The 59,639-nt window shown below is 32.4% G+C and overlaps 6 protein-coding genes across 6 annotated transcripts; 2 read left to right on the top strand and 4 right to left on the bottom strand.

Annotated features, from left to right (window-relative positions):
- Positions 1-4,961: 4,961 nt before the first annotated feature.
- On the top strand, positions 4,962-6,656 carry LOC101266333 (uncharacterized). The gene is made up of 3 exons (XM_069298266.1): positions 4,962-5,598; positions 5,711-6,223; positions 6,291-6,656. Exons 2-3 carry the CDS (start codon positions 6,017-6,019, stop codon positions 6,654-6,656), a joined length of 573 nt encoding a protein of 190 aa, XP_069154367.1. The 5' UTR covers positions 4,962-5,598; positions 5,711-6,016.
- Positions 6,657-7,583: 927 nt separating this feature from the next.
- LOC109120232 (uncharacterized) lies at positions 7,584-8,898 on the top strand. Its single transcript, XM_026031143.2, has 3 exons — positions 7,584-7,704; positions 7,933-8,513; positions 8,590-8,898. The coding sequence occupies exons 1-3, from the start codon at positions 7,621-7,623 to the stop codon at positions 8,816-8,818; spliced, it is 894 nt and encodes a 297-aa protein (XP_025886928.2). The 5' UTR covers positions 7,584-7,620; the 3' UTR covers positions 8,819-8,898.
- Positions 8,899-9,842: 944 nt separating this feature from the next.
- Positions 9,843-10,908, bottom strand: LOC101266029 (uncharacterized). The gene is made up of 2 exons (XM_026030937.2): positions 10,402-10,908; positions 9,843-10,283 (listed from the first exon to the last, which is right to left on the bottom strand). The coding sequence occupies exons 1-2, from the start codon at positions 10,906-10,908 to the stop codon at positions 9,843-9,845; spliced, it is 948 nt and encodes a 315-aa protein (XP_025886722.2).
- Positions 10,406-12,936, bottom strand: LOC138337099 (uncharacterized). The gene is made up of 4 exons (XM_069297614.1): positions 12,424-12,936; positions 12,027-12,126; positions 11,085-11,635; positions 10,406-10,938 (listed from the first exon to the last, which is right to left on the bottom strand). Exons 1-4 carry the CDS (start codon positions 12,608-12,610, stop codon positions 10,916-10,918), a joined length of 861 nt encoding a protein of 286 aa, XP_069153715.1. The 5' UTR covers positions 12,611-12,936; the 3' UTR covers positions 10,406-10,915.
- Positions 12,937-33,621: 20,685 nt separating this feature from the next.
- Positions 33,622-34,535, bottom strand: LOC138348693 (uncharacterized). Its single transcript, XM_069298265.1, has 2 exons — positions 34,029-34,535; positions 33,622-33,954 (listed from the first exon to the last, which is right to left on the bottom strand). The coding sequence occupies exons 1-2, from the start codon at positions 34,533-34,535 to the stop codon at positions 33,622-33,624; spliced, it is 840 nt and encodes a 279-aa protein (XP_069154366.1).
- Positions 34,536-34,565: 30 nt separating this feature from the next.
- On the bottom strand, positions 34,566-35,245 carry LOC138348692 (uncharacterized). Its single transcript, XM_069298264.1, has 3 exons — positions 35,077-35,245; positions 34,746-34,922; positions 34,566-34,639 (listed from the first exon to the last, which is right to left on the bottom strand). The coding sequence occupies exons 1-3, from the start codon at positions 35,243-35,245 to the stop codon at positions 34,566-34,568; spliced, it is 420 nt and encodes a 139-aa protein (XP_069154365.1).
- Positions 35,246-59,639: the final 24,394 nt, after the last annotated feature.

Raw genomic sequence — 59,639 nt, 5'->3', positions numbered from 1 at the left:
TTTGCATATGCGGTGAGGAAGTCAAATTAATTCTTGTTCATATATATGCTTCTTTGGTATGAAATGGTCCACTTCAAATAGGTCCATTGCTCCAGCCCAGGATACGATTAATCCAGCATGGGCTATATGAACCCCTAATAGTTTACCGGATAAATTGAGTTGTCGGGTAACCTTACCCATCAAGCAAAACCAGTGCTTTCTTGGGCAAGATCAACTAAGGCTAAAGTTCCATTAAAGAGACTTTCCACGTGGTAGAACCTTCTCAGGAAATATAAGGTTTTCATGAAGAGCATAAAAATTTAAATAGAAAAAAAAAATTAGCAAAAGCTACCCAACCTACTAGATCCTTTATATAAAAATAAGGGTAAGAAACAATTTTATCCATCTCCGAATGTACACCCTAATGGATTATCGGATCCATATTGATGCATTGCGGCCAGATGAAGAAGACTGACGTCTACTAAAATAAAGAGGAGAGAATGATGAGAATTTTTAACCAAACTAAGCCATTATATAAAACAATTTACCAAAGTAATACATTTTTCTAAAATTTTACAAAATTAGTATAAACGTATTTCACGATAACGTTTTAGGGTATATTTTATTTTTAAAAAATTAACAACATTAGGTAAATATATGTTACTGTAAGTAACGTTTTACTCCTAAAACGTTGTTTTCAGTAACGTTTTACTCCTAAACGTTACTGTGAGTAACATTTTAGGAGTAAAACGTTATTGTGAGTAACGTATATCAATCTGACGCCATTAAATTTTAAAAAATAAAATATATCCTAAAACGTTACTGTGTAATACGTTTATACTAGTTTTGTAAAAATTTAGAAAAACATATTATTTTTGGTGAATGGCTTTATATAATGGCTTAGTTTGGTCAAAACCTCGAATGATGAAGACTGAAAAAATAATTTAGGGTGGCATTGTCCACGGATAACCCACCCCTAAACCAAGACACTATGGTATCTCCAACTACATGTATGGCACTAGCTAAGCATGTGATTATTGGTCGGATAATTTATTTAAAAGGGGGTTGATTTATGGGTCAGATTAGGTGTTTATGAGTCTGAATATCTTTTCATTTTCATATAAATGTTATGCGGTAAGGTCAAAATGGCATGACAATTCCATGTGGCATTTAAAGAAATGAAAAAATGAGTTAGATATGTCCAACATGACAACTAACGCCCATAAGGGCATATTTGGACCAAAAGTTGAATGGCAAGAGCATCAGTGAACCAAACTTTAAACGGAGGATATATCTAGACCTTTTTTTAATTTTAGGGGCTCATTTGACCCCTTTCCCTTAAAAGAAAGATAAGCCACCAAGAAGAAGAAAAAGGATATGCAAAGAAGAAGAAGAAGAAGAAGAAGAAGAAGGAGGAGGAGGAGGAGAAGGATGAGGTAAAGGATAAGCAACACATAAGCATACGAAGGAATGTGAAGTGAAAGGATAAACAACACATAAGCATAAGAAAGGGAAGGAGTATTAGCAATCAGAAGAAGAAGAATAAGTAAATAGAATCCGCAGAAGAAAAAGTGTCAAGAAGGAGGAGGATGAACAACCAGAAGCAAAAGACGAAAAAGTGTGGAAGGCCAAAGTTTTGTAACTTAAAAGTGACGAATGACCACTTTATGATGAGTTCTTTATTATTTTAAATGGGCTCTTTTGTGTAAAAAAGTTAATCTAATTGATATTTAGAGCCTGTTTGGCTCAGTTTAAAAGCTGGTCAAACTGACTTAAAAATTGATTTTTGACTTATTTAACTGTTTGGCAATACTCAAAACAAATTATTTTAAGTTAAAAAAAACGTATTTTAAGCCAAAAGTTAAAAGCTGGGGTAGGGGTGCTTTTTTTTTTCCAGCTTATAGATGTTTTAAGTTGACCACATTTTTACCTTTTTGCCCTTAATATTTTATACAATCTCCAAATTACCCACATAACCCTAACATCTCTTTCTTCTATTTTTTCCTTTTCACGTGTGGATGATAGACAATTACTATTACTAATGAATGAAAATAAAATAAATCTTAAATCTTTCAAGTGATCTATTCAAATTATATATTATTAAAATGTAAAATAAGTTGCACATATAACTTAAATAAAAATTTATATTCCTCTTATAAATAATTTGTGATAATAAAGAAATATGTGAATGATAGACAATTATTATTACCTATGGATGAAACTAAAATAAAATCTTAAATCGTTCTTTAATCTATTCAAATTATATATCTTTAAAATCTATAATAAGTTTATATTCCTCTTATAAATAATTTGTGACGAGAAAGAAATATGTGAATGATAGCAAAATATAATTATTTATGGCTGTAAAATATAAAGTAATTGACTTTTATTATGTTAACAGCTTTTAAGGGTATTTCAGACATTTCGATTTAAAAAGCTGTTTATCGGCACTTATTTGTCAAATACATCAACAACTCTTTTTTTTAACTTCAGCACTTTTATCTAAACGCATGACTGCTTATTTGAAAAATAAATTTTAGCACTTTCAAAAGTACTTTTTTAAAGCTGCTTTTATTAAACCCATCCAAACGGACCCTTAGTCTAATTTGTCCAATAGTTTTTTACTTAATGCTTGTTTCCTTTTTGCTTCTTGGCAGTCTTTATGCTTTTATTTTGGAGTATATTTTGTTGATCTATCTTTATTTATTGGGAGAAGAGAAAATTTTGTAAGTAACATATTTAAAAGTTGTTATTATTAGAATTTTAGTTTTTGATAAATAATATTAGATTTCTAACGATATGTAATAAATAATTTTAAAGAATTTAAATTTAAAAACAAAAAAAATAGTCCTAACATAATTAATTGGCAAAATATCCTTTCCATATCAAAATAGTAATCAATATTTTTAAAACACGGGGCGTAAGATGAGACATTTTATGTGCTACGATTCAAGATATAAACCTTGAGACACACAACTAAGGCTCATGGATCCAGAGTAATAAACAACGAGCTACCACGCGTAAGATAACCAAGAAGAATGAGGAGCTAATAATAAAGAAAAGAGAGAGATATCAACAAAAATTATACAAAAAAAATCCATTTTCAAGACCTGAAATCAGTTAGCAACAGAGAGTCTAATCAAGTAAGAGTACAAGTACAATAGAAACATAGGTTGTCTCTAAATACAACACAAAGACTAGCCGAGCCAAAATAGAGGTAAATTAGTTATTCCAAAGCCATTGGGTCTGATCTTTTGCTGATGCTACCTGAAACATTGGGCCTTTGGGTCATTTTTCTTTGGAAAAATAACTTAAATACACAACTATAATTTTTATATTCTCCAATTTTCCCTACTTTTTTTAAATATTACATAATTCCCTATTTTTTTTATTTTAGTGTAAGTTTTTAGATACATTACACTCTCTCTCCTATAATACACATTTACCAATTTTAATGCCTATTTTTTCTCCATTAAAACACTCAACCTCTTAAATCAGTTTTTGAATTTTAAATTTTTTCCATTTAAACACTCAACCTTTTAATCAGCTTTTTAATTTTGAATTATTAAATTAAATTAAATTTAAATAAAAGAACAAATTTTGAAATTTTGAATTTCAAAATTCAAAAAATATGGAAGCAGGGTAACTTCCACTGCATTCTACCGTTTTGTTCTTACCAAAGTCACCTTTCACTTCTTTTTTTTTCCTTAATCGTCTTCATCCCACTATTTCTTCATAACTTTGAATCTTCTCAACCCAGCAGATTTTTCTATTTCTTCTTTTTATTCTTAATCCATATTCGACTATTTCTTCCTAATATTGAATCGTAAGAACCCAGAACCTTTTTATAGTTAATCCATCATCAATTCGTATATTCTTCTCTTTTTCGTTTTTGGTAATTATTCTATTACTTCATAGTAATGGATCCGTCAATTAATAGAAGGATATATGATTCCGATGATGATAATTGGAAAGAAAATAGGAAAAAGTCTTTGCATGATCCTATGAATCTTCAAAAGGATTCAAACAAAGACCATGGCAAAACATCAAAGGTTGTAAAAATACAACCAAAAAGGAAAAAAGAAGCAGCAAACACTGTTGTTAGGCCTACATTGTCTCGAGTTAGTATTTTGGTACTTAAAAATGGTGTTGTTTAAATTAGTAAAATTTTTAAGGAATCAAGTGTGCTTGCTGATACATTTTAAAAAGGGTGTATAGTGTTTTAGATGGTCAACTGATACGTGAATTTGTTGTGTTTCATAATATTTTATATGTATCATTAGGTTTTTGAAAATTATTATAATGTATCATTCAATAAGTGTAGTAAAGTATAATCTGTGCTTGATGATACATGTTGAATCTGTGTGTACATTGTTTAGTCAATGTAATGATACATGTAGTAGCTATGTATCACATGTTCTGCATGTAGTATGAATTCCTGTATGATATCATGTATCAGTAAGGTATTAGTTGTTTAGTTGATTTACTCATACATGTTTTGAAACTTGTTATAATGTATCATTCATTAAGTTTAATAAATGCTTCATCAGATATAGTTGATGATACATATAGATTCTTTGTGTATGTTGTTTAGTCGCTGTTTATGATACATGTATTAGACATATATCACATGTTATAATGTTTTATTTAATTCAATGATACATGTTATAGACATGTATCACATGTTTTTCATATAGTATGAAATTCTGAAAACTGAAACCATGTATCATTAAGTTATTAGTTGTTTTATTTAGTAGTTATATTTCTATATCGTTTTAATTTGCGGTTTTATTTTCAAATTGCAGCCACTGAAGTACAAGATTAAAAAGATACCAACACATCCCATAAGGTTTGCTGTCAACTTTAACAACAATTTCCTAAAGGACTTTGAAAAATACGTGGGGGATAATGTTATCCAAATGTTTAAGGATACAATTTTTTGGACCCTTTTTAGACATCTCTAAATGTAATTTTCAGGGCCAAATAACTAAGTGCTTATTGCTTTTAGAATTGGAACAAATCAACCCTAATGTGTTGCATATTAGACATTCCAACGGGTGTGTCCTGAAATTTGGTATAGATGATTTTGCATTATTAACAGGACTTAAGGTCAGAGGAAATACCAATGATTTCAAATACCCAGAACAAACTAATTTTATGCTTTTTAAAAAGTATTTCCCTGGTGCAGTCAATAGTGTTACAAAGCATCAACTAGTTCAAAGGTTTAAGATGGGTAATTGGGAGAGCAATCAGGATGCACTCCAAATGTCTATACTGTTCTTTATTCATACATTTGTATTAGCTACTATTGATAACACAGCGATATCTATTGTCGACTTTCTAATGGTTGAAGATGGTAGATATCAACATTTTCCTTGGGGTCAGCTATCATTTTCCAAACTAATTGGTTCACTTAGACAGGATTTTGACGTTAGTAAAAAGTTGTACCGATTATATGGGATGCCATATGCACTAAATGTTTGGATATACGAATGTGCATCCAATTTAAATTCAGAAATAGCTGTGAGAGAACGCAATGTCATCCCAAGAATATGCAATTGGAGAGTTGTGTCTGAAAAGGCAAAGTTTGAAATGCTTATGTCCACCATTTTCCAAAAGGTAAAATTTTATTTTTGTATATGGAATATCGTTATTTATGTCTTTGTGATACATTATGAATTATTACTGTATCTAACAGTTAAATTATCTTATGTGTTTGTGATACATTTAGAATGCATGTTCAAACATTGTCCCAACAGCAGAGGAAATTGAAGCTTTTGATATTGCTCAAGTTGAACATGCTCATTCTACATCAATACCATTAGTACAACCAAACGAGTAAGATGATTTAGATGATTTCTCCACAAGACCGCCAGAACAGTTATTGAGGACATATTCTATAGTGTCTGATACATCTCCTCCACCACCGCCAAAAAGAAGAAAAAAATCGATTATTCAAAAAAAGAAGGTGTCAGAACAGAAACAGCCTGATCAATCAAATGTGTCTCCGACACCGGATGATGATGTACATGTTTCCATGTCAAGTCTGCCTCAACATTCGAATGCTGATGATGTACATGGTTCTGTTCCACAAGTGTCACCGAAATCGGCTGCTGATGTACATGGTTCTGTTCCAGACGTTTCTCAGAACCCGGCTGCTGATGTTCATGGATATGCAGATTCACAGAATGTCAACAATATAATTCCTCATATTGAAGAGTTGAAAGGATATTTGAAAACTTACGTAAGTAAATTATTTTATAATTTTTAAACAAACTTTTATTTATCCTAAATGTATCTACAATTTTTAGGTTGACAAGAAATTTGAGGAATTGATTATTTTGATAAAAGCAAATCACTCCCAGCTGATGCAATCTATTAGCAAAGAGAACATCAATTTTCAGGCTGATACAAGCACATTTCAGTCTGACAAACAAACATCTCAGCAAATACCGGTTGATCTCGATGATATGGGTGGTGTAGCTGAGGATGGTGGTGGTTTTTCTGGTAAAAATGGTGAGCATCATATCATCGACGATGCAGTGGATATCGATGTGGATGGTGTTGGTGTTGCCGTAAATGAGGGTGAACCAATAGTCAGTGATCCAAAGGTAATGTTTATGATACATTGGGTATGTTGTGTATCATGCATATATAGTCAATGCTTTGTATCATGATTTTTTTTTTCTCATTTTATATTCTGTCATGTATCATACATATTTAATCAATACTATGTATCATGTGATTGTTATCAATGTTACGTATCAGCACAAATTATATTAACAGTTTTTATTTCAAAACTGCATATTCAGGATGGTGACGCACATCAGTCGCACCAAGATTTAAATGAACATATCATGGACCAAGCCGTTGACGACAATGTTCATCACAACATCCCTCATGTGTTGCCCGAAAAAACAACAACGGATTCATCGGTACATTTTTCAATTTTGATTTATGACACACAATTTCATTACACACAAATTTATTCTAAAAATCATTACATCATATTATACAGGATTCTTCAACTTCAACAACAATATCGCCATCAACTCAAGCAGCAATAGATGCGCTTATCAAAGATTTGGGTAAAGATGCTACCAATGCTAGACCATTATATTCTTACGATCCAAAGAATATAACTAGCAGCCAGTACTTGTTGACCGACAGTCAATTACCCACTGAAATTCCAATAACGGAGATTGCTGTTAAAACTGATGCAGTCACTCCTGCGCATAGAAATAGAATGCCTTCGAGAAGGATTCAATCTCCATATTGTACTTCTTTTGGGTCAAGCGAAAAGGGAAAAGAGAAATTGAAGGATATGGCTCGACTCCATTTCCCGTTCGAAGGATGTGGCATTGCAGATAAAGTTTCGCCGAAACTGATTGAGGATTACATGAATTGGTTGTTGAGGGGGCTTCTAAAAAATCATAACAATAAGTAAGTTTTATACATTTTTTTCTCAGTGTTAGGCGTAATCATTTTATATACAACTAATTCATGATACTTTGTTATATAAAAACTGTAAATAATTGAGTGTTATGTATCATGTACATACATTGAAAACTTATGTATCATATATGCAGTAACCCATCGGACGATAAATACAGATCAAGATCTTCTTCTTTTGAATTTACGATGATGGACTTTGTTGTTGCTTTTCCAATGAACAAGAATTGGTTTTATGCCATGTCACAGCCAAACAAGTGTTGGTCTGATGAGGTAAAATATTAAACTATTTATGAAATATGTATCAGTCATAACTATATTATAACATCATGATACATTATCTATAAGTATCATACTATTTAATTAGCAATGATACATTATGTATAAGTATCATACTATTTAATTTGCAAAAGTATCATACTATATTCACATAATTATATTTCTTTTTTTATATTGTTTAGATGTAAATAATTTCTTACTCTGTTTTCATTTTGTTTATAGCACATCGATGTGATTTTTTACTACCTTCGTAAAAAATCAAAACTTTGCAGCATGGATCAATACAGATACACAACAACCCACTGTTTGTTCATGTCACATGTAAAAAACTGTTATGATAGATATTACATGGACGATGATGATGATAGTCTTACTACACAAGAACATATTGATCGCGCTTCAGTTGTATCTGTACATGAGAGGTCAATAATTAACATCATCAAAGGGTTTGGAATACCAGCTGCTTTACCATGGCATCTTGTAGATGAGGTCTACATCCCAATTAACTGTGATCAACAATTCCATTGGGTGTTGGCTGTTGTTGAGTTGAAAAACAGGTTGATAAGGGTTTTTGACTCATCAATTAGCACAAGGAAACAAACAATTCCTCATGAGATCAAGATGTTGTCTAAAATGCTTCCTTCATACCTACTTGACAGTGGATTTTTTGAAGAAAATGAACGCACAAAATTTGCTGATTGTCAAGCATATAAAGACAACAATAATGGCTCACTTCTGGAGCCTCAAGTTCCTTTCATGATAGAATTTGCACAAGACATCCCTACACAGGAAAGCGATAGCCTGTAAGTATCAAGAATTTTTTCATTTGCCCTTTTTAATGTATCATTAAGTTTTTAATTTATTCTGTATTTTTTGTAGAGACTGTGGGTTATATGTTACTGCACTTGCCGAGTATATCAGTGACCAAATCAATATATCTTATGCTGATTTTAATCCTGATTACCTGCGTCAAAGATATGGAGCATTGCTGTGGAGTTATGGAAGTGAGAAGGCTAAGTGCGGATATGTTAGCGACAATGATGATCCACCAAAATCCAGGGGCGTAGTCACACCACCACCAGAAGAAGATTTAGTTCACATAGCGTAGCATTTCATGATAAAACAATGTTTTAATGTTATATTTATTATTTTTATATGTTATTGAACAACTATTTTTATCCTTTTTAATGTTATTATTTTGGTTTTGTCAATTTCCATGAATATTTTTTTTTCACATTACGTAACAAATTTGTTTATATTGAAGATATAAATATCAAATGATAGACGTAAAGATTTTTAAATTTTTAATTTAAAATAGACATAATAAATATACTGACAAAACCAGGTTTAAATCATTTAATAAAGTATAATCAAAGTATTTATAATCAAACATAGACATAAAGATTTTTAAATTTTTTATTTAATCTAGATGATACACTGCCAAAACCAAATGATACATATGTACCAGAAACACACTAAAAATAACTGATACATTGGCCAAACCGTATGTATAATGTACAATATGTTACACTCTAATCCTTAACTTTTACAAGATATTTAGGTAAATTGAATAGCATATTCATATGAATTGCTATTATTTTTTTAAAGGAAAGTTATCTACTGTATATTTCAATAAAAGCATATCAAAAAAAAGCATTACACAAGTTAAATTATATAAATTCACATGATACATGATTTATAGTCATTCTAAAGTACTCAATAACATTAACAATATATTTGTATTTTTTATCTAATGGAGATGTATCATTGTGCAAACCAATGATACACACTAAAAGTACATGATACTTTATATAAACAATGTGTACAAAAAATACACAATAAATGTACATGATACACTAGATTAACCATATGTATCATGTACATTATGTTATCTTACTGTAGCATAAGATTTATATATTCAAAACAAATATTGACACAAGTATTTTTATCAACACCAATAATAAGAAAGTATTTATAATCATAAGCACGACTTCAAATGTAATTACCACATGTTTGTACGTTTATTTATCTAAACACAAAGTGTTCAATTTGCAGTCGTAATTAAAACTGAAATTCATTAAAATGTTTACGTGATAAATTATTCTTTATATCATAGAAACATTACGACAAATTCACTTCTCTTTTGGGTAGAAAGTACAAGTTCTTCTGTTGTGCCCTTCTTGTCCACATTGTCCACAACAGTTTGTGTTCACCGAAATCTTTTCATCTGCATTCTTTCTTCTTCTTTTTCTTGGTCGTCCAGATGATCTTCTGTATCTAGGTGGATACACAGTTTCAGCTACCACGTGTTTAGGATCTGACCAATCTTTCTTATCTGGCATTGGCACCATTGGAATTTCATATGTTTTTGCCAACGCATCAGGCTTGTAATAATCAGAGCAATACGGATTCATATCGGTGACATTCTTTTTTTTCAATACAGCGATTGCATGTGAACAAGGTATCTCATCTAGTTGAAATCTACCACAACAACATACTTTCCGCTCAAGACAAACAATATATCTTCTTCCATTTTCATAAACCGAGAAAATAAACTCAGATGATGGAACAACCTGTGTACATTAAAAATTTTAAATATATAACTTTTAAAAACCAAATCATGTTAAAAAAAGCATAATGATACACAGAATTAGATATATATAATATAAAGTATCATATAATGATACATACCTCCATTTTTGAACTTTTAGCCGCGTTTATAATCAACAATTCCTCAAATTTTCTACCTAATGTGTCCTTTGTGTATGAGGCTACTTCTCTGTTTTTGCAATGCCAAGATCCAAAAAGAATTCTAACCTCTTCCAAGAATTCTAATATAGTTAATTGGCGTGCTTCAACAAGACAACCATTGATACATTCTGCAATGTTTGAAGTCATCATTCTACCTCTGTTTACTGTTGCATGAACTCTTGACCACTTTTCGTAACCTGCATATTCAAGGTACTCCTTAACCCTGTGATCAATTCTATCAACCTTAGCCATCAACTTATCAAAATCTTCCTTTCTATATGCCTTGGCCATAGAGTAGAATAGATCACTTATGGCCTTTCTGCTCCTTTTGAAGTTTCCACATACATTCTTCCAAAGATGCCAGATGCATGCATAATGAGGTACATCGGGGAACACAATCCTTACACTCTTCATGATACTCTCATTTCTATCTGAAACAACACACATATCTTTTCTATCGCCAAATGCATGTTTGAACTGTTCGAAAAAACATTTCCACGAACAATCATTTTCGGTGTCAACAACACCATATGCCAATGGAAATATGCAACCTGATTACACACACATTATATTATTTGATACTTAATATATAAAAAGACATCATTAATATAAATAAAAAATACCTGCGCCATCAAGTGTGCTTGCTGATACAAATGTCCCTTTGTAAGCTCCACTCAGATGTGCACCATCCACAACAACTACTGGTCTGCAGTATTTAAATCCCCTAATGAATGGTCTTAAGGCGATGAACAGATACATAAATTCATCCTCTTCAGTCTTATGCATTCTTATATAAGAATCTGGATACACAGTTTTTAACATGTGTATGTATCGCGGCATCCGTCTATATCCAGCAGATGGTTTTCCTCTAATCATGGAGAGTGCACGTTCTTTAGCACGCCATGCTTGCTGGTAAGATATTTCAACACCATAATATTCTCTAATATGATCAATTATATCCCTTGGTGTATAAATTCGTTTATAATTGACCAATTTTGGAGTTGTCACTCCACTTACAAATCCCACTGTTGCTTGGACTTTGGTTAATACCCTCTCCCTCATCGGACACGTATGTTCACTATTGAAATTTCTAACAATGAATATATCAGATTTTTTCCTGCACGACGCCTTCATAGTCCAACCACATTTGTCTGAAAAGCATACCAACACATAGCTGCGTACATTTTTCAAGCATATTAATACACATATCAAATACATCATATATAATATATTCAACAATAATGTTTAAAGTAATCAAACAATGAATCACACAAAAAGTATCAACCAATTTTTAAGAAAAGTATCAAACTTTAATGAAATTTATCCACTATTTGTGATATGACTGTTTAAAATGATACAGTCCTTACTATATCAGTAGTAGTACTTTCAAGTATCAAATATACTTATTTCAATGTATCAAAAACAAATTCCTGAAATGATGATACATTAGATTATAAAATAACATATGAAACTTGCAGGTTTTCATATAGAACAGTAATGTTTCATGTACTAATTAAATTATAAAACAACACATGATACATTAAAATATCAAAATACTGTCATACCTTTGTTGATCAGACCTCTTCACTTTGCAGTTGAAGTTGTTCTTTATCTTATATTTCGTCATCACATCTACAAGTGTTGCTTTATCCTTGTATATCTGACCTGTCTTCACATCAACAATATCTGAATTGATTATAACATTTGCAACTCCAACTTCTGAATTTTCATGTGTCTCAAATAAGCTATTTTCAACTATTGCCAAAGCCTGTGTATCATTTGTTGTGCCTTCTACACACGTTATTTCTCCACTTCTTCCATCAAAGTTATGTACAGTACCACTATTCTTCTCAATTGTGTCAATACATAATGGATTTATTGAAAATCCAGGCTCGTTTTTTTTCAGTTCAAAATATAGTTTAACACTCATATCGTTCTTAAGTTTCATCAGACAGGAGTTACCTTCTACAATGTATCGAATTTCAATTTCTTTCCTTGATACATCAATGTCCAACTCGGCCGCAATTGCTGCTTTGAGATTAGAAAACGAAATTGAATCTCCAACAACGATTCCATCAATTTTGTAATTTTCATACTGCAATTCGTTCACCCAAATTCCGGAATGTCTCATCAAAATCGAAGTATTCATCTTCAAAAACCCACTGCAACAACAAAAAAATTTCGGCAGCTCCAATTGTTTTCTAAATAACTGATACAATCTTTGATTTTCAAATTATGAAATTAATATCCAATTAAGTGCTGATTTAATGCTGATTAATGATCTATTACCACAAATTAAGCTGTTTTAGTAACAGCTTTAAATTTACCGTTTTTATCCCCTATTTTTTCTTAACAGTTTTAAGTTACTATGTATCATTTACCATGTATCACAACTTTCTAAAGTATCACGGCTCAGCAATTTTAAGGGATTTTTTGTAATTATTAAACTTATCGGGACAGAATGTAATTATTGAATTACACTATGGGATTCCTTAAATTTATACATTTTCTTTTTATATCGATCACTGCTTATTGTTGTATATGATTGTATTAGATATATATCTTCTTGAATATCAGCCTTCGAGACCTGTTTAATAACTCCATCTACATTATATTTCAGTTTTTATCCTTCGAAATAAAGTTAACTTAAGAGATACAAAATTGTTAGGCTTCAGCCCAACAGAGAGTGCAAAAGGAAACTAAAGAGCCCAAATGACCAATGTGAGAAGAAATTTATGCAAGAAAAATAAAATATATATATATATATATTAGGATAAACTCAACAACACAAAATAAAGATTATGCATGATAGATTTTCAAACAAATCATTTGAAACTTGAAAATAGAATCACTACGTAGAAATAAAAAAATAGAGATAACTAATCACAGTGCATTAAGTACATAAGAAGAGAATGAATCAACCTTAATGACGCATAGAAGACAACACAAACCTTTTACTCTTGTAATTAGCCTTAAAACATGTCAAGTTCTATGTCTGGTATTTCCTCTATCTTCGTCTTCTCTTTTTCTAATAACTTAATCAGATCCTTCAACTTTTCTTCTCTATATACACACACAGTCATACAATCAACATAATTATAATAATATTTCAAGAAAAGATCACGTAATTAATGGAACACAACTAATTTAGTTGTATAGAGAGAGTGATTAATTTTAACATTGTTGATAGTATTTGAAGATTGATCAACTTCCTATGAGGTCACTTTTATAATTTTCAAATCCATACATCTATTCTTCAAAATTGTCAACCTAATATGAAGTACCTTTGCTGTTCAAATAATTGGCATGTAAAAATACTTTGAAATTGCATTTCATGACAACATACTTGAACTATTAATCTATTCTCTAATTTCGTTATAATAATTTCCTCATTACCCATTATGATCTCTTCTTCGTTAATTTTATCATCACGTAATAACAAGATTTTCTTCAATACATTTTCAATCAATCCAAATTCATCTATCATTTTCTTCTCATTAAGATTTCTTCAAATCATAATTGTATATCACCTATATACAACAATTACTAGTCTTGACCTTTTTTTTTTTTTGAAATAAATAAATAAAAACAGTTCATTATATATGACTCAATCTCATTATTAACAAAGCTATAAAAAGATAAAATAAATAAAAGTACTACATTCAATTTTCATCGAAGGATTATTGTTATTATTATTTGTTATATTTTCTTCAATACATAAAACAGAGTGTCTTGAAAATTCACTGTTTTGGAGCATATATAACATATTAGTTTATATATATCATCACACATCTAATAAAAACACGTGCACAAATACCTAGGACTATACCAGACATTTGTTCACATACTTGCGATGTTGATCAACCTAAGCTCTCATATCAAATTTTCACGATCTAATTTATCAGGTCATGATGATACCTACTGCACCCATCACTAGATAAGACTAATTCTTAGTCAAGAGCCATAAAATGAAATACCTCACAAATAAAGGTGGATATATTTCAATTCAAATTAAAAAAATTAGTCGAACTTAAATCTTTTTAATTTCAATTTTTGATTTGTTCGATCATTTTCGGTTTCAAAATTAAAATTTCAATAATTCAGTTTGATTTTTAATATATAAAATTTCGATTAATCGAAAAAACAAAATTTTCAATACATTATAATTTGTAGAGATAATGCACAAGTACTCCTCAACTTATGTCTGAAATCTCAGAGACACACTTATATTTTACTAAGGTCCTATTATTCCCTGAACTTATTTTATTAATAATTTTTTACCTCTTTTCGGCCTATGTGGCACTATCTTATGGTTCCAATGCTGGTTGACTTTTTTTTCTCCAAGATAGTGTCACATAGGTCGAAAAGGGATAGAAATTCCTTACAAAATAAATTCAGAGATTAACGGGACCTTAATATAATATAAATGTGTCTCTAAAATTTCGGGCATAGATTGAAAGATACTTGTGCATTTTTCCAAATTTGTATTCCAATTTACATGCCACTAACCATTATTAATTGGCCCAAATTTATATACCCAAGCCCAATCCAATCCAACTAAAATTTGTAATCCCTAAAATCAAGCACAGTACTCGCTTTCAAAAACTAATCTTATTTCATCATGTGTTAGTTGGCTGCTGCAAATTCTCACAAACAAGTGAAGAACTCTTAATTCACCATTATTGATGTCGCAGATCTAGACCACCATTGTCGCTGTAGCTGACAACAAGACAACTATTGCTTGACACTTTCTTCTTCTCTGTATCTATTGTGGTATATGTTTTGTTCATGTCCGTCTGTACCCACTCACCTTGTTTTGTCGTTTTTAATTAGAGTTTATACTTGTCTTGAGGGTAAGCTTACAAGATTTAAATTTCATTTTCTATTTGGTTGATGATGATAGAAACTCAGCGTATCCGAAAATCAGCGTCATTAGTGTTATGAAAAGAATTAGAAATCAAATTGGAACAGTTCAAACCGAAAATTAAATCAAAATAAACCAAATCGAAATTGCAGAATTAAATCAAATTTATTTCAATTCGGTATCGATTAACATTTTCACCAAATCAAAAACTAAAAAATTGAACTGAATTTTGCAAATCATATAAATCAATAGAACGCCAGCCCTACACACGAAAGATATAGAGAAAAAGCAAGAGCTACAATTTGCAACAAAAATTTTAAAGTGATAAAAAATAAATTACAACTACAGTAAAATAAGAAGAAACATAACTTTATTGATAAGAATTACGGGTACAATTCTATTCTCCTTTGATTTCACTCTCCTAAGATTTATCCATTATTCGAAAACCGTTCGAAAACTGTTACTAACATATTTCTCAAATTAGAATAATTTAGATTTGAACTCTATATGAATATTCTTTGACTTTTGTGGAATATATCGATGTCTTAATCTTTAAAAATATCCAAGGATTTATGGGATTTTTTGAGATGCTTTATAATACTCAAGGATTTATGGGATATTTTGAGATTTATATCAGAATTTAGTATTTTTTTATATAGGCATGAAGTAGGGTTTAGGATTGAGTAACTTCTAAAAATTTTAGTTAAAACTGAACACACCTTCTAAAGAGTACCAATTCGAATTGAGCACATTTCCATAAAATTTCAGTATCTATACTACTAATAAGGAGAGGTAGATCAATAAAAATAATATAACAGATCATTTTCTTGACCCAAAATCAGCCAGCCGTGAAGGGTATAAACAAATAAGAGCCTGTTTGGCTCAACTTAAAAGCTGGTCAAACTGACTTAAAAACTGATTTTTTACTTATTTAACTGTTTGACAATACTCAAAATAACTTATTTTAAGTTAAAAAAAATTTATTTTAAGCCAAAAGTTAAAAGCTGGGGCAGGAGTGCTTTTTTTTTTTTAGCTTATAAGCTGTTTTAAGTTGACCACATTTTTATCTTTTTGCCCTTAATAATTTTATACAATCTCCAAATTACCCACACAACCCTAACATCTCTTTCTTTCATTTTTCCTTTTTCACGTTTGGCATAGAAACTTCAGCACTTTTATCCAAACGAATAACAACTTATTTTAAAAATACGTTTCAGCACTTTCAAAAGTACTTTTTTTAAAGATGCTTTTATTAATTTCATCCAAACGGGCCCTAAGAGTATGACTTTTAAAAATACAATACTAGCATAAGTCTTCTCAGAATACAACATAAACACTAGCCTAATCAAAATAGATGTAAACTGATAACTCGAAAGCTTGGGCTTGATCTTTTGATGTTGTAGCCTAAAACATTGGAACTTTAGCCCATTTTCATTGAAATTTCGGGCATATATATATATTTCACCTTCATTCCTTCTAATGACTGGTGAATAAAGATACGATATTTTTGGACTTAGCACGACGGAGAGTGCAAAAGAAAATTAAAAGACCCAAGTGACTAAATTTAGAAGAAATCTATGCAAGAAAAAACAAAGAAAAAGACTAAAAGAAAATATCATACACAAAATAAAAAAATTATAAATGATTGATATTCAAGTAAATCATTATGAAATATATTAACTTCAAAATAGAATTCACACCAAGTGACAAAAAAGTTTGGGGTTAACTAATCATTGTGCAATTGGAAGATCTAAATACATAAGAAGAGAATGGATCAATCTTAACGAGGAATGAACAACACCATTGGTCTTTGTTTTCTTCTCAAGTTGCATGTTTATCCATCTTTTTCTTCTCCTTTTCTAATACCTTAGTCAGATCCTTAGACTTTTCTTCCATCCCATTTCCTTCTCTTTCTCAATTTCTTCGTATCATAACTATCCATTGAAAAAATACTACAATATTGATATTATATTGGAATTATAAAGTAATAAATAAATTATTACAAATATTATGTCGTGGCAAGCCACTACCTTGAAAGCAATTTCGGTTCGACTCTGGTGCAAATCGTAGTAGCTGGTCGCTCGTCAAAATTTTACAGTTACTCTCAAACACGGGCACTCATGGCTGAAAGTTTGGAGGTTGCCCAAATTTTTTTTTCTAAGAATAAGATAACAAGAAAAGCGGAAAATATTTCTCTTCTTTTTGTTTGTATTGGTAGCGTTATCTTATGTTTCCCCAAAGCCTCTTCTTATATAGGAATGCAAGAGAAGGAGTTAAAAATAGGAAAGTTTACTTTTTAAAAACGTATTATCAAAGTTAATGGAATTAGATGCAATTACATCCCTTTGATTTTTGGAACGAATGTAACTTCTCATTTGAAACTTATTTTGCATTTGTCTTGTTGCATTATATTTAGTTAATAAAGTTAGAACAATCAACTCAACAATAATTAACTCAACACTATCCTACTCCTAATAAATATTAGTCACGATTTACTTATTTTTAAAAATAAAAGTATTTCAAAATATATTTAAGAACATATCTCTCTTGAGATAAGGCTATAAAAAGATGAATTAACAATATTATTTCACTATATTTATATCAAAGAATTATATTTGCTCTATTTTCTAAAATACTACATAAAATATGGTGTTATGAAAATTCACTATTTTTAACGTATCATAATATATATATATATATATATATATATATATATATATATATATATATATATATATATATATATATATATATATATATATAACACTACACACACATTTAAGATGTTAAATATCAAGTTATAAACAAACTTTTTAATAATAAACTACTTATAACATATTATTATCAAGTTATAGCATATCAAGAAAAAATATATTATTCTCATTAATTTTTTAAAATAATAATTAACTTATTTAAATAATTACATTTATCATTCAATTACCTTAGTTAAACCAATGTAGTTAATTAAATTAATTATTTTAAGTTACCTTTTTTAAACAAAACTCTTAACTAATGTAATTTAAATTAAATATTATATAGTTACCTTTTTTAAAAAAACTACAAAATAATAGGGATTTTATCATTCCATAATTAATAATTACCTATCAATATCTAAAATAATTACAGTTTTATTTTTAAAACTGTAACACGTTATCTAAAAAAAAATTTATATTCCCTAAATTTTTGTTCTTCCCCAAATCCTTACAAAATCATATCCTTTGCACGCCTATCAAAAATTTTCACCAAAATTCGCTCAAAAATTTGAATCTCTTTACAGTCTTCTTCTCAAATTCTCCATTATTCATCTCGTTTGCACGCCTAAAATTCAATTTTCACCAAATTTCGTTCAAAATCTCTTCTCTCTTAACAATCTTATTCACGAATTCTCACATATTTGCACTCAAATCTTCATTTTTAGCACTCAAATCTTCAACTCTTGCACTAAACAAACCGTACAACGTCGAAGAGAGGCAATGAAACCCCGCAAAAAAGTAGAAGGTTGAATGATGAAGCAAGCTCAGACGATTTTCATGCTCCATCTTTCAAAATTTTATCACAAACACAAACTCAACCTTCATCTGTTAAAGTTAAATCTAGATCAGGGAAATCAAAAATGGAAAAAAAAACTAACAAACTGTAACGACCTGTTTAGTCGTTTTGAGCAGCAGACTTCAATTCTGGAAAAACTGGCAGAAGCGACGGACCCCACGACGGACCGTCATGGGCACGACGGACCGTCGCAGGGTCTCGTTTCAAAACACTTAGAAAATCTGAAATTGGGTACTGAAAATCGACTCTCTGAACTTCGTAACGGAATGGCAGGACGGACCGTCACAGGTGTGACGGACCGTCACAGACTGCGTAATCCCAGTCTGGGTCGGATTTCTTTATACGTTTTAAGGGACGTTTTTGACTATTCCTGCTTTAATTATAAAGTTAGAGGGTTAATGTTAATAAGTCTAATTACTTGGGGGTTAAAAGAGGTAACTTAAGGTAATTAGTGGGTTATTACTGCCATCTTTTATTCTTAATTATATGCTAATTAGGGTAAAAGAAAGAGGGTTTGAATAAAGAAAATAGAAAGAACAAGGAGAGAGAGAGAGGGTCGATCGAGAAGGGGAAACACAAAGCTTTGGAGAAAATTTGCTTGCTTGATCACTAATCTTCGGTGGAGGTAAGTTATGGTTTTTATGCTATCTTATAGTAAACTCTTAATAGCGAATGATATGTGTTGGTAGTATTGTAAACCCTTCTATATGCTTAATTGTATGCTTGCATGAATATGATTATGTGATTGTGATAAAATAAGCATGATGAAGTTATTGAATCCAAAATCTTGAAAGATAACCCTAATCTACTTTGTTAATGATGATGCCTTGGTATAAAAGAAGGCTTGATGAATGAAAGTAGTGAGATTAGGGGATCGGGTGCCACGTTCCGGTACCAGGATAGTATATGAGGATCGGAGTGTCACGTTTCGACACTAGGATAGTATATGGATCGGGTGCCACGTTCTGGTACCAGGATAGTATATGAGGATCGGAGTGTCACGTTCCGACACCAGGATAGTATATGGATCGGGTGCCACGTTCCGGTACCAGGATAGAATATGATGATCAGAGTGTCACGTTCCGACACCAGGATAGTATATGGATCGGGTGTCACGTTCTGACACCAGGATAGTATATGGATCGGGTGCCACGTTCCGGTACCAGGATAGAATATGGATCGGGTGTCACGTTCCGACACCAGGGTAGAATGAGGATCGGAGTGTCACGTTTGGACACCAGGATAGTATATTGAGGAGCGGAGTGTCACGTACCGACACGAGGAGAATAAAGATAATGAATCTTGAAAGATGTTAATATATTCAATCTAATGAACCGAATTCCCAAATGAGTATGATGAGGAGGCGTGAGTCCTCATTGATGTGCTTGGTGTTGTAACCAAGGGTTATGGTAACTGTAAATGCTGCATGCTAAGGATATTAGTTGATTTTATGATATTGCTTAATATATACTGTTTTCTATTTTGAGTTGGCCGATGATACCTACTCAGTACCCGTGTTTGTACTGACCCCCTACTTTTATGTGTTCTTCTTTGTTATTTGTGGAGTGCAGCAAATGTGCCGTCGTCTTCAACTCAACAGTAATTCTAGCTAGTCTTCGTCACACCGGATCTTCAGGGTGAGCTAACGCTTCTAGCTTGGACTGGATCTTCTTCCTCATGTCTTGATGCCTTGAAGTTCCGGCATGGACTAGCTTTTATTTGTTTTAGCTTCTTAGAATACTCTTAGTTTAGTAATTTGATCATAGATGTTCTTGTGGTGATGACTTCCAGATTTTGGGGATAATAATAGTTATTGATTTTGTTAATGAGTTAAGTCTTCCGCATTACTTTATGTTGATATTACATTGAAATGTTAAGGTTTAGATTGGTTGGTTCGCTCACATAGGAGGGTAAGTGTGGGTGCCAGTCGCGGCCCGGATTTGGGTCGTGACAAACTTGGTATCAGAGCATTAGGTTCGTTGGTCTCATCACACAAGAACAAGTCTAGTAGAGTCTTAAGGAACGGTAGGGGGACGCCTTTACTTTTCTTTGAGAGACTATAAGACTTTAGGAAAATTCCATTCTTTCTTTCTTTCTTTAGTGCTACTACTTGAATCCAATTGGTATCTAGGTGATACAAATTGGTATCTGACCATCTTCACTCTCTTTCGCAGATGGTTAGAACTAGAGATACGACTACGCCAACACTAACACCAGCACCGGCGGGGCAGGGTGCGTCTGAGCCAGCCACTGGGGCTGTAGCGCGAGGAAGAGCAGCGGCAAGAGGCCGTGGTAGAGGTCGTGGGAGGACGTCCTCTAGGGGAAGAGGACGAGCACCTAGCCCATCTGATACTAGGGCAGTGACTCCTCCACCGACTGAGAAAGTAATAAGAGAAGGGGAGGATGGGGAAAATGAACAAGTGCAGAATGAGGGATTGCCACCCCAGCCTACCCCAGAGATGATAAATCAGGTGCTCGCTTATCTTAGTGGGTTGTCTGATCAGGGTCAGGCACCTCCAGTGTTTTCTGCACCAACACCTCCGGTTTCAGAGGTACAACATGCAACCACTATGGCTCCTCGTATGGATGCCTCATTGGACATAGGCACATTTCCACGTCTGACTACTGGGCCTATAATGACAAACGATCAGCATGAACTTTTCAGTAAGTTCTTGAAATTGAAACCTCCAGTCTTCAAGGGTGCTGAATCTGAGGATGCTTACGATTTCCTGGTTGACTGTCATGAGCTACTACACAAGATGGGTATAGTAGAACGGTTTGGTGTTGAGTTCGTGACTTATCAGTTCCAAGGAAACGCCAAAATGTGGTGGCGGTCACATGTTGAGTGTCAACCAACAGAGGCTCCACCTATGACTTGGGCATCATTCTCTAGCTTGTTTATGGAGAAGTATATTCCCCGGACTTTGAGGGATAGGAAGAGAGACGAGTTCTTGAGCCTAGAGCAAGGTAGGATGTCGATTACTGCATATGCGGCTAAGTTTCGTGCATTATCCCGGTATGCCACCCAACTGTGTTTCAGTCCACAAGAGCGGATTCGCCGTTTTGTGAAAGGGTTGAGATCAGAGTTGTGGATTTCAGCCTTACAGGTAGCGGCTACAGCAAAATCTTTCCAAGAAGTGGTAGACTTTGTGGTAGAGGTGGAAGGAGTGAAGCCAGATGACTTCACCATGGCAACTACATCAAAAAGGTTTCGAAAGGGAGGTGAGTTTAACGGTTCTTACTCTAGAGGACAGGGTTCAGGAGGTTACTCAGTCCGACCAATTCAGTCTTCACTACAGACTGTAGTTGGGGGTCCACCTCAGACCGGTCAACACTTCTCTGAGAGACCTATGCTTGAACCCAGAGAGTGTTATGGATGTGGGGAGATCGGACACATTAAGAGGTATTGTCCAAAACAGAGTTACAGACCTCCAAATGTTAGAGGTAGAGGTGGTTATGGAAGAGGTCGTCATTCTGGAGGACGTGGTGGTCGAAGTAATGGTGGTCACCAAAACGGTCGGGGTGATGGCAAACTGGAGCCACTACATCACAACATGGTAGGGGCAATGGACAAACAAACGAAAGGGCCCATTGTTACGCTTTCCCTGGGCGGTCAGAAGCGGAGACATCAGATGCTGTCATCACAGGCAATCTTTCGATTTGTGATTGCATGGCTTCTGTATTGTTTGATCCTGGATCCACATTTTCTTATGTATCTTCTTTATTTGCTAATGGTCTAAATTTACCTTGTGAATTACTTGACATACCTATTCGTGTTTCTACTCCGGTGGGTGAGTCTGTGATAGTTGAAAAAGTATATAGGTCTTGTTTGGTGAATTTTGTGGGGAGCAACACTTATGTAGATTTGGTTATCTTAGAAATGGTTGACTTTGATGTAATTCTGGGTATGACTTGGCTTTCTCCGAATTTTGCGATCTTGGATTATAATGCTAAAACGGTGACGTTAGCCAAGCCTAGGACAGATCCGTTAGTCTGGGAGGGTGACTACACTTCCAATCCGGTGCGTATAATCTCCTTTCTTCGTGCTAAGAAAATGGTTAGTAAAGGGTGTTTAGCTTTCTTGGCACATCTCAAGGATGAAACTACCCAAGTACCTTCGATTGAGTCAGTTTCGGTGGTCCGTGAGTTTCTAGATGTGTTCCCTGCAGATCTTCCTGGTATGCCACCAGATAGGGATATTGACTTCTGTATTGATCTTGAACCGGGTACTCGCCCCATTTCTATACCCCCTTATAGAATGGCCCCCGCGGAGTTAAGAGAGTTAAAAGCCCAACTTCAAGAGTTGTTAAGCAAAGGCTTCATTAGACCAAGTGCATCTCCTTGGGGTGCTCCGATTTTGTTTGTGAAGAAGAAGGATGGGAGTTTTCGGATGTGTATAGACTACCGACAGTTGAACAAGGTAACCATAAAGAACAAGTATCCTCTTCCTCGCATTGATGACTTGTTCGATCAGTTACAAGGTGCTTGTGTCTTCTCCAAGATTGACTTGATATCCGGTTATCATCAATTGAAAGTACGGGCAACGGATGTGCCAAAGACTGCTTTTAGAACCAGGTATGGGCATTACAAATTTGTAGTGATGTCTTTTGGTCTTACGAATGCCCCTGCTGCTTTCATGAGCTTGATGAACGGGATTTTTAAGCCATATCTGGATCTCTTTGTGATCGTATTCATTGATGATATATTGGTATACTCAAAGAGCAAGAAGGAACATGAAGAGCATTTGAGAAGGGTATTGGAAATGTTGAGGGAGAAAAAGCTTTATGCCAAGTTCTCTAAGTGTGAGTTTTGGCTAGATGCAGTGTCCTTCTTGGGGCATGTGGTTTCTAAGGATGGAGTGATGGTGGATCCTTCTAAGATTGAGACAGTGAAGAATTGGGTAAGACCTACTAATGTGTCAGAAATAAGGAGCTTTGTTGGGTTAGCTAGCTACTATCGCCGATTTGTCAAGGGATTCTCTTCTATTGCTTCCCAACTGACGAACTTGACTAAGCAAAATGTTCCATTTGTATGGTCGGATGAATGTGAAGAAAGCTTTCAGAAGCTCAAGACTCTGTTGACTACTGCACCAATTCTCACCTTGCCAGTGGAAGGTAAGAATTTCATTGTCTATTGTGATGCATCGTATTCGGGTTTGGGTGCAGTGCTAATGCAAGAGAAGAATGTAATTGCTTATGCTTCAAGACAATTAAAAGTGCATGAACGTAACTATCCAACTCATGATTTGGAATTGGCCGCGGTAGTGTTTGCATTAAAGCAATGGAGACACTATTTATATGGGGTTAAGTGTGAGGTCTATACGGATCATCGTAGCCTACAGTATGTCTTCACTCAGAAAGATTTGAACTTGAGACAGAGGAGATGGATGGAACTACTGAAGGACTATGACATCACTATTTTGTATCATCCGGGGAAGGCGAATGTTGTAGCGGATGCTTTAAGTAGAAAGGCGGGAAGCATGGGAAGTCTAGCTCACTTGCAAGCTTCTAGACGCCCATTGGTTAGAGAGGTTCAGACTCTAGCTAACGACTTGATGAGATTAGAAGTAAATGATAAGGGAGGATTGTTGGCTTGTGTGGAGGCAAGATCTTCCTTTCTTGACAAGATTAAGGGAAGACAGTTTGATGATGAGAAACTGCGCAGAATCCAAGATAAGGTATTGCGAGGAGAGTCTAAGGAAGCACAAATCGATGAGGAAGGTGTTTTGAGGATCAAGGGAAGGGTATGCATACCCCGCGTCGATGATTTGATCAACACTATTCTGACAGAGGCTCATAGTTCAAGGTATTCGATACATCCGGGTGCAACCAAGATGTACCGTGACCTAAAGCAACACTTTTGGTGGAGTAGAATGAAGCGTGATATTGTGAACTTTATTGCCAAATGTCCAAACTGTCAACAAGTAAAGTATGAACACCAGAGACCCGGAGGAACACTTCAGAGAATGCCCATTCCTGAATGGAAGTGGGAGAGAATTGCAATGGACTTCGTGGTTGGTCTTCCAAAGACGTTGGGAAAGTTTGATTCTATTTGGGTAATTGTTGATAGGTTCACTAAGTCTGCTCATTTCATTCCGGTCAAGGTGACTTACAATGCAGAGAAGTTAGCCAAACTTTACATCTCGGAAGTGGTGCGATTGCATGGGGTTCCACTCTCCATCATATCAGATAGAGGTACGCAGTTTACTTCTAAGTTTTGGAAGACATTGCATGCGGAATTGGGTACTAGGTTGGACCTTAGTACTGCGTTCCATCCTCAGACCGATGGTCAGTCTGAGCGAACGATTCAAGTGTTGGAGGATATGCTTCGCGCATGTGTGATAGAGTTTGGTGGCCATTGGGATAGCTTCTTACCCTTAGCAGAGTTCTCCTACAACAGTAGCTATCACTCAAGCATTGATATGGCCCCATTTGAGGCACTATATGGGAGGAGATGTAGGTCCCCCATTGGTTGGTTTGATGCATTCGAGGTTAGACCTTGGGGTACTGATCTTTTGAGGGATTCGATAGAGAAAGTGAAATCTATTCAAGAAAAACTTCTAGCGGCACAAAGTAGGCAAAAAGAATATGCAGATCGAAAGGTTAGAGACTTAGAGTTCATGGAGGGTGAACAAGTCTTGTTGAAAGTTTCGCCAATGAAAGGGGTGATGCGGTTTGGTAAGCGAGGTAAACTTAGCCCAAGATATATTGGTCCATTTGAAGTACTTAAGCAAGTAGGGGAGGTGGCTTATGAGTTAGCCTTGCCTCTAGGGCTGTCCGGAGTACATCCGGTATTCCATATGTCGATGTTGAAAAGATACCATGGGGATGGAAACTACATTATCCATTGGGATTCAGTTTTGCTTGACGAGAATTTGTCTTATGAGGAGGAACCTGTTGCCATTCTAGATAGAGAAATTAGCAAGTTGAGATCAAGGGAGATTGCATCCATCAAAGTTCAATGGAAGAATCGACCCGTTGAAGAAGCCACTTGGGAGAAGGAGGCAGATATGCGAGAAAGATACCCACATTTGTTTACAGATTCAGGTACTCCTTTTCGCTCTTGTTTTCCTTCTTGTGATCGTTCGGGGACAAACGATGGGTAAATTGGTATCTATTGTAACGACCTGTTTAGTCGTTTTGAGCAGCATACTTCAATTCTGGAAAAACTGGCAGAAGCGACGGACCCCACGACGGACCGTCATGGGCACGACGGACCGTCGCAGGGTCTCGTTTCAAAACATTTAGAAAATCTGAAATTGGGTACTGAAAATCGACTCTCTGAACTTCGCAACGGAATGGCAGGACGGACCGTCACAGGTGTGACGGACTGTCACAAGTGTGACGGACCGTCACAGACTCTTTAGAGAAATTGAGTCTCTGAACTTTGTGACGGGGCAGCAGGACGAACCGTCGCAGGTGCGACGGGCCGTCACAGACTGCGTAATCCCAGTCTGGGTCGGATTTCTTTATACGTTTTAAGGGACGTTTTTGACTATTCCTGCTTTAATTATAAAGTTAGAGGGTTAATGTTAATAAGTCTAATTACTTGGGGGTTAAAAGAGGTAACTTAAGGTAATTAGTGGGTTATTACTGCCATCTTTTATTCTTAATTATATGCTAATTAGGGTAAAAGAAAGAGGGTTTGAATAAAGAAAATAGAAAGAACAAGGAGAGAGAGAGAGGGTCGATCGAGAAGGGGAAACACAAAGCTTTGGAGAAAATTTGCTTGCTTGATCACTAATCTTCGGTGGAGGTAGGTTATGGTTTTTATGCTATCTTATAGTAAACTCTTAATAGCGAATGATATGTGTTGGTAGTATTGTAAACCCTTCTATATGCTTAATTGTATGCTTGCATGAATATGATTATGTGATTGTGATAAAATAAGCATGATAAAGTTATTGAATCCAAAATCTTGAAAGATAACCCTAATCTACTTTGTTAATGATGATGCCTTGGTATAAAAGAAGGCTTGATGAACGAAAGTAGTGAGATTAGGGGATCGGGTGCCACGTTCCGGTACCAGGATAGTATATGAGGATCGGAGTGTCACGTTCTGACACCAGGATAGTATATGGATCGGGTGCCACGTTCCGGTACCAGGATAGTATATGAGGATCGGAGTGTCACGTTCCGACACCAGGATAGTATATGGATCAGGTGTCACGTTCCGATACCAGGATAGAATATGAGGATTGGAGTGTCACGTTCCGACACCAGGATAGTATATAGATCGGGTGTCACGTTTCGACACCAGGATAGTATATGGATCGGGTGCCACGTTCCCGTACCAGGATAGAATATGGATCGGGTGTCACGTTCCGACACCAGGATAGAATGAGGATCGGAGTGTCACGTTCCGACACCAGGATAGTATATTGAGGAGCGGAGTGTCACGTACCGACACGAGGGGAATAAAGATAATGAATCTTGAAAGATGTTAATATATTCAATCTAATGAACCGAATTCCCAAATGAGTATGATGAGGAGGCGTGAGTCCTCATTGATGTGCTTGGTGTTGTAACCAAGGGTTATGGTAACTGTAAATGCTGCATGCTAAGGATATTAGTTGATTTTATAATATTGCTTAATATATACTGTTTTCTATTTTGAGTTGGCCGATGATACCTACTCAGTACCCGTGTTTGTACTGACCCCCTACTTTTATGTGTTCTTCTTTGTTATTTGTGGAGTGCAGCAAACGTGCCGTCGTCTTCAACTCAACAGTAATTCTATCCAGTCTTCGTCACACCGAATATTCAGGGTGAGCTAACGCTTCTAGCTTGGACTGGATCTTCTTCCTTATGTCTTGATGCCTTGAAGTTTCGGCATGGACTAGCTTTATTTGTTTTAGCTTCTTAGAATACTCTTAGTTTAGTAATTTGATCATAGATGTTCTTGTGGTGATGACTTCCAGATTTTGGGGATAATAATAGTTATTGATTTTGTTAATGAGTTAAGTCTTCCGCATTACTTTATGTTGATATTACATTGAAATGTTAAGGTTTAGATTGGTTGGTTCGCTCACATAGGAGGGTAAGTGTGGGTGCCAGTCGCGGCCCGGATTTGGGTCGTGACACAAACATCCAAAGGAAAATGAGAAGAAGAGAAAAGGGAAAGAAAAGAAAAAAGTAAATGAATCTGAGAAAAGGGCGAACGAAAGAGGAAAGAAGAGGAAAGGAAAAGAAATTGAGGACTCATCAGATTCTGAATCTGATTTTGTCAAAATCCAAAAAACCAAGAGCCTCTGAAATCGATACTTCACATTTACAAGAAGAAGAAGAAACAGTTAAATCCAAAAAAATTTCAAAGGTTAGTAAAAGTTTATTTTTTAAAACTTTTTTATGTTCTGTTATTTTTATTTTCTGTTATTTGGGTATAAAATACATAATATATAATTTTAGTATATATAAACAATGTATGAATTGTGTATGATTCACTGTTTGAAATTACATATTTCTTCATATTACAATATCAATATATGAAACATGTATGATTTGTGTATTATTCACTGTATTAGTGTGGTATGATATGTATATTAAGCTTTATATAAAATGTGTATGAAATCTGTATGAATTGTGTATAAATTTTTTTGTATCAAGTTTTATGATACCGTTGAATATTAATATCCATAATTAGTTATACTTTATGTTTTGATTTGTATATTTGGTGTTGAATATATTGTATATGTAAGAATGTTGTAAGTTTGTTTGAAATTTGTATGATTATATTGTATTATGTTTTGTATACTACGTGTATGAAATTATATATTTTTTAATATTACAACATCAATATATGAAACATGTATGAATTGTGTATGATTCACTGTATTAGTTTTATATTACATGTGTATGAAATTCCACATTTGGTTCCCTTACATATCAATATATGAGTAATGTATCAATATGTGTATAATTAATGTATTTAATTTTTACAATTTTTTAGGAGAAGAAGACACAAACACATTTGTCTTCATGTATTAACATGAATGTGTTTGCGGATTTGTTGACCTTTTTAGGTCAAGATAAGTTTCAACAAATCCTAGATGAAACACCTTTTGGATTTTTTTTATAATTTGCATCACATTAAAATCCAATGTCAATTGTTGAGACACTTATTTATACTGGGGAATGAAAATGTTAGGGATGACACGTTTGTCATTAAAGTAAATGGTAAAGAGTTACATTTTGGGTTAAAAGAGTTTGTTGCTATAACTGGTTTGAAATGTGGACCTGTTTCTGATTTTGTATCTGATCCATATGTTCCAAACAGACTCATTGCTGAAAATTTTGGAGATTTTAATAAAGTATCCAAGTCAGATTTTTATTACAAGTTTAAATTGCAAAATTTTTGGGAAGAAGATGACCGTCTAAAAATCGGGATCTTGTACTTTATTTCTTCATTTCTGACTGCATCAGACCCTTCAAAAACAACAATTTCAAAATTGTATTTTGATTTGGTCGAGTCTGGACAAGTATGCCACATTCCCTTGGGCAAATGAGTGTTTTAATTTAACACTCAAAGCATGCAATCAAAAATTTAAAAAAAATCCATCGTCATTCAAATTCAGCCAGTTCCACATAGCATTGCAGATATGGTTTTATGAGTGTTGTCATCCATTTGACAACACAATTGCTATACGTGTTTCAAATCGCACACCGAGAATCCTGAACTGGAAGACACCTAATGACATCATTTTTTTTGACGATTTGAAGAAAACAATTCTCAGAACACATGGCAATCAGGTATTTTTCTTACAATGTTATTACATTCATTATAAATCATTACACATTATACATTTTTTTTGCTGCAGCATAAATTCAGAAATATTGTCTTCTTTGAAGAATAGTTAAATCTCATGGACGAAACCATTTTAAATCAGTTCAGCAGCCACCATGATTAAGAAAATCACAGATTATCAGAAAATTGTGCTGTTGATAGTGAACATAAAGTTGAAGAATTGAAAGCTGATATTGCAGAGGTACAAGTAAAAAATTCAAATTAACATAATTTTTTTTGAAATTACAATATACATATCAAATACTTATTTTTTTTAATTAACAGGTTAAGGCAGAGTTGAAAGAACTCAAAATCAGTGTAAGTTCCAACATATTTTTATATAATTAATATAATGACTTTATAATCTATTTATATATAAATTTTTTTTATGTTCACCGATAAGGTTCACAAGCACATGGCTGATATCAAGAGTTATGTTGATAACTCCACCAAACTGATAATTGATGAGATTCGATTGTCAAGAGGAGAACAAATACCCGAATAACAACCAGAGGTATATATATATATATATATATATATATATATATATATATATATATACTTTATGTATGAATATTGTTTGAAAAATATATAAATTGATGTTTTCATACTAGTTGTTTATATATATTATTATCACTCTTTTTCAATATTAAATGAACAAATATAACAACACATCATACATGTATATATGTGACTTATGTATATATTCATCAGTTATATATAAATGTTATGTATTAATCATGTATGAAATTTGTATTTCTGAAATTACACATGATTAATAAAAAAAAATGATGTATTAAATTGATATATATGTATACTTTATGTATGACTATTGTGTGAAAAATATATAAATTGATGTTTTTCATAATAGTTGTTTATTTATATTATTATCACATGTTTTCACTATTAAATAAACAAATATAACAACACAAAATATATGTGAATTATGTATATATTCATCAGATATATGTAAATGTTATGTATTAATCATGTATGAAATTTGTATTAATCAGTTATAATTTTTTTCAGGACAACGACAACCATCATGCTGCACAATCTGATCCAACAGATATGCCTAAAGTTTCAATTGGACAACAAGTCCAAAGTTCAAACACAGCTGGTACGATATATTCATTTTTATCACATAAATAAAAATTTAAGTTTTTTTTTATTTAACGATTTTTCATGTATGCTCAAAAGTCAACTGATGATTGTTTAAATGCTTATGCATCTACAACGTCAAAATCAAAACCACCAACATTGGACGATTATCCTGATTTTACCATGACACAAATAATTGCACTTGATCCGATTCTTAATGCCACCACGACTCCAAATGTGCGAACAAGACATAAGAATGTGGGTAAATACTATTCTTCTCCTTATATCAGAATGTCGGAAGGAGAAAAAAGTTCAAATAGAGTACCTACATTCTTTCAAATCAAACATCCATTCCAAAATCACAATGAGTTCGATGTTCCAGTTGAACTGATTGAGGATTTCAATAAATGGATGTTCAAAGATGTGTCAAGCAGACGTGACAGGTAATTTGTACGATGAAAAAAATTATTTTATTTAATTTCTAAACTCCAAAATTAATATAACACTTTTTTAAATATATACAGGAAAGCAGCATATTTCAAGATTCAAAACACATTTCATCCTCAAATGGACTTTGGCGTTGTCAAAATCGGAGAAAAAGGATTTTTTTCACATAATTAGTCAACCGGGCAGACCTTGGGAGAACGGGGTAAGACATTTTTTCAATTAATTATTATGGTTGAGTTGCAGTGATATACGTATGAATATTTTTTGTATGAAATATGTGTGAACAGTGAATGAATCAGATAGGTATATTTTTTTGTTAAAACAGCATATTAATACAATAATGTATTATCTCCGAAAGAAGACAAAATACTCCCAGACAGTCACTTATTACAGTACTGTTGATTGTTGGATTATGGAGTGGATTGATAACATTGAGAAACAGTGGAGACAATCAGAATGTGACATGAGATGCATATCACTGGACCATGATGTTGGACAATGCATTAGAGGATATAAGCTGCTTGCTAACATTCCGTGGGATAGGGTTGACGAAGTAATCATCCCATTCAACATCAATGACAAATTCCATTGGTTTATTGTTGTATTCCAAATCAAAAGTAGATGTCTATATGTATATGATTCGATGACGGGAGGATCTGTTCATTCAAGGAAAGTCAAAGCTGTTGATAAACTTGCAACCATGATTCCTTTATTTCTGACGAGCACAGGATTTTATGGCAAAAGACTTGATTTGTATGCGAATAATCTCCCTGATTATCAACAGAAGTCTCACTCTGAACCTCTAAGTATCAAGAATGTTACACATGTTCCTCAACAAGAAGAAAGTTCAAAGTATGTATTTTTCTTACATTATTTTTTATTCATTTTAAATTGAATTTGCTATATATTCATTACAAATTATTTTTTTTCAATTTTTTTACAGTGATTGTGGTTTATACACATCTCTATTTGCCGAATACATGAGCAATGATGTTTCTGATATATCACATATTGATATTGATTCAAAATATCATCGTCAAAGATATGCTACATTACTTTGGCATTATGCAAAATCAAAGAATGATGAAGGCGCAATAAGTGAAAGTGAAGTTACAGGAACAGTTGCTAGCAAGAAGGGTGGACCTCGAACTCATAAAGAACAAGTTATGGACACCACCAATTATCCTACTCCAAAATTCCGTATCAGGAAGTAGAAATCTCCATGGCACAATGTACATTTTTTTGAATGACTTGTTTTTTTTTTTAACTTATGAACAATTTATGTATTTTCCCAGCTTTTTTATCATGACTACTGATGGTTTTATATAAATTATTACTAATTGTGTCTCACTTTAAAATATAGGAACACTGTATGAATCATGTATGAAAATTATATGAATTATGAATGTCATATTAAAATTTGATATATAGAACATAGATAAATGTTATATATATACTTATTTTTTTTAAAAAATTATATAAATGACAGACTGCTTCAATATATGTTTTTTAAATGATAAATGATAATGATTTTTTTATAAATTGCACTTTTCAATATGTAATGTCAAATACAAACAGAAACAGATGTTAATTATATTACTGGTATGAAAAATGTATGAAATATATCATATAAATTAATTTGTTAATTATATTACTGGTATGAAAAATGTATGCACTTTTCAATTTGTTTTGCATGAATACTATACACTTTCAAATACAAACAGAAACAAATGTTAATTATATTATTGGTATGAATAATGTATGAAAAATGTATGAATTATATCATATAAATTATTACAAGCATAACGTATGAAAATTATATGAAATTAGTACTGACATATGATTCAACACCACATTATGAATAAATATACAATTATACCTTAATAAATGTGTATGACCTTCTTGCATACAATTGTTTTGTATGAATAATATATGAATATTGTATATTTTCAAATATATTTTTTCAAAATACAAACAGAAACAAATGGTATGTATATTACTGGTATGAATAATGTATGAAAATTGTATGAATTATAACATATTATAATTTGATATGTAGAGCATAAACATACATTATTTTTTATATGCAAGTATTGAATGTATAAATTTTGTATGTAGTCCCCATTCATTATGCAATAACTTAATAAATGTTCTATGATTATATGAATTATTATTGTTAACATTTGTTAATATATGAACAGTTATATATACAATGTATGACATTTGTATGAAAAGTAATATGATTCAATAAAAAAATATGTTATAACAACGTAAACCCTCAAAAACACAGATGTAACGGTACGACATCATTGTTTTTGTACAGGATAATTTGAACATGTCTTCCTATTGTGTCCAACCTGATGGCATCTACTGCATGTGCTTTTTGTCCTCTTGGATTTCACATCTGCGAACCCCTTTCACCGTTCAAATTTGGGTCTTCCTGCTGCTCTTTTTGGACCAGGTGGCATCATTTTAGGATCGGAAATATAACTTGGTATATCCCATGTACTCTCGCACGGGATAGGCTCGACAGGAATGACATAAGCATCTTTGAAATTCTTAAGGCTATAAAAAGCTGAACAGAAATCTGCTTCATGTAATTTCCTGTACCGGAGAACAACAATTGCATGACCACACGGTATCTCATAATATTGAAATCTTCCGCAACTACACATTCTTGTGTTCAAATTTACTATGTATTTCTTTGCTCCTTCAGCTACATCATGCAGATCAACAGTTGAAGGTATCACCTGTGTAAAAAAAATAAGTTTATACATGTTGCAGATTATTATGAATTAAAAATACAATACAGTGAAACACATACCCTCATATTGCATGACAACGTAATACTTTTCTGTAGATAAACATCATATTTTTTTGTCAGATTAGATGTAGTCTTATCAGCCTCCTCATTATGCTTGTGAATCCACCTCTGAATTGTTACCCTCATAAACTCAAGAAGTGAAATCACCGGTAACCTCCGTGCTAATCTGTTAACATTATTCAATGACTCCGCGATGTTTGAAGTCATGGTCCATGTGCTCTTACAATTCGAGTAAGCTCTTGACCATTTGCTATAACCAATATCAAACAAGTATGGTCGTATTCGCGTATCTATCTGATCTATTCTTCCCATAATTGTCTCAAAATGTTGTTTTGTATAAGCTTTTGCCAATGAAAATAACAAAATCTTCACATCTTCAGTATTTATATTGAAATTCTTCAACACATTGACTGATAAATGCCATATGCATGCATAATGTTCTGATTCAGGACATACATTTGTTGTCCCTTTCCATATGATTTCATTTCTGTCTGACATAAAACACATATTTTGTCTAACTCCATATGCTTCTCTAAATTACTCAAAGAACCATGTCCATGAAGCATCATTTTCAGAATCTACTATCGCATACGCCAACGGAAGTATATGACCTGCTCATTAATTTTAAAAAAAAATATCACACAAATCAGAAATATCATTCATATATTTTTTTCATTATATTATATAATTAGAAAATTATATAGGCTAATAATTTACCTCCCGGATCCAATGTGCTTGCAGTTAACATTGTACCACCATATGAACATTTTAATGCAGCACCATCAACAACTACAATTGGCCTACAATATTCCCAGCCCCTAATACAAGCTTCTAAAGCAACAAATGCAAATAAAAATGTATCACCTTCATTCCTTTTTATTTTCAAAACAGATCCTGCATATATTTGCTCCAAAATGTAAAAATAACCTGAAAATAACAGTCCAATTCATACATAAAAAATACATATTTTATACATAAAGAATACACGAAACTGTTACTGTACAACAAAATAACTAATGTTTAAATTTATCATTATTTTCGAAATTACCAGGTAATCTTGCATAAGATTTTGCTGGATCTCCTCGTACCAACTTTACTGCTTTTTCTTTATCTCTCCATGCCTGTATGTATGTCAACGAAACACCATGCAATTTCAACATATCATCAGCTACATCTTTTGGAGTATATACCTTAGATGGATCAATATAATTCTCCATTATTTAGACAGCTACAACGCCAGTTATCCCTTGACGTCTGGCATAAACTCTTTCTCTAACACAACATATGTGCTGAGCAATATACTTCCTAACTTTGAATAAACTCGATTTATTCAAACTAGATGCCCTCATCATCCAAGAACAAGTCTTAGAAATACAATTCAGGTGATAATTGTTACAAAATTTAAGAAAATATACATTACAATATATACATTGTAACAAAACAAATAAAAAAATAAAAAATAATTTTAAACTTTCTTAGATGCATTACAACGCGCAACCCGAAAGCTGAACTTTTCAACAAGTCCAACATGCCTCATAACCTCCTTAAGGGTTTCTTTATTATTATAAATCTGATTATCAGCTACAAATAAGTTAGAATGATCACATATTATATCATTATCTACTTCACTATTATCATTGACAACTCCGTCTAAATCCATTCCGATCAAACAGATAGAATTGTTGGAGTATAGATCTATGTTATTCTGTGATAATCTAACATCAGAATTTATTCTATCATTAACTATAACTCTATGACATTCGTTATACTACTCACAATCTTTCAAAGTGATGCATAATGGATATTTTGTAAAAAAATCCAAATTCCCCCTCATCTGATCTAGATAAACCTTTACACCAACATCATTATGAATTTTTATAGGTGGACACATTTCACTAACTATATACTTTATCTCAACAGAATTTATATTTTCTTCTATATTTAGCTGAGTTACTATAGCATTAACTAAACCAGTATAAAGAGTAGAAGTATCGTATAGGATGCCCTCCATCTCAAAGTCGACGTATTTCCCTGTTTCACAACATTAAAATTACATTCAGTACATTCCATAATAAAATTATAAATTTATTCATACAAAATTAATACACACTTCATACACAATTTATATACAAGTTACTGTTTAATACACACTTCATACACTTCGTACAAAAATAATACACACTTCATACACAATTTAATACACACTTACTACAATGTTTATACACTATTTTAATTTAATACACAATTAATGCACTGTTTAGTACACACTTAATACAATTTTTATACAAAATTAATACACACTTCATACACAATTTATATACAATTCACATATATATGCAATAACAAAATTAATACAATGTTTATACATACTGCATACTACACAATTAACTGCTACATACAATCTAAAATACACTTTCATACACAATTTATCCAATTTAATAAAAAATTAATACACAGTTAATTCAATTTTTATACAGAATTCATATATATATATATATATTACAAATCAATCACTGATACGTACAACTATAAACAATGACTTTCGTATATATTGTTCATACGCTATTTATATGCATTAAAATACAAAATGTATACATTATTAATACAAAATGTCAGATATTGTTCATACTGTTTCAAAAACAAAAAAATTGCAAATTGATCAAAATCTGTGAACTTTTTAATTTTAACCAGTAATCACATTTAACATCATTCTTCGTTTTAATTACACATGAAAATACATTTAATATTAGGAAATATTTATTACTAGAAACACTGAATAATTGTATCACAAAAAATATATATCAATTGAACATATGCAATATAACATGAAAAAAAAACATACGACACATTCAATACATGACAACAAAAAAAAAATACATAACTACAACCAATAATTTATACTAAAAACATAACAAATTATTAAAAAAACTAACCTGATGAATTCCATTTGCCACCATGTTTAATTAAAATTGACACAATTTTCTCCATCAAATCAAATCTAATCTTTTTCAACCTTCAATTTCAATTGTTTTTCGAAAAAAAAAAACGACAAAATATGACAGAATTCAAATATACGAATATAGTTCACTTTCTGGAAAAAAAAATGGTACACGTTTATGGAAAGAAGATAACAGAATACATTTTTTTAAAGATAAAAAATCAAAACTAATTATCATTTAAAACGGATTGAGACAATTAAGGTGCATATCTATAATTAATATATTTTCAAATACCTTAAAAGGTGCACATTTGTTATCAGTTAATAACATTAACTAAATTCACAGAAGTTATCCAATTTTAATTAATCATTTTTTTTATTTTTCGTCCTAATTTTACAGAATAAATATTAACAATATTTTAGTTTAAAGAATGCTATAAGTTGATATATTAAATGTTATAGAATGAAAATCAAACTCTTATGCCATAACACTTGAGAATATGACTACATAATATGCTATATACCTAATTTACACTATATATATATAACCTTATGGGTAGCAGCCTCCCACAGAGATGACATACATCATATACCCAATGATATTAGAAAAATTATACTATATATGTATGGTTAAAATAGTATTTTATGTGTATATAGTAGATTTCGAACCCCATTCAACTATTTTGTGTGTCTATTTCTATGAATTTTGAAATCCCTTATTAAAAATCATGGCTCCGCCACTGGATATTAACAAATGCCCAACAATCCGCGGAACTCTACTATATATTTAATCTCATTCCATGAAGCCAATCAACCCAGAGCCCTGATATCAAATTTTCTCGATCTGATTTCTCATATGACACCTACTATACCCCCACTATTAGGTAAGACTAACCTTTAGTCAATAGCCATAAAAATGGGCTATACCATGCAGAAGATAACTAAGAAGGAGCGAGAAAAATAATAAAGATAGCGGAGGTAGATCAATAGAAATAATACAAAAAGATATTTTCAACACGTAAAAATTAGTTAGTTGTGAAGTGTTTAATTAAATGAGACAAAGACTTCAAAACATACAATACAAGAATATGTTGTCTCTAAATACTACATATGAATTATCCTAGCAAAAATAAAGGGAAACTGATCACTCCAAAAACATTGGACCTGATCTTTTGTTGCTGCAATCTGAAATATTAAATCTTTAGCCTATTTTCGTCAATATATCTTCTTATACAATGCATGCTTATTGTTGTATATGGGTGTATCAAACGTATATCTGCCTTTAAGACTTGTATTAGTATGTATATACAATTACACATCTAATAATAACAACGTATTTGCACCAATCTGCAAGATATTTATTTTATACTAAGTTTAGAATTCTGATACCAAATTTTTACAACCCAATTTCTTAAGTTATGATTACATCTATTGCACCCCACAACTAGGTAAGTCTAATCCTTATGATTTATCATGCCAAAGATAATCAAGAAGAAGCAAGAGCTAACAATAAAAAAAATAGATGCAGACCAACAAAAATGATACAAAAAATCATTTTCAAGACTTAAAATTAGTTAGTATGAAGAATCTAATCAAATACGAATACAAGACTTTTACAAATGCAATACAAGTGTAGTTTATCTTTAAATACAATATAAAGACTAACCTAATCAAAATAGAGGAAAACTGATAGGTTCAAAAGTTACAGTGGTGTTATCTTTTGCTGTTGCTTTTTTGAAAAATTGGAACTTTAGCCAAAAATTTTTTATGTCATTGTTTACAATCTCTATTTATGATTTGTGTATGGGTGTATATCTACTTTTGAGATCTATATAATTTCATTTCCCCTGCATTTTAGCTTTCATTTCTTTGAATATGTAATTGACTCAGAGATACATAATTTTTTTTGCTAAGCCTAATGGAGAGTGCAAAGGAAAAATGATGACCCAATTGAGAAGCAATTTATGCAACAAATAGGAAAAAGGGATCAGGAGAAAATATCCAACATTATTATCTAAAGCACAGTATTTCAAAAACTCATTGTTTTTAACGGAACATATTAGAATATATATATATATATATATATATATATATATAGGATTACATGCATATGTGCACTGATCCACATGACTCTACTAGATATTATTGTCATACAAATGATGTTGATTAATCTAGATCTCTGATACCAAGTATTTGCGATCCAATTTCTCAGACTATGATGACACCTACTGTGCTTTGCTACTAAGTAAGACTAACACTTATCCAAGAGCGCTAAAAAATGGGCTACCATGCGAAAGATAATCAAGAAGAAACAAGAGCTACAATTAAGAAGAAGAGAAGTAGATTAACTTAAATAATACAAAAACTTATTTTCAAGACTTAAAATTAATTAGTTGTAGAAAGTCCAATCAAATAAGAGTACAAGATTTTTACAAATATGATACAACCATATTTGTCTCTAAATACAACATAAAGACTAGTCTAGCGAAAATAGCGAGAAACTAATAAGTCCAAAGCCATTGAGCCTGATCTTTTGCTACTTCTTAATGAAACGTTGGTCATTTAGCCCAATTAGATTTGTATGTCATTGCATACAATTCCTACCTATCTTTGTATATGGGTGTATATGATGTATATCTTCCTTTGAGACATGTATAATAACTTCATTTTTACTATATTTCAGTTTTTGTTCCTTTGGATATGAAGCTGATCCAGAGATATAAAATTGTTGAGCTTAACTCAACGGAGAGCGCAAAATGAAATTAACAGGTCCCGTTGATCCAATTGAGAAGACGTTTAAGCATGAAAAAAAGAAGAAGAAAACTAGAAAAAAATATTCAACGTGTAAGAAATATTATGTATAATTAATTTTCAAACAAATCATTTGAAATATTTAATTTCAAAAAAGAATAAATATTAAAACAGAATAAGAAATAGGTGATAATAAATCCTAGAACAATAAAAATATTTAAATATATAAGAATAAAATGAATTAACCTCAATGTGGCATATACAAGAACATTAGTCTTCTCCTTTTGTAATTAGCCTTAAAGCATGTTTACCTCAATCTCTTTGTTTCTGAAGTTTCATATTTAGTATTTCCTCCATCTTCTTCTTCTCTTTCTCTAATACCTTAATCATATTCTTCAACTTTTCTCCATCCCATTTCCAACTCTCTTTTCCAATTTTTTTCAATATGCACTATTAGTATCATATCTTGTGCATATTTATACACCATCATATATTAGTCAGCATAACTATATAAATATTATAAGAAAAAGTCATTAATGGACATAACTAATTTAATTGTGTAGAGAGAGAGTAAAATCTTAACATTGTTGATTAGTACTTGAAGACTGATGAATTTTCTATGAGGCCACCTTATAATTTTCAAAACCCTACATCTATCCTCAGAAGTGTCAATCTAATATGAAGCTCCTTTCCTATTAGATTAATTCACATATATAAATATTTTAAATTTGTATCTCGTATCAACATATTTGAACTATTAATCTCCTCTCTAATTTCACTCTAATAATTTCCTCAATACGCATTATCATCTCTTCTTCATTAACATTACTATCTCATAATAATAATTTTTCCTTCCCTACATTTCCAATTAACCAAAATTCACCTCTCATTTTCAATTTCTTCATATCAGAACTCTCTTGCATCCTATATAACAACTCCTAGTCATGAATTATTGTTTGAAAAATAAATATATATATATATATATATATATATATATATATATAGAGTATTATATTTCTATGAAAGGATTATTATTATTTATACTATTTTCTTCTATATTAGACAAAACATAGTGTCTTGAATAATAACACCGTATGTGTGTCGATCCATCGGACTTTACTAGTCATTTGCTCTCATACCAATAATGCTGATTAACCTAGAGCTATGATACCTAATTTTTACGATTCGCTTTCTCAAGTCACGATGACATCTGCTGCACCCACTAACTAGGTAATAATAATCCTTTAGCCAAGAATCATAAGCAACGAGCTACCACACAAAAGATAATCAAGATGAAGCAAAACTAATAATAAAGAGAAGAGAGGTAGATCAACAAAAATAATACAAAAAAAATATTTTCTAAACCTGAAATATGTCAATAGTTGAGTCTAATCAAACAAGGATACAAGACTTTTACAAATATAATACAAGCATTAGTTGTCTCTGAATATAATATAAAGACTAGTCTAGCCAAAATAGACGTATACTGATAACTCTTCAGTCATTTAGCCCGATTAAGGTTGGGCAGATCGAATTGTACCGATACTATTCCGTTTCAATAGTCTACAAAACAGAACGGGACATCATGAATCGATACTCGAGATGAAATGGAATTACAATTTCATTCCATAGTTCCAATTAGGTTGATCTGATATATTTCGATCTGATCAGACAATCTAGCTAATTAACTTATATTTTATAACTTATATATAGGTTGATAGATCTTTTTTTTTAAAAAAAAAATAGGCTAAAAAGCCTTACCCCTGCCCCGCTGCCCCATTTGACAACGGCAGACCTTTTTGAAAAGCTGTAAAGCTGCGCCCTGCTCAACTTCCCCCAGTAACACTTTCAATTTTCATCTTCTCCAAAATTCAATCTCCAAAATTTCAACGACAATATTTTCCAACGGTAAGAATTTTGTTACTTAAATCTCATATTCTCCTTTTATTTCTACAAACTATATATATTTCCTCTTTTTATATTTTAAATTATAGATTTACATTAACAATTAAAAAATATTAATTTCTTTCAATTTTCAATCTTTCTCAAAGTTTCAAGTTTCAAATTTTAATCATATTATATTGTAGTTGTGAAGATTTGAATAATCATTTGGTGAATTTTGGAGCAGAAATCTTCTTCAAACAACAAGTTTTGACATCAATTTTTTAATTTTTGGTTATAATTGTTTGTTCTTTACACGAATGTTTGGTAACTTCGTTCCACTCTCTAATCTTATATTTATTTTTTGTATTTATTATTTCTAAGTTGTTCTTATTATATAAATGCATAAGTACCCCCAAACCTATGCTCAAAATTCCAGAGACACACTTATATTATACCAAGGTCCTATTACCCCCTGAACTTACTTTATAAATAATTTTCTACCATTTCTCGCCTTGCTGACACTAGTTTGAAAAAAAATGTCAATACGCGCTGGACCCACAAGAATAGTGTCACGTAGGTGGAAAAGTGATAGAAATAATCTATAAAATAAGTCCCGGGGGAGGGGGAATAATAGGACCTTAGTATAGTATAAGTGTCTCTGAGATTTCGGGCACATGTTGGGGGAGGGGGGATGCTTGTGCATTTCCCCTTTATTTTTTCTTTATAATTTTATATAATGGAGTCTTCTAAAAAAGTGGTAAAAGTAAAATAGGTATTGTAGGAGTTAAAAATATGTTTATAAAAAATAATAAAGGTTCTAGTTCTTTTAAATCTAAAGTTCCTCTTATTAGAATTAATACGGATGAATTTACACATGTGAATAAAGCTAGTTTTTGTCATTCCGGTGTTATACAACCTGTATTTATAAGGTTAATCAATAAACAGAAACAGAAATAAGATGAAGCAGAAAAAATACAAAATAATCCAAGTCCACAGAAACTACCGTGTCTCCTTAAGAAATTTAATCCCCTCATTGTACCTGAGGTTATGGATTAATTTCTCCCAAGATAAAATGGATTAATCTTGTTAAAGAAATAGCGGTACCTCAAACTTCTTTAACGTCAACGAACTTCAGAATAGGAACAAGTCACACAGACTCAGTCGATCGATACTTTGATTTATTTGAGAGAAAAAAATATGCAGAGAAGGAAAATTTCAGTGTTTGAAAAATCGAAAATTGACTTCCTTTTATAGCCATTTTCAACAAGAAACGTGTCTGTTCAGAGAAATATGTTCAGACCCATTTTATCCAGGGAGTTGTGTCTTTTGGAAAAAATAATAACTTTTCGGAAAAATGTGTCTGTTAGGAAAATAACGACTATTAGGAAAGAGTAACAATTTTTTGGAATGTTACCGTCACCAACAAATTTAGAAGAGATAATATTAACAGGATTTATTTGATTTAACAAAAACTGATTAAATAAATTTTGTCTAAAAAATTTATCAATCAATCACATCATTTGCTAAATCCAAATTCAAATCCGAAGCAGAGCCGAAGCCGAAGACGGCGCGAGGGGGCATCTTCTTCTTAGCTCTTTAAGAAGTAATGGAAGTGTTTCCTTATATAGGGACAACAATTTTCCTTTCTTTTGTCGATATGGGAGAAATGACTTTTCATTTGCACTTTTCAAATGACTTTTCATTTTTCCTCCAAAATAGTTCCCTCACTTATCATATTCTCTCTTTTCTTTTCCCATTCACACTTTCTAAACCCAACAACCCCCAACATGAATGGGAAAGACTATTGTTAAAACATACGCATGAAATAACTTGTGTGTCTTGTAGGTAAAGGTTAATCACATTTGGATAAGTAGGTTACCCTTTAAACTTTTCGTAGTGAACGTATATCGGATATACTCGTTCAATCCGTAGATTTGATATCTTTGAACCGTCGAGCTTTGGTGTATACCTAGACAACATATGTCACACAATCAACCCTTGAACTGTTCTTAGTTCTCATTGTTTTATTCGTTTCAGCCATGAACACATCTTGGATAGTAAGTGTTTAAAGAACTGGCTTTGCCGGATTCTTTTTGAAGCGGCTTACACTTCACACTTACATAGGTGATTTATAAATGTGTTATCCCATAGATACACCATTTGATATTTCCTGTATCAAACTTAGAAACCATTAAAAAGTCCTTATGTCTTTATCCTGGTTACTAAACATTGTCTCATCACGAGAATGGACCATAAAATAATAATTTTTCTTGACAATGTTGAATCGTCATCAATGACTTTGTTTTATCTCCTTGAACCTAGATCTTGGGATCTCAAGTCTTCTAGGTAGAGTTACCGCCACGATGACTTGTTCTCGTATATAGTCCCATTCCCATCGATGTTTTCTCATCTCCCTCTCTATTTATGCCTTTTGTAAGTGGATCCGACACATTATCTTTTGACTTCACATAGTCAATTGTGATAATTCCACTAGAGAGTAGTTGTCTCACAGAGTTATGTCTTCGTCTTATGTGACGAGACTTGTCGTTATACATAATGCTTCCAGCCCTTCCTATTGCAGCTTGACTATCACAATGTATGCATATAGTGGTCATTGGTTTGGGCCAAAATGGAATATCTTCTAAGAAATTCTGGAGCCATTCATCTTCTTCACCTGCCTTGTCTAAAGCAATGAATTCAGACGCCATTGTAGAGCGAGATATACATGTTTGTTTGGATATTTCCAAAATATTGCTCCTCCACCAATAGTAAAAACGTATCCACTTGTGGATTTTGTTTCAGTTGACCTAGTAATCCAATTTGCATCACTATATCCTTCAAGAACGGCCAGATATTTGTTGTAATGTAAAGCATAGTTTTGAGTGTCATCTAAGTATCCCAAAACTCTCTTCATTGTCAACCAATGACTTTGATTAGGATTACTTGTGTATCGACTCAATTTACTGATAGCGCAAGCTATGTATGGTCGTGTACAATTCATGACATACATTAAGCTTCCCAATACGCTAGCATAGTCTAATTGAGACTGACTTTCACCTTTATTCTTTGCAAGATGAAGGTTTACATCAATTAGAGTCTTTGCCCTTTTAAAATTCAAAATTTAAATTTTTCAAGTATCTTTTGAATATAATGAGTTTGAGACAATACTAGACCGTTAGGAGTTCTAAGAATTTTAATTCCTAATATCACATCAGCAACTCCTAAATCTTTCATATCAAACTTACATGCGAGCATACACTTTGTAGCTTTTATATTAGCAATGTCTTTGCTCATTATAAGCATGTCATCTACATATAGGCATAAAATAACTTCCTGATTTGGAGTATCTTTAATGTAAACGCATTTATCACATTCATTGATTTTAAATTCATTTGACAACATGGTTTGCTCAAACTTTGTATGCCATTGTTTTGGTGCTTGTTTTAGACCATAAAGTGACTTAATAAGTTTGCACACTTTCTTTTCTTTACTAGAAACTACAAAACCCTCAGGTTGTTCTATGTAAATTTCTTCTTCCAGCTCTCCATTTAAGAAAGGTGTTTTCACATTCATTTGATGAATTTCAAGACCGTATACTGCAGCTAGCGCAATTAACATCCGAATTGATGTAATCCTAGTCACTGGCGAGTATGTGTCAAAATAATAAAGACCTTCTTTTTGTCTAAAACCTTTGACAACAAGTCTTGTTTTATATTTGTCAATAGTTCCATCATCTTTCATCTTCCTTTTAAAGATCCATTTTGAACTCAAGGGTTTGTTCCCTGGAGGAAAATCAACCAACTCCCAAGTATGATTGCTTAAGATTGATTCAATTTCACTATTAACAACCTCCTTCCAACAGGTTGAGTCGCTAGACAACATTGCTTCCTTGAATGTTTGAGGCTCACTTTCAAGAAGAAATGTTGCAAAATCAAATCCAAATGAAGTAGATGTCCTTGACGTTTACTGCGTGTTGGACTTTCTTCATTGGGTTCATTCTCTTTTGGTTCTTCTCTGGGTTGTTTAGACCCCCCACTAGATGACTCAAGTCTAGTTTTATACGGATAGATATGTTCACAAAATTCAGCACTGCCTGATTCCATTACTGTATTATCATGAATATTCAGATGTTCGTACTTATGAACCAAAAATCGATATTCTTTACTGTTTGTGACATATACAATGAATACACAATCCACAGTCTTAGGCCCTATTTTTACCCTATTAGGTATAGGAACTTGGACTTTGGCTAGACCCCCCACACTTTGAAATATTTCAAGTTGGGTTTTCTACCTTTCCATTTCTCATATGGAATTACATTTGTCTTTGAGTGAGGCACTCTGTTAAGTATTTGATTTGCTGTAGGGATAGCTTCCCCCCACAAGTTCTGTGGTAAACTTGAACTTATAAGTAATGCATTCACATTTCTTTTAAAGTTCGATTTTTCCTTTCTGCAATTCCATTAGACTGAGGAGTGTAGGAAGAAGTAGTTTGATGGATTATTCCATTTTCTAAACATATTTATGCAAATGGAGATTCATATATCCACCTCTATCACTTCTGATCATTTTGATCTTTTTATCTAACTGATTTTCAACTTTAGTTTTATATTACCTAAATGCATCTATTGCTTCATCCTTACCATTTAGCAAATAAACATAACAATATCTAGTGCAATCGTCAATAAAAGTTATAAAATACTTTTTCCCACCACGTGATGGTGTTGACTTCATGTCACAAATATCGGTGTGAATCAATTCTAAAGGATTTGAATTCCTTTAAACAGATTTATAAGGATGCTTAGCATACTTAGATTCAACGCAAATTTGACATTTTAATTTATTGCACTCGAATTTTGGCAAAATATTTAAGTTAATTAGTTTTCGCAAGGTTTTGTTATTAACGTGTACCAAAAGTTCATGCCATAAACATTTAGACTCAAGCAAATAAGAAGAAGCAAAATCTTTATTCATATCAACTGCAATTACATTGAGTTTGAAAAGGTCATCACTAAGGTAGCCTTTTCCTACATACATATCATTCTTGCTTATTACTACTTTATCATAAACAAATACACATTTGAATCCATTCTTGGTAAGTACTGAAATTGAAACTAAATTCTTTCTCAATTCTGGAACATATGAGACCTTATTCAAAGTCACCACCTTGCCTAATGTCATTTTTAATAGGACTATGCCAGTTCCTTCCACCCTTGCAACAACGGAGTTTGCCATAAACAACTTCTCAACTGTAGGTGCTGGAGTATATGATGAAAATAATTCTTTATTGGCACAAATATGGCATGAGGCACCAAAATCTATCCACCATTCTCTTGGATTTCCAACCAAGTTACATTCTAAAAGCATTGCACAGAGATCGTCTATTTCTCCTTTGGATTCAGCCAAGTTAGCTTGATCCTTCTTTTTCTTGTCCTTCTTAGGACCCCGAAATTCAGTAGCCCTATGACCATGTTTACCACAGTTGAAGCAGTTTTCATTGAATTTATTCTTAGGAGGATTGCTTTTTGGACATATGCTTTCTTTCTTTTCTTTAATTTTTTGTGGCATCTTCTTCAACAAAATTTACTCCAGATATTGCTGAATTACCACATGACCTCTTTTCTGCAGCCTTATTATCCTCTTCGATTCTCAACCTTACTATGAGATCTTCAACAGTCATCTCCTTGCGTTTATGTTTTAAGTAGTTTTTGAAATCCTTCCATAATGGAGGTAACTTTTCAATAATTGTTGCCACTTGAAAGACATCATTCACAATCAATCCTACATTAAAGATTATGTGAGTATTAAGGAAAAACATAATATTCCTAACATAGGCATTAAATAAATATATACCTTCAGCAAAGAAATCATGGATTATGACCTCTAGTTCTTGAACTTGGGTGACGATGGTCTTACTGTCTATCATCTTCTAGTCCAGAAATTTTGCCACAATGAATTTCTTCATTCCGGCGTCTTCTGTTTTGTACTTCTTTTCTAAAGCATCCCAGAGTTCTTTTGAGGTTTTGACATTGCTGTACACATTGTACAGATCATCTTGCAGGCCACTCAGAATATAATTTTACACAAAAAATCTGAGTCTGTCCATGCTTCTGTTACCAAGAATCGTTCATTTGACGGAGTCTCATCTGACATAACAGGATCATTCTCATTAATGAACTTCTGCAGACTCAACGTAGTGAGATAGAAGAACATCTTTTGCTGTCATTTCTTAAAGTCGACTCAAGAAAACTTTGCAGGTTTCTCAGCCGGTGCTAAGGCAGCATTTGAACGATTACGTGCAACCGATGTTGTTGCAACACTTATTGTTGCAGCACTTACTGTTCCAGCATTTGTTTGACTTGAATTAGTCATTTTTATTTTTTTTTCTGTCACAAATGGAAGATAACTTAAGTATGTGAAATACTAACAGTAAAGAACAAATCTTTACACAGACTGTTTCTGATTTAACGATAAAGTTTTTATGTTCTTTTAATCGTTAATCGAATGAAATTTAAAAATTCAAGCAGAGTAGAAAACCATAAAGGTTTTAATATCCAGAAACCTCAAATACAGAAACTTATTAAATTTCTTAAGATTGTTATACAACCTGTATTTATAAGGTCAACCAATAAACAGAAACAGAAATAAGATGAAGCAGAAAAAATATAAAATAATCCGAGTCCACAGAAGCTACCGGGTCTCCTTAAGAAATTTGATCCCCTCACTGTACCCGAGGTTATATATTAATTTCTCTCAAGATAAAACGGATTAATCCTGTTAAAGAAATAGCGGTAACTTAAACTTCTTTAACGTCAACGAACTTCAGAACAAGAACAAGTCACACAGACTCAGTCGATCGACACTTTGATTTATTTGAGAGAAAAAATATGCAGAGAAGGAAAATTTCAGTGTTTAAAAAATTGAAAATTGAGTTCCTTTTATAGCCATTTTCAGCAAAAAACGTGTCTGTTCAGAGAAATCTGTTCAGACCCGTTTTATCCAGAAAGTTGTGTTTTTTGAAAAAAATAACAATTTTTCGGAAAAATGTGTCTGTTAGGTAACGACTTTTCAGAAAGAGTAACAACTTTTTGGAATGTTACCGTCACCCGCAAATTTATAAGAGATAATATTAACAGGATTTATTTAATTTAACAAAAACTGTATAAATAAATTTTGTCCAAAAAATTTATCAATCAATCACATCATTGGCCAAATCCAAATCCGAAGCTGAAGCCGAAGCCAAAGACGGCGCGAGGGGGCATCTTCTTCTTAGCTCTTTAAGAAGTAATGGAAGTGTTTCCTTATATATGGACAACAATTTCCCTTTCTTTTGCCGATATGGAAGAAATGACTTTTCATTTGCACTTTGCAAATGACTTTTTATTTTCCCTCCAAAATAGTTCACTCACTTTTCATATTCTCTCTTTTGTTTTCCCATTCACACTTGCTAAACCCAACACCCGGTCCTATAGAAATTAATTGGGATACTCTTATAATTCCCCATGAGGTTCATGAAAGACACTATGATAATTATCAAGAAAATGAAGAAGTATATTTAAATTATCCACCGACTAGTCTATACCTCAATAGTACTGAAGTTCCACCTCATGAGGACAATCCTCCAGTTGAAACTAGTCGTCCTCCTATTATTTCAACTAGGGATAGTATTAAGGTGGAACGTACTAAAAAATCAAATGTGTGAAAATTTTGTTATTCAAATGATAAAAATACTTTTGGTATATGTAATATTTGTAAAAAGCATTTTTAATATACATATGGTAAAAGTGGAGGTTTAACGGGCGATTAAAGAAACATTTGATTCAAAAACATAGTAAAAAGTGGTTTGCATATTTATATTTTCTTAGTGTTAATGAAGATTCTAACATTGGAGCATCGGTTAGAGGGTCATATATGGTACAAGGTGAATTAAATATTTCAAATACAAGTGGTCCTCTTACACATCAAATCTATAATAAGAATCGTGATTGTGAAAATTTTGCTAAAATGATTGTTGTTTGTGGTTTACCTTTTAATTTTGAGAAATATCTGAGTTTTATTTCATATATTAGTGATACATATAATTCTAGTTTTACTGGTTTATCAAAAGGAACGATAAAAAGAGATATTTTTGAATTTCAACAAAAACATTGTCAATATTTGTGTGCCTATTTTGAAATAATAAACTGTAAAGTTGCTTCTACCACTGATATCAGTTATAATCCTAATGGTTTTAATTAATTAATTGTACTTGCATATTGAATTGATTGTAATTGTAATTTACGAAAAAATTACCGATTTTAAAATTTGTCAACATAAAAAATTGGGATGTATATTGCTACTACTCTATTGAATATTTCAGATTTTTCATTTTTTGTGATAACGTCATTAGTGTTACTTTAGATAATGTTTCTGCTATTTTAAATATATTAATATGTTAGAACCTAGACTTTGTCTTATTAGTAAATATGTTTTTTTATATTAGATGTGTTGCACATATGTTAAATTTGGTTATTAGTTATGGTGTGAAATTATTTGAAAATAGTTGTGAAAACTTGATAATGCTTGTTTCTTTTCATTTTTAATATGCATGACAATAGTAGAATTGATCTATTTAAAGAGCTTGTAATGCATGACTACTTTCATTTAAAAAGTTTCAAAGCATGTAAAAATTACATGAAATTCCTTTTATGATACACTTGAAGTTGCTTATGCATATAGAGAACCTATTACTATACAACTTAATTCTCATAATGCTTATTATAATTTAAAAGTTAAAGATAGTGATTGAGAAGAAGTAAATGAACTTAAAATATTTTTTAAATCATTTTATGATGTTACTAATTTTTTTTCCTGAAATGTATTATGCTACTATTTCTGAAATTTTAATACATGTCTGTGAGATTTCATCTCTTTGCTAAATATAAAACAAATGAATTATTTGCAAATGCTATTGAAGTTATGATTTCAAAATTTAAGAAATATTTTTTTCCTATCCTTCAAATTTTTTTAGCTGCAATCTTTTCAACCCTGAATGTAAAGAATATGGTGCAAAAGCTTCAGTTGAATGCATTTATCAAAATAAAAATATTCAACCAGATGAAGAACCTGATTTGGTAACATGTCAAAATAGTATAAAGTTACTTGCTAAAGAAATATATGATAAACATTGTTCCTTAGACAATGTAGAAAATTCTCAAATGTCGATGCCTCAAGTAGGTTCCCATGGTAGAATGACATAAACTTGGTCTTGATTCTTCTAATAAATATGAATTTGTTAAATATCTTGAACAAAGTTAAGATAATATTACAAATGAGGAAGGTATACCAAAACTCCTGAACTGGTTGAGGACTCGTGGAACTCAATTTTCAAAGCTTAGTAGGATGGTGAAGGATGTGTTTGCAACTCAAGAATCATCAGTAGCTTCGGAGGCAACTTTCAGCGCAACAAAATTTAAAGTTAGAGAGCACATATATTCGTTAGCAGAAGATATTTCGGAGATATTCGTGTTGTATAGGGATTGGAGAATGCTAAGAAGAGAAATCTAGGACTTTCAAAGTTAAGTAGTCAATATGAACTTTATATAGATTCAACCGCTGGATATGGTAGTGACAACGACATGTAACTTCAAGATCGTCAACGAACTTTACCTAGACCAGTATTTGATAACGGTCAATATATAGCTGAGTTAGAGAAAGACTTTGTAGGACGACATTACTATTAGTATTACATTTGATGCTTAATTGAAACATAACTCTTCCTAGAAGATGTCTGCGTAAATTAGACACTCTATTAATAGTTTTAAATTGTAATATAAATTTGAGTAAATTAGATTGATTTTTTTTTAATTTGTGTCATTGTTATATACTTTTGTTTTTTTATTTAATTTTGTAAAATTACAAACTTAAGTTATTCAAATCAGAAGTTATAAGTATAACCTATAACATATTAATAAGTGATAATTTATAAACTTCAAAAGATTCAAATCTTGAAAACTTAAGCTCAATTTTAATTTTTTTTCATATTAAACTTAACTTACAAAGTTAATTAGTAAAAGTTAAAAAAAATTATACCTTTAAAATAAAATTTAGTAAAATTACATTATAAATTTCAAAACTATTAAAATTTAAACTTAGAAAATACAAAAGCATTCATATTTTCTTGATTCAAAATAACTAAAGAAATTATTATTTTTTGAAATATGTGTCGTCCCATCCCGGTTCGTTCTGGTCCATCCGATTCCATTCGGGTCCGGTCCACTACCATCCCGGTATATAGTGGGACTGGACGAAATCGAATAATCTTTCCGACAATTTTGATCCGATTCATCTCCGTACTGGTCAACAAATTGGTCAACCAAACCTGTTCTGGTCCTATACCAATTCGTTTCGGTCCGATCCGGTGCCCAGCCGTAAGCCCAATCTTTTGCTGATGCCTGAAACATTGTACCTTCAGTGTTTTTCCCTTCGTATTTTGATGTATACAATCACTTTTTATCATTGTATATAGACATGTTAGATATATGTCATCTTGTATATCAACCTCCAAAACCTATATAATAACTTCATTTGTCTTAATTTCAACTTCCATTCCTTCAGACTCATAAATACGAAATTTTTGGGCTTAGTTAAACAGAGAGGGCAAAAGATGAACGGCCCAAATGACCCAATTGAGTAGAAGTTAATGCAAGCAAAAACAAAAGAAGAGATTTTGGAGAAAATATTCAACACAAACTAAAGATTAAGCATGATTGATTTTTAAAGAAATCACTTAAATATATTAGCTTCAAAATAGAATCAGCTGGCTACAAATTCCAAAACAAAGCAATATGAAACTATGAGATTTTATGCAACCAATATAATGACACAAAAATATATTGAAAATACCTAATCACAGTGAAATAGAAAAATTAAAATACATAAGAAAATAATGAATCAAGCTATGTAATTCTCTTAAAGAATAAGATTGAAAATAAATCTTTTAGTATATAGATAAATCATTTTCACTATTTAATCTCACACATACTCAAAGAAATTTGCACTAGTAAAGAAGCAAGGATGAAGAAGGCATCAAGAATAGAGTATCATGGTATTTGTCACTTCTTGAGCTTACACCGAGAACGTGTTCGACACTCGAGAACCATTGCTGATTTTCAAAAAAAAATTTTACCCTGAACTCCTGTATCTGCGTCATGAAACGATGCATGCCAAATGACATCAGTACATTGAATGTACGGGCATGTTAGGGGAACACTAAACATAACATAAAATCTTGAACTTGTAAAGAATGATACATACTCACCTTATCTCCACTCAACTTAACCTCAACTCATGGTTACCTAAATCAATACTTTATAAAAATGACAATAAAGGTGCAGTTTATATAAAGCGTTCAAAATAGTAGATAACAACTCAATATATTTAAAAATACAACAATAACTCTCATTTGGGAGATTCTCTAATCGACAACCATCACTATGAGTTATTTGATGATACATCCGCTCGCCCACGGTGTCATAACTATCTTATACCTTGTCGAGGTAGAAGACATCCTCAAATAAGTGGATCCACTAAACTATGCCTAAAAACCAATAAGGAATCATCTAAAAAGTTTGACCCTTTCTACCCACGTTTGCTACATGATTTATTAGAACTTTAATTGTTTAAACTCGTCCCCATATCTGTGTTCAATACTACTCCCAATAATATAACTCAGCTCATATGTTTAAAAACATTTTCTCATCCTAAAACTTTGAGATTATTACTCAAAATATTCTCTTAAAAGAGATTATACTCAAAACTCCTTGTGAACTCATTTAAAAATTGAGGTTTCCCCTCATTTTGAATATAAGAACATTTATTCTTGGGAGTACTGAGTTTGCATATATTCATTTTGAAAAATGAACTTAACTCTCCTCATACTTATACTCAAGTCCTAAAAGAAGTTCTTAAAGTTTGTAAAAGAATTGTCAAATGACTCAAAAGAACTCCCTCAAACTCTACTCTTTACTCGATCTTGAATTTAAATTATGAATTAGAGTTATGATTCATGAGATAAAGGATCACATTATGATTAAATTTGAATTAGAATAGTAAAATCATAAGGGGAGTGAAGGCACACTTTAAGCGAACTCAAATGGGGTGAACAACAGAAAAAGGATAGAAAAGGCGACCCTGACGCACTGAGTGGCGCGGGGGCGCCAACCCCTATACTTTAGAGGCGCGCCAGCCTTGCCTAGAAATTTTTGACGAATTTTGCTTTCTCAATTTTTGGCCCTGATTCACCTAGAATAAAATGGTTTCTATCAAATCCTCTTAGATTCGCTTACCCAACTTAATTACATAAAAATATACTCGAGAACCCTCAAGAACAAAGCCCATTAACAAGATCCTCTCCTCAAGAAATCAATCAAACATTGCAATTCAAGAATAAAGAACAACACCTCAAGAATTTTATCAAGAACCTCAATATACTTAATCCCATGGATGAAGTTGAAAGTGAAACTCATGGTTGACGTGTGGGTGAATGAAGGTAACACTACGAAAATTCACATACCTTGATTTGGCGAAACAAATCCTTAATTTTAGCAAATTCGGTGGCTTTGAAAAGAGAATTTAGAGATCTTTCATTTGATATGTTATGGGTCACCTAACTCATCTTTTGCTAAAAGTTATGGTCATTTGAAGTTGATCCAAAACTCACAATTGGAGACTAACTTGCCCAAATCTAGTTTAGCTATTTCCAAATTAATTCTTTCTAAATTTAGCTCTTTGTAAGGCAGATGTTATAATATTTCGATTTAAACAAGAGCAAGCTTCAAAATTTGGAATATAGACACCACAAATAATTTTTCAAAGTAACCTAAAGAGCTAAATTCCGCAGAAGCTAAATCGTAAAGTCTAGTTAAGTCTTTAGAAAATTCATGTTCATGAAGTTTGACCTACGAGTAGCCAAGATGAGCCATAGAAATTTTGATGGGCCGTAGATGTCAATTGTAGAAGTGATTCAGACTTATAGACTTTTGGACTAGAACTTGGGTTCTACCGACCGTAGAGACTGAACGACGGGTCATAGACTGGTTTCATGGTAGTTGAAGGAACTTTGGATTTCTAAAGTTGGTTCTACAATTGACCGGTATGGATTTTAGGTTCGTCCAACAATTATTTCTTAATGGTATTTAGATCTTTTTCCTATGCATTTGATGCCTACACTAAGTCATTTTGATCTTAATTTTAAGTCCTAAACCCTCTCATCCTCTCATTTCTCAAATCTCATCCAAGTTCATCACCTCAAAATTCTCTCAAGCTTCAAGGAAGAAAACCAGGGTTCAAGCTTCAGTTCTCATTTTCCTTCATATTTCACCATTGAATTTCATTCATCCAATGGGTCCTAAAGTATTTCTAAGTTTTCAATTAAGTTTCACCTAAATTGCTTAGAGTTTCAGGTGATCTCCATGAGTCTTAACTGATGTTTATTTAATTGTTCAATTTCAATCTTTCCATACATGTTCTAATTAAATTATATGATTTCCAGTGAATTTCTATAAGACTCATGCATTATTCATAACTTTGACTGTGCTCTTATGAAGATAGTTGTTTTGTACATGTGCTTTGCACGTTTATCCCAAAATATTTTATGTGATTTTTTTTATTGCAAATGAAATATCTCCTTCAAATTTATTATGATAGAGAATACATATATCTTCCTAATAGAAAGAATACAATTCTTAATCATAAAATTGACTGAAAGCGCTAATTATTGTACAAATATAATATTTAAATGAGGATATTAAAATACAATATTCTATAATAATATAAATTTTCTCAATAATAATAACAACAAAAAAATAGCATTTAAGGCAAGGGAAATAATCAACAAATATAGTTACAGTGAAGCCAGGGAAGGTTACCTTCTGTCACATCACTCTCTCCGCAACCAACTCACATCTACAAACCGAAGGACGAGAAGCGGCTAGGATGGTAGTACGTAGACTCTTTTAATACTGAATTGAAGTATTAAGCCCAAAGAACTCATAAAATTTCCAGCATATAATTAACATGAAGAACATCTGAATTTATACAAGAAAAAGATAAATAGTAGCCACTTAGAACGTGGATTGAAATTGAATAAGAAATGTGTGTCTCTTGGTGAATGCATAAACATAGATAGCAAACTTACAACAACTAGAATCTAAGGTCTGCTTATGGTTAGATATAGAATACTGATAATTAAGCTTCTATACATACTATCATCTACTTTTTTGGAATCCCCATCTTTGCCAAGATTCACACTAGTAGAGATTGCAGTACTCATGGGTTAGCAATATTGGATTTTGAACATGTTTAAAATATCCAAAATGTATTTCTACTGGAATATGGAAAATTTCATCACTTGACTGCAATACTTCCATGCCTCCAAGATCAATCATTTCAATGATTTTCTCCATTTCATCCTTGAACCTTTAGATTTGTTCAATTTTACATCTCGTCACAAGCATGTCATACACATAAATTGAGACAATTTAGGACTTACCACTAGCAAATTTCACATACAAATTAGCTTCACTTTGACTTCTACTAAAGCCAAGTTAGATGAGATGATTTTCCATCCATTCATACCATGCTTTTAAAGCTTGTTTTAGGCCATACAAAGTCTTCGTTAAGAGATAAACTTGATCCTCTTTACCAGGAACTGGGAAACCATCAGATTGATCTACATAAATCTTTTTATCAAGAAAACCATTCATAAATATTGATTTGACATCAAGCTGATGAATTTGCCAGGAACTATAAGATGCAAATGCAAGAATAAACTTGATTGTGTCATACCTTGTTATTGGAGAAAATATTTCCTGGTAATCCAAACCATATTGTTGTGCATATCCCTTCACCACCAATCTAGTCTTATGTTTGCATTGAGCCATCAGGATTGAGTTTTGTCTTGAAAATCCATTTTACCATCAATTACCTTGTGATTTCTAAGTTTTTCAACAAATTGTCGGGTTCTATTCTTCTTGATCATGTAAAGTTCATCTTGCATATCACTCCTCTATGCCAAATTACACTGGTGATAGGCATCTTTTAATCGAGTTTCCCTCAATAGTACATCATCAACTACTTCATCTTCTAGAAGTTGAGGCTGCACTTTTGAAAACAAATAAGAATAAGAGGTCTTCTAATTTTTCCAATCCCAACCAGCTGCTTCATTAAACTTCACTTCTTAGCTGAAAATTTAACTTTTCTATTTTCAAACAGAAAATCCTTTATCCTTTGGACGAAGTATTGCCCATAAATAAACCCTTATGGGCCTTATCCAACATATTCCTCTTTTTTTCTGGAACTCGATAATAGCATATACACCCAAATATTCGATGGTGTATTGATTTTTTGTTCCCACACCAAGTTTCATATAGATTTATGTCCTGGAAGGCCTTAGTAGGCAATTTGTTCATCAAATACACTGAGGTATTGACTGCCTCCACCTAAAATTGTTTTGGGATCTTTCTTTCGAGCAAAATACACCAAGCCATCTCCATTATTGTCCTATTTATCTTTTCAGACACACCCATTTGTTGTAGAGTTCTTGGTAATGCCAATTGGTGTTCAATACATGTGCATGGTAAGAGGATAGTTGAGCAATTATCTCGAACCAAAGAAGCAGTAATGTTTTTATATATTTAGCAAAGGTAAATATTATTGAAAGTAGTATTGAGCACCGATATGATGGAGAGTTCAGACAACTCACAACCCCCATAAACCATGTCTTTCCAACATGGTAATAGGATCATACTTTTTAGATGATTTTTTAGCGCCTTCGGGCATATCATAGTAGATCCATTTAGTTGAGGCGTTCTATATTTTGATACGATATAAGACAGTTTTGCCAACATGGACAAGACTGTGTATCATCACTTAACTCATAGTGATGGTTCTCGGTAAGAGAATCTCCCCATAGAGCTAAAATGTATTTTATACATCACTTATCAAGCGAAAGTTCAGAGAATGAGAAGTATTTTTGTAAAGTTTTAACGATTTCACTTCCGTATTTCTTTAGATTTAGCTGAGTATATATCTACATCTATTGCAACCATGTCTTTTAGTTGTTTGCTATATATTTAGATTACATACTTGTACATTCAATGTACTAATGTCATTCGACCTGCATCTTTTATGATGTAGATACAGGTGTTAAGGATCATCAATAGATGTTTCCTTGAGATCTCTTAGCGCTTCAGACAACTTTGGTGAGCCTTCTTGCTTTCCGGAGGATTTTACAATTTAATTTCATGTTATTGTTGAGTTGTTATGTGTCCTGTCTCAACATCTCTCCTAGTATTAGAGACTTCATATATAGTTAGAATTGACGTATCTCTCAGTATTTCCCTTTGTTTGAGATGTTTTGAGATCGTTTTACAAATTATTATTGTTGTTGCACTTAAGTATTTTCAAACTGTTGAGTTAAACATTTACTTGAGATTGAATGTTCTAGTTCTATTTTAAAGCTTCTTTATGCTTGATTAAGTCTTTCGGTAAAATAGTCAGTCAGGTCAAGGGTTTGTTTGGGGATCAGAAATGATTCTTGAGTGGCGGTCACGTTCAGGGTGTAGGCTCGAGAAGTGATATAAAAATTATAAACATTTTACTAGAAACAAACAAAGTTAGGAATTGAAGACACCAATTATTGTGCTAAATGGACCTTAAATGAGAAAATCTACTATTCATGAGCCATAACTGTCAACTTTGTTGTGGCTGGTGAATGTCTTTTCATAGCAGCAAGCTAAGTCAATAGCTTTGCTCCAAAGGTTTGAATCCATATCATATTAGTCAATCTTCTTTAAAAAAAAAAGACGCAACCCAAGTGTTGGAAAACAGCGTTTTGAATTCTGAAAAATCATAAGCTTACATAGAAAAATCCATCTTCAAGGAAGAACATTGTTCATACTCAACAAGGGATCTGATGGAGTGCTGAAGCGTCTTTTGTTGTATTTTGAGCTTTATGTTTTGTATTCTTATATTGTAAATCTACTCATGGGTTATAAAGGATAGTAGATCAATTGTTTGTCTAAGTCTTTAGTTTGAGTCGTATTACGTTTTCTTGGGTTGAGTGGCCTAGGAGTGTTAACTCAGTTGATGCGTGGATGCAGTCCAATTGCTTTTTGTTTATGCTCCTTTCTTTGAGATCTGAGTAGGTGGCTAGAATTAGCTTTGTGGGGTTCTTGAAGTCTAGATCAACTAGAGTATGGTTGTTTAGTGGGCAATGGATTTGTTGCTTAGTTTCCTTTGTAGTAGAGCTTCTACGGTAAGGAAGAATGAATTAATTAATGAAATTTAATTTCTAGGTAACAAGAATATGTAATATGAACTTGTGCTCCGTGTTGAGTGAAATGGAGTTTGAGTTGAAATACCGTGTAAAGGCCGTGGTTTTAACCTGCCTTGAGCAAGGGATTTCCACTTAAAATCCTTGTACTTGATTTACTTTCAATTGTTTATTTTTTGCACCGTTGAGGGACCTGGTCCAGTGATTACTACCGAACACTTACATTCTAACAAAATCGATAGTCCAAAATTTAGAAGCAGCAGACATTCATGCAAAAGATTATACAATAATTATCAAGAATAAAGGAAAGAGAGAGAATCAAATAAATACAAAAAAACATCCTAAACACTTAATATCAGTCGGTAGTCGAGCTTCTAGTCAAAATAAGAGTATAATGATAATATAAATATACATAATTGTCTGTGGAAATAAAATAAAGATTAGTCCTAGTCAAAACAAAGGGAGATACACAACTCCAAAGGTCAGGAGTACCCCAGTGTTCGAATCACAAGAGCCGCTCCGTACAAAATAAATCAACGGTAAGAACTCATACTATGATTGTAGGGTGCAAAACTGTAGTATGACTACAAACAAGTGGCACTCAGGAGTCATTAGTCGTCTGATCTCCAAATATGAGGTAAGCATATAAATAACAGGTAAGAAAGGTGCATATATCACAAGTAGTTAAGAAAAGAATAAAGAACTCACAAACAAAGACAAGCAGA

The sequence above is a fragment of the Solanum lycopersicum genome, chromosome 5 (genome assembly GCF_036512215.1).
Source record: "Solanum lycopersicum chromosome 5, SLM_r2.1".
Lineage (NCBI taxonomy): Eukaryota > Viridiplantae > Streptophyta > Magnoliopsida > Solanales > Solanaceae > Solanum > Solanum lycopersicum.
This window is presented reverse-complemented; position numbering and strand designations above follow the sequence as displayed.

What these genes read in the sequence shown, in the direction of transcription:
- LOC138337099 (XM_069297614.1), bottom strand. Translation starts at nt 12,610, where the DNA reads ATGAATACTTCGATTTTGATGAGACATTCCGGAATTTGGGTGAACGAA. An exon ending in AATTCGATACATTGTAGAAG is followed by an intron (nt 12,127 to 12,423) that starts GTAACTCCTGTC and finishes ATGTGAAGACAG; the next exon opens with GTCAGATATACAAGGATAAA. An exon ending in AAGCACACTTGATGGCGCAG is followed by an intron (nt 10,939 to 11,084) that starts GTATTTTTTATT and finishes TTTTTCGAACAG; the next exon opens with TTCAAACATGCATTTGGCGA.
- LOC138348692 (XM_069298264.1), bottom strand. Translation starts at nt 35,245, where the DNA reads ATGGAGAATTATATTGATCCATCTAAGGTATATACTCCAAAAGATGTA. An exon ending in ATCTTATGCAAGATTACCTG is followed by an intron (nt 34,923 to 35,076) that starts GTAATTTCGAAA and finishes AAATATATGCAG; the next exon opens with GATCTGTTTTGAAAATAAAA. An exon ending in AAGCACATTGGATCCGGGAG is followed by an intron (nt 34,640 to 34,745) that starts GTAAATTATTAG and finishes ATTAATGAGCAG; the next exon opens with GTCATATACTTCCGTTGGCG.
- LOC101266333 (XM_069298266.1), top strand. Translation starts at nt 6,017, where the DNA reads ATGTCAAGTCTGCCTCAACATTCGAATGCTGATGATGTACATGGTTCT. An exon ending in AAGGATATTTGAAAACTTAC is followed by an intron (nt 6,224 to 6,290) that starts GTAAGTAAATTA and finishes TACAATTTTTAG; the next exon opens with GTTGACAAGAAATTTGAGGA.
- LOC138348693 (XM_069298265.1), bottom strand. Translation starts at nt 34,535, where the DNA reads ATGTGTTTTATGTCAGACAGAAATGAAATCATATGGAAAGGGACAACA. An exon ending in CGTTGTCATGCAATATGAGG is followed by an intron (nt 33,955 to 34,028) that starts GTATGTGTTTCA and finishes TTTTTTACACAG; the next exon opens with GTGATACCTTCAACTGTTGA.
- LOC109120232 (XM_026031143.2), top strand. Translation starts at nt 7,621, where the DNA reads ATGATGGACTTTGTTGTTGCTTTTCCAATGAACAAGAATTGGTTTTAT. An exon ending in ACAAGTGTTGGTCTGATGAG is followed by an intron (nt 7,705 to 7,932) that starts GTAAAATATTAA and finishes TTTTGTTTATAG; the next exon opens with CACATCGATGTGATTTTTTA. An exon ending in ACACAGGAAAGCGATAGCCT is followed by an intron (nt 8,514 to 8,589) that starts GTAAGTATCAAG and finishes TATTTTTTGTAG; the next exon opens with AGACTGTGGGTTATATGTTA.
- LOC101266029 (XM_026030937.2), bottom strand. Translation starts at nt 10,908, where the DNA reads ATGTGTGTTGTTTCAGATAGAAATGAGAGTATCATGAAGAGTGTAAGG. An exon ending in CTAAAAGTTCAAAAATGGAG is followed by an intron (nt 10,284 to 10,401) that starts GTATGTATCATT and finishes TAATGTACACAG; the next exon opens with GTTGTTCCATCATCTGAGTT.